This window comes from Dromaius novaehollandiae, chromosome 5 (genome assembly GCF_036370855.1).
Source record: "Dromaius novaehollandiae isolate bDroNov1 chromosome 5, bDroNov1.hap1, whole genome shotgun sequence".
NCBI lineage: Eukaryota > Metazoa > Chordata > Aves > Casuariiformes > Dromaiidae > Dromaius > Dromaius novaehollandiae.
The window spans coordinates 77,282,995-77,355,083 of record NC_088102.1 but is presented as its reverse complement, the minus strand read 5'-3'; the positions used below and the strand labels follow the sequence as shown (position 1 = coordinate 77,355,083).

The 72,089-nt window shown below is 41.9% G+C and overlaps 3 protein-coding genes and 2 pseudogenes across 3 annotated transcripts; 3 read left to right on the top strand and 2 right to left on the bottom strand.

The window, feature by feature from the left end:
* Positions 1-14,655: 14,655 nt before the first annotated feature.
* On the top strand, positions 14,656-15,624 carry LOC135328622 (olfactory receptor 5J3-like; annotated as a pseudogene).
* A 33,405-nt stretch (positions 15,625-49,029) lies between these two features.
* Positions 49,030-49,885, top strand: LOC135328621 (olfactory receptor-like protein COR9). The gene is given in 4 exon segments (XM_064513502.1): positions 49,030-49,101; positions 49,187-49,370; positions 49,373-49,800; positions 49,802-49,885. Coding segments are annotated over 4 exon segments (768 nt in total).
* A 3,596-nt stretch (positions 49,886-53,481) lies between these two features.
* LOC112995823 (olfactory receptor 4S2-like) lies at positions 53,482-54,410 on the bottom strand (annotated as a pseudogene).
* Positions 54,411-61,138: 6,728 nt separating this feature from the next.
* Positions 61,139-62,089, bottom strand: LOC112995821 (olfactory receptor 4S2-like). Its single transcript, XM_026121024.2, has one exon. The coding sequence runs from the start codon at positions 62,078-62,080 to the stop codon at positions 61,139-61,141; it is 942 nt and encodes a 313-aa protein (XP_025976809.1). The 5' UTR covers positions 62,081-62,089.
* A 4,612-nt stretch (positions 62,090-66,701) lies between these two features.
* LOC112995820 (proto-oncogene Mas-like) lies at positions 66,702-71,781 on the top strand. The gene is made up of 2 exons (XM_026121023.2): positions 66,702-66,814; positions 69,090-71,781. Exon 2 carries the CDS (start codon positions 69,146-69,148, stop codon positions 70,097-70,099), a length of 954 nt encoding a protein of 317 aa, XP_025976808.2. The 5' UTR covers positions 66,702-66,814; positions 69,090-69,145; the 3' UTR covers positions 70,100-71,781.
* The last annotated feature ends 308 nt before the right edge of the window (positions 71,782-72,089 follow it).

The following is a 72,089-nucleotide window of genomic DNA, read 5'->3' as shown; positions in this document are numbered from 1 at the left end:
GTCCCAGTGCCCCACAGAGCCCAACTCTGACCTCCTGCCCCATGGCCCCAGCTCCGACCTCCACAGCAGGTGCCTGCGGGGGCAGTGACTGTGGCAGATTTCTACCACTGTGGACTCTGGCCTCCGTTCCTGAGACTCTGCCAGGGGGATTCCCAGCATGGCCCAAGGAAGCAGCCTCCAAGTCAGCCCCTGCTGTTCCTCTCTGCAGAGGAGGCAGGACCTTCTGCCTGAAGCACTGGCTGGGGCCCTGTGAGCTGCAGATGCTCTGCAGTGGCAAGAAGGGGCCTGGGCATGAAGAAGATGGCAGAGGAGGAATTGTGCACCAAAAGCAGGATTCCCTCATCCTCCTCTGGCCCACCAGCACGTGTGTTGACACTTGCTGGTGAGTCGTGGTGACACATCACCTGGCGGGGTTGGATGCTATGGTACAGTGCTCAGGTTTCATCCTCGCTGGGGAATGGCAGGCTCCAGCCCGGGGGTGGGAAGTGAAAGGAGAGGCACCCCTTGATTTTCAGACATGCCCACATTGTCTATTGCATTGCCACCCCGGCCTCTGTGAAGAGCCCGGGCAGAGAGTGTGCAGCGTGACACGAGCAAGGCCAGGAGATCCCAAGAATAAAATAACCTCTGAGCTGCATTGCAAGGTTTCTGAAGGAGTTCCTTTGCCTGTATCCAAATCTGATCTGTTTGAAAGCCCTTGCCTAACAGACAATGGAATAGGCAGCAGCTCACAGTAGACAATGTAAGGGTTTGTGAATTTTCAGAGCATCTGCTTCATTAAGGATATCTGATCAAGGACAAAGGGGGAAGTGATAAAAAAATAACACAGAGCTGAACCTGATAGGCAAGGAATAACAGACAATGACAAAGACCAAAAGTCTCCAGTCTCTACTTAATTGGCCATTAAGAAAGCACAGGCATAGTTTTGGAGAGGGATAACCTGGACTTTGTAATTGAGGATTTCAAGTTGTTCATGGAGTGTTGTGGAACCATGCAGAACTGACAAAGCAATATGTAGGGCAGAGGATGAGGGAGGAACACAGAAGGGGAATAGGGAAGTGGTGTGTAAAAGGGACTGGTCATATGTAAGCAGATGCCAGTCATTATGCTTGTGTGACAGAGCCCTGCGGCTCATCACCGCAGTCTATCCTATCTTCCTGTTAAATCCTCTCAACTATCTTTCCATGTAACTTCACTCTGCCCCTGTGTGTGAGTGCTGTAAGGTCTAGGTGCCAGCAACTGGAGAGATCTGAGTGAGCAAATTTGGGGCCAGCAACTGGAGTCAGAGCTGAGACAGCAGTGGCCCCCATGATTGTGATGCCAGTAACTGAGGTGAGAGAGGGTCTCAGGTGCTCAGGACTCATATTGCCCATGCATTGTGCAGGCCAGCTGGGGGTGGAGGGGGGGTGAGTAGAGTGAGGGTCTCAGTGTTAGTGGCTGGTGCTGGACCGCATTTCATAGCACCCATGTGCTTGGGCACCAGCTGCTGAGGGGGCCACGGTGTTTTTCCCTAACCTGGTGTGCGTTGGGGTGGGATTCTCCAGCAAACTCCAGGCTGGACTAGCCGTTGAGCAAGAGGCCCAGAGTCTGGGTAGGGATATTAGAGGGACAGAGGGCTCAGCCTTGCTATTGACTGAACCTGCAAATGGAAGAGCAGCAGCTGCCTCCATCAGCCTGGGACCGAAAGCCTTCCAGATCCCCAGCCTCACTGGGCTGGGCTCCAGTGGCCAGGTAGGAGGGATCCCTGGTTCCCAGAGCCTGCCAGGACAGTGACTCTATAACATCCTTTAACACACTGGTTATGCTAATTGTGGGTTTTTCTTTCATTTACTTACTGATTCTGGTGGGAAACTTTGAGATGGTGATGTTAATCAAGACTGAGTCTCAGCTGCATGCTCCCATGTATTTCCTTCTTAGTAACCTGCCCATCTTAGATGTCAGCTACTCTGCTGTTATTGCCCCAAGGGTGTTGCTGACTTTTGCAGCAAAGAGGAAGGCTACAGGCAAAGGCATGTAACTATTAAAAAAAAAAAAAAAGTTGGGGGTCCTCTTGGAGTCAACAGTAAAAATAGACACTGCCAGAGGACAAGCTGTATTACCTATCCCACACACATTTTATCATGAGAATGAATCTTCTGAATACACCTCCATTTTAAGTGACTACTGACCCCGTTAGAAACACATGTGGTGTAGGATTCATCCCTCTGAACTTCACAGGCATCTAAAGAGAGACTAGAATGCCAGTTCCAAGGTGTAGTCAGTAGAGGTGTAGTCAAGAAAATATAGTAATTCATCTAAAAATATGAGTGTCTCCTCTAGAGTAAGATGAAACATTACCCAAATGAATCCCAGACAACTGGTTGATGTGTGGCTCTCTGTGACATAGACACCTGCAGTGGCACACAATTCCACATGTAGATATCTGACCTGGGGCTTAGGGATTACGACATCTAGATCCTGTGGGAACCTAAGAAGAACAGTCTATGGAGTTCAGGATGTTCTGATGAGCACATGTAAATGTCTACTTTAGGGTGAGATAATCTGTGCTATTGAATTCAGTAATACTGTTGGCTGAATGTCCATGAAATACAATGGGAACCTTGATACCCGAAACACATACAGGCATTTATATTGCTGATACAGGGAATTATGTGTATGAATCTGGAGCTGAATCCCACCTCTGAATTTAAAGAAGCTGAATTTGACTCTCCTAAAATTTAGTTAGATTAATCCCAAATATGAAACCCCTTTTTTTCTTTTTCCTTCTCCAGAAGCACAAGGTGTGACATGCCACCGAGATGTGCGTTAAGTTATCCAAGATTTCCTGGAGAATGATCAGAACCAAATTCTAAGCTTCAGTTATGTAGCAGAGCAGAGAAGCAAACCCTTTTATAAGACTCAGTGATCTTATTACACACACTTCCTTTTTTCCTACCAAATATATTCCAGGAATCTCTTGCTCAGATTTTGACAGCTACCTTGATCATGAACTCCATAAGGTCCAGGAAGTGTCTGCCTGGGAATGCCCCAAGGTGGATAACCATTTTCAAAACTTTCCAAGCAAAACTTTCAAAACTTCATCTTAAACAGAAAGCCTGGTCATCCTTTTGGTTTCCAGACCAGGGTCTGTATGAGAACAATGGCTTTTTTTGGCCATACAGTCCATTCATTTGTTATCTCTTCACTTATACCACTGAGCATGTTCTTGGTTACCTTGAAAAATGCTGTGCACAGAAACATACGGAAGTGCCATCATGGATTAGAAAAACAGAAGGCAGTCCCATCTAAAAGCCTAGCTTGCTAAGGGGAACACCACTGCAAGGGCCCCAAAACACAGCTTCCATTCATGCCTCAGTATTCCCACAACTGAAGCACATCTTACGGATAGTCCTTGAATTCGGAGTTCATAAAGAATCTTCCCCAAAGCACCGTCAGACAAAAATCTACACACTCATCTTTGAATTTTAATCTCACATTAACTCATTTCAAAATAGAGAACTCTTACTATGGCCAAGTTTCCCACCATGCAGCAAAGACTGAAATGAGTGAAGCATCTCATTCAGCACTAATCCCTGAAATAAAGGTTCCCAAATCCCTCTACCAGAAGAAACAAATCTGTTTCAAAAATGTGTATTTAGTGACATCCACAATTTCCCCTCTTCTTTTATTTGTTTGGTTCATATCCTTGTAAAGTTATTTCACACAGAAAAGAGAGAAACTACTAAAGACCAAAGCCAAACCACAGCTTCCCAGGGTTCAAGTCACTGTGAAGGCTACCAGATTACATCCATAGGAGCTGTCATTTAGAACAGGTCCACCAAACCAGCCGAAATATGCAAGATGACACTGACAGAGAATTTGGCTCACTGTTCATCAATAACCTAGACTACTGTATGTTTTCTTATAATGTGAAGAGGAAAAAGAGCAAGAAGGAGAAGAAATTAAGCAGTAACACTGTTTACAAACATGAAGGCTTATTATGCATGAAGACAGTACCTTCATTTCAGTGTAATTTATTTTAAATATTAAAAAGCAGATTTTGTATTAGAGAGCTATTCCCAGTATAAAGCCCTGGAGAGAAAAGGCTTGCTTATGCAGAAAGAAGGTAGGATGTAATTTTCAACAGTACACCACAGTCAGCTTCATGGAAGGTCTCAAGAGTCCAGTGCCAATATGCATTGGCAATGTGATACAGATAAATGCCACTCATATTTGAGAACATGCCTGCAGTTTGAAGTGGAAGAGCCACCTGGTTCCAAGGAAATGACTTACCAGTCATGTTGGAGCTACACTTGCTACTATCAAAGCATTTCATTGCTGACCATAAACGGTTAGCGGGAATTTGCTTGTTGCCACCTCTACAGGAACATTCCTGCAATGGTTTGTCTCTGATGAGCAAATAATTTCCTCTACTTTCACCACTTAGGGAAGGTAAGCATGAGGAATTAACAGAGCAAGGAGAACTAAAACACCTAGCTATTTCTGAGGTGAAAATCATGTAACAAGAAAGTGGTGATTTCACTTTAATTTTTGCTCGATCGTTCTCAGATGAAATGAAAAAAGTGAAATAAATGAGATAGTAGTCAGTAAATCTAAAAAAATCCCAAACACAGTATGAATGCTATCTTTTGATTGTGGAAAGGCCCACATCAACCTTGACCTTCTCAACCATATCTTCAGGGCTGTTTTCTTCTGAATAATGTTTTTTTAGTACAGAGCCCCTAGTTATGTAAACAAATTCGCCTTTATGGTTCTTCAGAAATGAGAATGATGTTGTTTGGTTAAACTAGAAATTGTAATCAAAGGTGATATTTGAGTGGAGTTTTAATTATAAACACGCCCAGTTCTTAAGAAAAATACTGCTTAGGAAAGCGCTAGAGTTCTGGGAGAATTTCAGCAAGGCCATATAGCTTCCAGCTCTGAACAAGGTTTTGATAATGCCCCAAAATATCACCATTTATTAATCATCCTGTTTTTACAAGGTCATCATCTTCTAAATCTGCAGTCATTTCAATTTGCTGATCTGCATACCTTTTTTCCTGTCCTCTGTAGATAGCCATTTTTATTTAGAAATGTAGAGAACCGGTACTAAATGCAGTTTTGTCTCGACATTGCTGTCGCTGCTGCAGAGCTGCCGCCGCCAAGGTGCGTCAGGCAATGCCACGCCGGCACCCCCAGGAGCCGTCCGCCAGGTAAGCAACCTCATGCACCTGCTCAGGGGAAAAAAGGCACAAAAAGGGCAGAAGGCGGCTTCTAGGGGAACAGCACGTCTGGCACAAACTGCACATACACATTTGCCATCTGCGCATGAGCAGGAGACCCAACCCCCACCCCCCCAGATGCCCCTATCCTGTTTCTGGAAGGTTCCGAGAGGGCGGACTGCGCATGACAGCTAATCTGCATGGGAAGTGAGGAAGCACCTCCCAGAGGCAGGGCAAGAACCTATAAAAACTGCAGACTGGGTGAATTGAGGGGGGGGGCTTGTTTGTGAGGACTGGCGATTTCAGACAGAGTCAATGGAATAGCATCGGACTCGGAGTGGCGGTAGCTAGTTTCTTTTCTCCTTTTCCAACTTTCTCTATCTTTTCCCCTTACCCTTTTTCCCTCTCCCCTTCGCTTTTCCCCACCTTTTCTCCCCACTCCATTGAAAATAAAGTTAAAAGGTTGTGCGGTATTTGACCGGTTTTAGGGTCTTAATCTCGTCCTTGGGATCGTAAGGAAACCTCCCGATATTGGATCGGGACAAGAAACAGTTGTTACTATATCCTGACTCCTCAGTAATTCTCAGTTGTGCTTGTGAGATTCCTTCATGAAAACAAACCCGTAGAGGCTGTTAAGAACTGATCTTCTGGTTTATACTTGATTATGTCAGATAATCTTTCTTTCCAGATTTAAGTACCTACTTTATAATCATTTCATTCTGAGCTCTCACCGTATGCATACTTTATAAACATCTTATAAAGACGTCTTATAAGACCTTATAAAAGTCTTAGGCAATTAACAATAGGAATCTTCTGACCTCTTTTATTGGATGAAATTAACTGCTTTCTGAAAGTGCTCATTCATTTCCCTTGATAACAGAGTAAATGTAGAGGACTATTCAGCTGTAGATATCTTTATTTGGTCACATGAATTCCACCCCAAAAACATGGGAATAATTAACAGACTCAAACTTCAGTGTACCCTTATGCAGTACACAGTCCTTATATCCAGAAAACTCTGTGTTCAGTTGGTTTCTGCATCACACTTACGCAGTTGCATTAATGCAGTTGCCCACACGGCTTCTTTGTTAAGCCTGTCCTTCTGTGGCCCCCAATGTCATCAATCACTTCTTTTGTGACATTCCTCCCTTGCAGAAACTCTCCTGCTCTGATACACACTTTGCTCACATGGTGCACGTGGCCTTTTCTGCAGTAGCAGGGTTGAGCACCATTTTAGTCATCCCCATCTCTTAGCTGTATATCATCGTTTCCATTCTACAGATTCATCGTGCCTGAGACGGATGGAAAACCTTTTCCACCTGTGCCTCCCATCTATCAGCTCTCACCCTATTCTATGAGACTCTTCTTTATCTGCTTAAGACCCATGTCCAGCAGCTCACATGATCAATACAAAGTGGTGGCTGTGTTTTACACACTGATAGTCTGTACGATGAACCCCCTGATCTACAGCCCGAGGAACAAGGAGATGAAGGATGTTCTGAGGAGGACAATAGCAAACACAACTATTACTAAGTAAAATCATCTTATGGGACAAATCTGGAAGTGTCTAAAAGTGGGAGAAAAATTCAGAGAGTATAATTTGTCTCCTGTGGAAGATATCCATGTTTCTGAGTCAGCAGCTAGGAACCTCAATAAGATGGGATGCTGCTTTTTTTATTTTTCTTGGGATATAACTTTTTTGAAAGTCAGTAGAGGGAAAATCAGAACAGATTATTTTCACATGCCACTTGCCTTTTACAAAAGATACCAGTCAGTGAAGTGAGAAATGGTTTCCAGGTTGCTTCCCACAGAGTTGTCCCAGATCTCTATGGCCCCAGCTAACCTTCTAACCAGCTGCTGAACATCCAGCTATGCTGTGGAGGAAATATACAGCAGGAGAAATAAAGACCCTAGGTGAACACCTTCCTGTTAGCTCAGTTCAAACTAGATGAAGTGATAGCTGATATTACTAAGTGTCTTTGAGGTTAAGGGCTGGAAACTTTACATCTTTCTGAGGTCACTCAAGCTGGAAAAGGAAATGTCAAACTAACAGAGAATTTTGTGCTGGAAGAGTCAGTCTTGTGTATAGGATATTTTTGTGGGGAACTGTTCCACAAAAAATTGCCAGCCAGCTGCAGGGGTGAGGCAGGAGCCTGGTCTTAACATGAGAGTGTAACCCCAACCGTCATGACTTGCCCTGTTAGGAATACGAACTCTGAAGACTGTAAGAAGGATGGTACACCGAATTATCATCAAGAAGTTGCACCACTGGTTTAAATAAATTAATCCCTACCTAACTTTCATAGGCGAAATTGTCTTCTGATCTATACTGCTTCATCCAGTTGGATGCCCAGGTCAGACTGTCTAGCTTTCCTGGTAGGAAATGGAAAGAGGAAGAGGCATCCTGAGAAGGTAATTCATTCCTCTTTCCTTAGCCACCTCTCTTAGGACAGGACATATGCCTCTCCAGCATTTTCTACCTGCATCCATTGACCACAGAATGTGGGTGGCTTTGTAAATTAATAAATCTGGGGTAAGATTCATGTCCCCTAACTCTAGGTTTCCAAACAAAAATAAGGCAACATTCATTTTCCTCATCATTTCCATTTTATGCTTAACCAGCTTCACTTGTGTCCATATGATCATTTCACCTTTGTGTGTTCCCCATATATCTCCTCACCAGTAGAAATAATAGTAATATTCTGTTAAGAGAGGTAAACTTTTGTAATGTCCCTCGTAGCAAGTGAAAAATATGGCTGCAAAATTTGACCTCAAAGGAAATTCCATTATTTCAAAAGTTTCAATTATTTTACTGTATCAGGACAACACAAAAAAAATTAAAAGATTGTTGTATTTAATTAAAATATATTAATATATATATTATAAAGAATTCCTCAGTATTTCATTTAAGCATTCTGAGTCACAGTAAACTAATCAAAACAACTTTTATTTAGTTTATGTTGGTATATATACCGTAGACTAGTAAGTACCACCCCCTCCTACTGCTAGTACCATTGCTAATATGCTAGAAGTAATGTCCCATGTTGGACCCATTTCACCTGCTATTAGGCACTGAGCCGCATCTCCCAAGGTTGTAATTACATCAGCTCACTGCCTGAGGAAAGAGATTTTGTTTTTCCCCTATCTTTTCTTTTGCCTCCCATCCTTGGCTTCCAGATGCATCCCTTCCCATCCATTAGAGCAAACTCTCACACATCAACAGTTCTCCGAGCTGTTCCAGCAGAACAACAGAAAATTACCTTTTCTTTTTTTTTTTTTTTTTTTCTCCTGCATTGTGTAAAACTTCTGTTGGGCTTCCATGTGATATTAGGTCCACATAAAACAAGAGCACCCAGCTCTCCACAGAAGGGGGGGACAAGTAGGGGCATCCACACTTCAAGAAGAGTTGGGGGGCTTGTAACCCACACATCCTTTGCAAACTGGTATATACATTCAGCTACATGCGTACATGAGTGTGCACAGGGTTAGAACATCTTGGGATTAGGTATGGTAGGCATTTACAAATGCTTTGTAAAAATTTATTATTGCAGTTTATCTGTTGTATTGCTGATATGGATCCTGAACACAGAGTTCAATGATTACCAGTTAATGACATGTTGTTAAGAAATTAATAAATATTTTCAATCCTGATTTTGGTTTAAACTGTGTGAAGTGATATGCCTTTTTTTTTTTTTCTCGTTTGCAAGAGCTTTCTCAGTAAATACAGTGTCTGTATCCATTTTCTCCAACAAGGAGGTCTTCTGGTATTTGAAACAGCAGGCTAACTCAAACACTCATTTGCCTTCCTTTTTTCAGACATTTCTAGGTTACCTCTAAGCTTTTGTCTCTTTGGTGCTCATGCTTTTTTTCAATATAAGAAATAATCACGGTTTTGGAACTCTGGAATTCATCTGGAATTTCCAAGTCTTAATGAACAGGAAGCTGAAGAAATCCGCCTCACAAGAGGCCACCAACCCTTCCATAGCCTGGAAAATACACATGCCAAAAGAAGATGCCTCTAGAAGTGACATGTGACAATAGTGGCTGGGAGAGAATGCAAAGAATGAACAAGGAAATAGCTGGGGAAAGGTATCTGGGGACTGCTTGTTTTGGGTAGATGGCCAGTCAAAAGCTTTCAAAAGGATATAAAATAAAGCACTATATAATCTTGGCAACAGGACACTTTTCCTCTTTCATTACCTCTCCCTGCCCTTTTCCTCCTGCCCAGTTTCAAACTTAAAATTCCTCTCTTAATTTTAGGGGCCTTTTAAGGGTTATCCCCAACTATCTCATTCCCTGTCACAACCTCCGCCACTCCTCATCTCCTGCAAGTAAGTGGCAAAAGTATGCATCTGGGAAGAAAGAGGTATACACGGTGGTGGGAAGCTATTAGATCATCTCTTCTGGAAACACACCCTAATTTTAATGAGATACATTCAGATCCTACTCTTGTGCAGCAGGCACTACAGTAATCACTGCTGTACAAGCACAAGCCAAAAGAGATCAGTTTCCAAAGGTCCCCTCATTAATTTTAGCACAAGTATCATAGATTATTTTCATTTTTATTGTTCCTGCAGGGGCATAGCTAAGCTAAGGATATTAGAGTCACTGTCAGAGTGGTGCTTCTATGGTGCAGTTTTGAACAGTTGCTACAGACATTACCCAGTAGCAAAAGAAAAGCTTCAATATTGTGCTCTTCCCACTTGGGCCTGGGATTTCAGTCCATGCAGGTTCTGTGCTACTTGTTGAGATGGATAGTTTATGACATTTGTCTTCCGCTTTAACACACAACACTGCTCTGCCACCAGCAGAGTTTCCCCTAACTACTTAACTATTCTGTATCCTGGCATTAAAATGACCTGTTGGCTGTCCTCCTTCCACCAAGTTTCCAATACACCTTGTATAACAATGCCATCATTTTAGGCCCAAAATTCAAGTCTGGGGAAACTTTATTTCTTAAATCTCTTGTATTAGTTGGAACCTTCTTCAGTGCTTTCCATTCATTTTCCATTTTCTGACTTAGCCTTCACTTCATGATACAGAATTTTCATGTATTCGGTCTTAGAAACATTACCTTGGAGCCATGTAACATTCCATATTTGTTAGTTTTTCCCTTACTTTTAAAGCTCATTTAACATCTTTTTCATTTGCCAGCAGCTTGATTTCCTACTAGTTCGGATGGAGTCTCCTCCTCTTGCATAGTATACCTTTATTACGGAATTGTCCTGAGTCCTTAATGAAGCTAAAGCTTTCCTCAGACAATAATCTTAGCTGTTTAAATAGATGTTTCTCCACTCTCTCCTTCATATGCCATACAATGCTAAGAGCATTTCAGAAAATGTCACCAAACAATTCCAGGTCTTTATCTGCCTTTCCATGAACCTAAACTTTTCCTCCAGAACTTCACTCCTGCTTTCCCCTATGCCATTAGTCCTTATATATATGATGACAGCATATTAATCCTGTGACCGTCACAGTAGACTATGTAGGTTCACTGTGTAGTCTACAGACTTTGTGTTTCAGAGAAATACACTCTTTGTTCCTTTTTGTCATCTATGTTGATTAATTTTCCCCTCACAGAATCTATGAACCTATTTAACCATGAGAAACTTGATCTTTTCATCTCAAGTGTCAATAATTTCTCCTCCTTTCAAAGTTTGAACAGCTTTAGCTGGGCGAATGTTCCATTAATTTGAATGACCCAGAGAAATTAAAAAACAGAAAGAGCTGGGGACTTATTTCTCTTGGACCGAATGTATGAATATCATTTCTTGAACACTGACTTTTCTAGCCAAGGTGTTTGATTTGGTTACACATAAACATATCCCTTGGTGAATAAGAAAAGACCTTGGCAAATATATAGTTGTTTTAACTGAAGCATCTTAGAAGAACATTAGTTTGTGCCTTGAATTAACTTACTGCCATATGTCACATGTTGGGAGTCCCAGTGTAGAGGTTAGAAGTGTAGAGAAAGCGTTTGAAGGAGCAACTCATATCTGTGCTTCTTATGTCTGTAACATGTTTCAGAATAGGCTGAAGTACGTCTGATGTCAACACACAGCTTGAGAAAGGGGCTTCTGTGGCGGACAGATGAGTGAACTTTTGCCTTAAACATTTCTTGGTACATAAGGTGCAAGCAAACCGTAACCCCGAACAAGCCATCTGTTCCCGGCAGGAACAGGACTGAGCTGCTGCGACCCCCGAAATGGTCTCCCTGCGACCGTTCAGGACACACCGAGCCTGCGCCAAACCAGACCATGATCGGGCAGAGACTTTGGGACCTGGACTGTAAATTATTGCCGCTTAGCACAACTTCTATAAAACTTGCTTAGCATGAGTAGCTAAATTTGCTGAAGCCTTAGGCCGCACTCCCTAGTTCAGTGAAAAAGGGCCCCAGAGCTGGTGCAGGCAGGAAAGACAAGGGGGTTACCAGCAGTTTGCATTCCCACGCTTCACACTCCGGGAGGAAGGATGTCAAGGCATTGAAGTGAGGCCTGCTTGGGCGCCGGGACCCTGGGGAGCAGGGTCTCCTCTCGCTGCGGAAACAATGCTGATTGGGGGGTCTGGGCTATCTCGGGGTCCAGATCATAATCCCTTTGTCTGGACCTTGGAAATAACACCTACCATCACTGCTGGGGAAGTAATAATTTGTCAGGGCCTTGAGAGATAAGGGCAGGACCCGAAGAATGAAAACACATCTGTCAGCAGAAACCACAACAGTAAACAACCTACCTAGGGACCCAATAAGGAGCAGGAGACCCCAGACCTAAATATTACTATTGGTCCAAACTACTGCGTGAAGGACGGAGAGCTTAGATTGGAAAGTATAATTGCCCAGGGATTTCTTTGTTCGGGGTCCCTCTTCGGAGGCACCCAACTCGAGCTGTAACTACTGCACGTGTGTCATTACAATTTATTTGTTTAATTTGCCTTGATTTGGCTCTGAACTTTTCAGCGGGAACCTAGGGTTGGACCCTGCTCGAGTTGTAATTACTGCACGCGCTTCGCTAAAATTTACACCCAGGGTGAAGAGGACCAACAGGATGCCGCTGGATCCACGGGTGGTGATACCTCTTTCTCTCTCCCCCTTTTTTTCCTCCTTCTCTCTCCCTCTTTCTCTCTCTCCTCCCCTTCACCTTTCCCCACCTTTTCTCCTCACTCCGTGGAAAATAAAGTTAAAAGGTTGTACGATATTTGACTGGTTTTAGCGTCTTAATCTCGTCCTTGGGATTGTAATAAAACCCCCCCGATATTGGATCAGGACAGCTTCCCAGAATGCAAAACAAGGCCTAAGTTTCACTCTTCTCCAGGGGTTTAATTCACCCCTACATATCCTAGAGGCTCAGAAAACCAAGACAGGTTGATATGGCTGAAATTACCAGTCTGCTTCAGAGCAGTCTGGGGAAAAGGCCTTCTCTACTGAACAGAAGCATCTTTTTCTCATTCCCTGTGTTTCCCTCCCCAGTGTGGAAAATGATTTTTTTTTGGTCCATGATGACCTAAGTTACTATGTAGCAGAAGAAAACAAGAAAAATAACACAGAGGGGAAAAAAAGAAGAAGAAAAATCTCTTTAAAAATGTGAGGAAGAAAGTCCATTTGTATAACTGCACAAGAAGAGAGGACAGATTATCTCCACAGGGAGCACAAAGGACATTTTAATTGTCCTGCTGTGTCTTGCCTTGTGTTCAGATGCTGTGGCCAACCAGGAATTCTACACCCAAATGGAGCACAAGTATTTGAAAAACATGTTACTTGCTAAAATATCTCCTTTCTGACAAGGAGCAGGAGATTTTCCTCTCCCACAAATAAGCTGTGTCCCTGATTCAGCTAAAGATGCACTGTGTCTTCCCTTCTGGTTTTAGAGAACAGAAATTCCTTCTTATTTGGAGACAATAGAGAATATGCACCTTGCAGTCAGAGCTGCGTTATTTTCTTCTTCTTCCTCTGCTTCTTTTACAGGAGAGTTCATTGACAAGAGAAGCAACACTGACACACCCAGAATGCTAAGACGTGAGTGGTAAGGTAAGAATAGTGAGTTGCAAATACAAATTCTTTTGACAAGCCTGAATGCAGAAGATGAGCTATTTCATACCTTTGCTTTATATCATGAGGGAAGTGGGAATTTCCTTCTTCCTCCTCCCCCCCATCTATCAATACAGGTATTCTTGAGAATAATCTCTGATTTTTTTTTCAGACTGTGAGAGCTTGCTTTAGGAGCTTTCAAAGCAGTAGCTTTCTCATTTTGCTGGGATTCCATTTGGCATAATTACCATGAGAACAAACTCTTTGATTGAAGGTAATAATTTCCAAATGAGCTAACACCTTACTGGACACAGTCTAGGAAAATCTATGAGCTCAAAAAAGCATTAAAACTGTGTTAAAACTGGTGGTGGAAAAATGTCTGAAAAGTGAAAGGGGAAAAATTGTTTCGTATGCCACAAAGAGTGGGACAGAAGGTTTTTCAGTTAAATTGCAATGGGAAAATTTGAGTTAAAATTTAGGAGAAAACTTAATAATCACTAACTTTTTAAGAACAAACATAAATGGCTAGGGATTGTGTGAAAACTATGCTACTAGAGAGTTTAAAGAACAAAGTAGGCAAGGGTTTCTGGGAATCACATTGGTGGAGTGCATTCTTCCTTGGAAAAATAAAAATGGACAAGATCAGTTCTTCCAAAGTCTCTTCATAATTTTGTATTCCTGGGCACAGAAAGCTTATCTCTAGACTGCTGAAACAGAACATGCTTGAGAAGTCAGCTGATTATAATTTTCACATTAGTTTCAGATTTACAGAAGCAACAGCAGACCATAAGCTCTGCTTTTTCAAGCTGAAATGCCATTAATGCTTATAGGTCAGCTTTTCCAAGCAACCAGCTTTTGCCTGCTGCTTACCATAGTTGCTCCAAAATACCATTTTTGGCATAGTGGTAAGCTACAGACTTCTTTGGCCCCTTTTTTTTGGTTTGAGAGATTTTCCTAGTTTAGCATGTGTTTATATCTCAGCAATGTACAATGTTAATTACCTAGACTATGTCTATCAAAACATGTGAAAAAAGCATTTCTAGAGTATGATCCAAGTTATCTTTGAGTGAACATCTAATATAGGTGAGGTAAAACAAATACTATGGAGCTAATGCCTGCAGTGCAGATGACTGCTGTAGAAGTTAAATTAAACATTTGGGGAGGGAAAAGTAGTGAAGTTTGCAGGAACAGGTGCAATTTGTTAACCTGTGCTCCTTCAAAGTACACAGAAAGAAAATACATTTTTAAAAGGCAGGAAATGTCTCTGAGATAATCTACGTTCAAAACTTGAAAAATATAAATAGGAAGATATATGCAAAATTAAGCCTTCATCCTCAGTCAGCTTGACTAGAGCCATGTTGGCAACCTGACAGTCACCTTGCATTTGTCTTGTTTTCTTCAGTGTAACCCTGGCTTTCTCACCCATGATAGATGGCAGAAGGGAATCACTCTGTGGTGACAGAATTTATCTTGTTGGGCTTCACAGACAACCTGAGGTTGCAGGTCCTCCTCATCATGGTGTTTCTACTGATCTGTTCACCCTAGTGGGAAATCTAGGGATGATTGTGCTCATCTGGATCAGCTCAAGGCTCCACACCCCCATGTACTTCTTCATCAGCAGCCTTTCCTTCTTAGATGTCAGCTACTCCACCATCATTATACCCAGCACTCTGATGACCTTTGTGGCAGAGACAAAAGTCATATCGTACACAGCATGTGCATCTCAGCTCTTCCTGTTCTGCATTGCAGTGACGGGAGAATGCTACCTCCTGGCCGTGATGGCATATGACTGGTTCATAGCCATCTGCAACCCCTTGCTTTACCCTGTCATTATGTCCAGGAAGTTCTGCATGCTCCTTGTGTGCGGCTCCTGCTTCATGAGCTGTGTGAATGCAACTGTTCAGACGACATTTATATTCCGCTTGTCCTTCTGCAAGTCCAACATCATCAACCATTTCTTCTGTGACCTGGCCCCCACATCCTGAAACTCTTGCTCTGACACATCACTGATCTTGTCCATTTTGTCTGTGATACTATGCTTATCACCGCCACTGTTCTCCTCATTGTCATCTCCTACATATGCATCGGGGTCACCATCTACAAGATTAAATCTGCCAAAGGCAGATGCAAAGCTTTCTCCACCTGTGCTTCCCATATGACTGGTGTTACCATGTTCTATGGGACAGGCTCCTTCATGTACTTAAGGTCCAGTTCAAAATACACTGTGGAGCATGACAAGATCATCTCTGTATTTTATACCCTGGTAATTCCCATGCTGAACCCTATGATTTACAGCCTGACCTGAGGAACAAGGAGGTCAAAGAAGCCCTTCAAAGGATAATAGCAAGGCTGTATTGTTCTCCAAGAAAACAACAGATTCAGGACTCCAAGCAGAACTGAGAGACAATGATGTGTCCTTATTGTTGAAACAGGTGAATTAAATACGCAGGAAGGTGGGTTCCCCCCTGCCAAAGAGAAAGGAAAAGGGAGCAATATCCAAGACTGCCTGTTGCCACATCTGTTTTTTGTGAAAGAGCGTTGCTAAGCAAACACCCTTCCTATTGCAGAGCTCCCTCTTTTCCCTCACCCCTAAGAGAGGGATGTGTCGTCAGCAGTCCTCAGGAACTAACTTTTCAGATGTGATGTAGCATTACTCCATAATGTAGCAGTGCCTCATGCCTGATCTCATGCTGTGACCTCTGCAACTACAGACGCTGTCAGACAAATTCACTGGGAATAATTATACGCATTCTTGTTTGCTTGTTTATTTATTTGGAAGCCAAAGATATTAGGATGTATCTTAAGATATTTGCTGTATAGAAGTCTAAAAATGAGTTAGGCTTTCTGGGTTCCTTGTTGAGGTGGCACCCTTTCTGGGTGCCAGTTGAGTCTAAGTTTTAGTGGCAGCTCCACCAAGCTCTTATGTTAGATCATACCACACTTCCATGCAGGATGACCCTATGTGATGGTTATGTGCTGCTGATTTCTACATACGCTCTAGCAGCTCCTGCATTTCAGTTGCCCAGGTAATACCTGCAGTGGTGGGTGAAGGAAGAGATCAGCTGCCAGGAAAGAGCAGATCACCTCCCATCCTTTCATCTCTTCCCACTAGGATTTCATAAAGTGAAATCCTGATACTAAGTTTAATGTAAGAGACCAACACAAAAGCTATGCCCTGGGGTATTGGTCCTTCTCCCAGATATGATGAGAAGGTCCTTCATGGTAGTGGGTGAAACTGGGCCAATCTACATGGTGACTGATGGTCAGACCACTTGCCGAGCACTTCTCTCAAATAAAATCTTACCCAAAGAAATCAGCTGAATGCATAATTATGATGTGGGAAGTAAATCCTTATTTACAGCAGGACATGTAGCAAAGGAGGTGCTTGCTGTTCTTGTGGTGGGAATCTGCCTCATTAATGACATGGCATAGGGAGTCCTGCAGGATGAACCTCAGGAAGAAGAAAACCAAACAAGGCAACAGACCCAGCATATGGAACCAAGTAGTCAAGAACAGGCCATGATAAAAACAGAGATTAGTAGCTTGGTGGCATGGGGGGTTCATGGTTAGCTGGTGGGTGAGAATGAGTCTTTTTTCAGGCTTTATCCTTTATGTAAGAGGATGTGTACCTGGGGAGATTGGATCACTGCACATCCCTGTGCTCAGGGCTCCCCAACAAGCCAACCAGGAATGGCAACTGGGCCCCACCCAACCGCTACCAAGCTCCCCACAGATCTCATTAGGATAGTCCAATTCTAGGAAGAGATTCCTATGCTGCTCTCCCCACCCCCCGGGCAAATTCAGGAGGTAGTGTGGGAAACAATAGATAATGAAATACAGGTTTCAACAATAGCCTGGTTTAAAATAGAAGCCTTACAACAAACTGGGGAAAGTACTTAGCAGCAGAAGACCAAAACAACTGGGTTTGGTACAGAAAAGATGATTGGCTTTTACTCAACATCACTGCCATAGCAATATCTAGACTCTGCATACTTCTTAATGATACCATAAAAGGGGTCCTACAAACCTGGGAGGTGCAAAGTCTAGTGGCAGCCACTGGGAATACAAAGGAGTAGACCCAGGTCAACTAATTTTCAATTGTAATGGTGTGGGCATCACCAGGGGAAATCATTCATCTTCACCATAGATACCTTTGGAGAACGTTATCAGGTAGCAAACAGAAAAAAAATGGGAAAAAGTGAAATGGCGGTGGCAAACACACTCAGAGGCCTCAGTGGTACTGAATGCCACCTCAGTAGATTTCAGAATCACGCTTAGATTCACCTAGTGGTTGTGTTGATCTGTTTACCCAAATTGCATCCAGCCCATCTGGGTGAGCGCGAGTGCATATCAGATCCCTATCTCTAGTCTGGAATTAATTAAAGGAGGAAAAGAGGAGAGGAAGTTTAGGAAACTTATGGAGGGAAAATATATACCTCACTTCAGCATAGAACGTCAGAGTCAGGCCCAGACAGTGATTTACTCTAAATGGTTTGGTGTTCTGGGAACAGGCATTGTCTGAAAAAATAGAACACTAATTGCCCGAGGACTTAGAAATAAATACTTAACACCAGCTGACATGACACTGCATTGAACTGAAACTGACCTTTGATAATCAAGAAGTGGCCTTGGTCTGGCTTTCTACATTGCAGTGTCACTTGACAACCAACATAGACCTGTTGCAGAAAGGACTACCAAAGAGCACTACCCAGGCCTGCAGGAGCCAGATCAGATCTGCAACATCTCAGGGACCTGAGCCTATAGGCAAAATGAGGACTCACTCTAGCCGCATGATCCCATGGGATAACAAAAGCATTGCACCCAGCTGTCAGTATCCCATGACTCTGTGGCTGGGGAGATACTGAATGCACATCAGAGCCAAAGAACTAGAACTTTCTGCACACACTATTACTCTTAACGAAGCATAATTGATGGTGCTTTAGCACGTACATACTGTACTGCCTCTAAAAGGTCATGGCGGTACCATCCATGTCAAGAGGTCAGACTGCAGCTACCTGCACGCTCATGATTAATGAGCCCAGTTAGGAGAGGGGCTATTGGAGGATGCATCTATGTAATGAAAAATATGTGGCCACGACCACCCCTTCCACCCCACTGCTGCTTAGTGTCAAACCCAAGTGGGTTGGGGTCTTCTTTGACTATGAAGCTGGAAAAGTCTCCTTTTATAACATGACTAAACATTCTCATATCTACACTTTTCATGTCATCTTAGCTGAGTCTGTCTGTCCCTTCTTCTATCCAGGCATATGCATGGGTCATATTAATGTTGACCCACTGAGTATGTGGCAGACAAGATGAGTGAACTTTTGCCTTAAACATTTCTTGGTACATAAGGTGCGAGCCTTGCTGCGCACGTTGCAGATTTTGCAGGAAACCATAACCCCGAACAAGCCATCTGTTCCCAGTGGAAACAGGACGGAGCTGCTGTGACCCCTGAAATGGTCTCCCTGCGACCACTCGGGACACACTGAGCCTGCGCCAAACCAGACCACAATTGGGCGGACACTTTTGGACCTGGACTGTAAATTATTGCCGCTTAGCACAACTTCTATAAAACTTGCTTAGCATGAGTAGCTAAATTTGCTGAAGCCTTAGGCCGCACTCCTAGTTCAGTTAGAAAGGGCCCCAGAGCTGGTGCAGGTGGGAAAGACAAGGGGGTTACCAGCAGTTTGCATTCCCACGCTTCACACTCCGGGAGGAAGGATGTCAAGGCATTGAAGTGAGGCCTGCTTGGGCACCGGGACCCTGGGGAGCAGGGCCTCCTCTTGCTGCTGAAACAGTGTCAATTGGTGTGTTTGGGGGGGTGTCTGGACTATATCCCCTTTGTCTGGACCTTGGGAGATAACACCTACTGCCACTGCTGGGGCAGTGCTAATTGTTAATTGCAGGAATTACCACCTCCTTGTCAGGACCTTGAGAGACAACAGTTGGACCCGAGGAATGAAGACACATCTGTCAGCAGAAACCGCAACAGTAAAGATAAACAGCCTGCCTAGGGACAGCGATGAGACCCAACAGGGAGCAGGAGACCCCAGACCTGAATATTACTATTGGTCTGAATTACCGCGTGAGGGGTGGACAGCTTAGATTGGAAAGCTATAATTGCCCAGGGGCTTCTTTGTTTGGGGTCCCTCTTTGGAGGCACCCTGCTCGAGTCGTAATTACTGCATGTGCGTCATTACAATTTATTTATTTAATTTGCTTTGATTTGGCTCCGAACTTTTCCAAGACACCCAGGGTGAAGAGGACCAACGGGACGCTGCTGGATCCACGGGTGGTGATATCTCTTTCTCTCTCCGCCCCCCCCGCCCTTTTGAGTTTATGTTTATAAGATCTGTTCAAATCGTACGGCACAGACTTGTTTATCTAATTAAAGTAATCACCATCGAGTTATTGTATTTAGCCACATGCCTTGTCTTTTGTATTAATAAATCATAAAACTGGTTGGCTGGTGTCGTTTCACCTTAATTCAGTCCAAGAGCATCACAAACTTGGTCGTTGGTCCCAAGGGAAGGGAGGTCGTCCTAAACAACTCCTTTCAGGCCACGACAGAGTATATGTCAGCCCTCAGACTGGTACTGGTTTATTGCTACTCTGGTAACAGATACAATATCCAATATACAAAAAGCTGATGGGGTGTCAAAAGGGAAATGCTTCCTGAGCAAGCCTCTGGTCTTAGAGTCCCATTTTCAGCAACCAGAATCCCTGGATTTACAAGGAAACTAGGTATGCCTGCTTCTCCCCATGTTAGACCTCCACAGTCCCCCATAATCTCTAGTATTCACTGGAACCTTGTAAAGCAGTTAACAAACCCTAGAAGGGTGCTCCAGTCTATGTTGTTGTTTGTGTGTGCATTTTTACAATCCAGACTAACTGGCACTTTGTCTGTGTTGATGTATATCTTCTGATTTTTCAGATGACTTTGAAATAAATGACTATTTTTGGAAAGTAGTTTCTGCTGTCATAGTTGAAGAATCACAGGAAATACTATGGAAACATCTACCTGTTCTGCTCTTAATGGACAATTCTTTTCCTATTTAGCAGTATAAGATGTCTGGTCTTTTTGGCCAGTTGCCAGAAATTAAACATGTTGAGTTTAACATGAGTTGTCTATACCTTTTCTGGAGCAGAAGCTAGGGACCAGAATAGATACCTTGGGTCATCTTATATGCCATTAAAACTTGCATTTAGGGAGCTGAGTCCCACTCTTACTGTAGGTCACTGAACTCTGTGGGAGGCTCTGTAGCATCATAGTTTTGACATGGAAGAACCATTGCTTTCCTGCAGAAAGTTTTATGTAGGTTATTTGAACAGTGATCACCAACTGACGTAGAACAGTCACCTGCCAGACTTTTCTGCTGTGACAGCTTAGTACACTCACTATTGTTCAGACTCATGGGAAGGATAAAGTAGTCTTCTGAATTTGACCCTAATGGCCCAAACTGTTGGTAAGTACAGACATGGTCCCTTCAACAGCAGGGATGTAATATGACTGAATATTGATTTCAATCTTCTTTCTCTATATTGTCAGGAGGCAGACACCTGTGGTGCAGGATGAGCACAGAAATAGTGTGCCACTCTCTAGTTGCAGATGACATTAAATGGATATGATCTAAAAGGCAGCAGCTGAAGTATTTCCTTAAAGCCATCAAGTTAAATTTGACAAATTTAGGCTCTTGTTTAAAATGCAATCTGTTTCAAGTGTGAAGAGAAGAGGAATACTTGAATGATCAGCTGGAATGCATGGAGCTCTGCCTGGGGACAGGTGAGGGACCAGGTGGGCAGACCAGCATGGGTGACCATGTAATGGGTGTCTGCTGTAGGCCATCTCTTCAGGAAGAGGAAATAGATGAGGCATTCTTCAGAGAACTGGAATAAACTTTATGTTCATAGGCCCTGGTCCTATGAACTTTGACCACCCTGATATTGGTTGGATGGACAACAGAGTAGAGCACAAGAAATCCAGGGAGCTGGAGTGCTTGATGACAACTTCCTAATGCAGGTGATCAAGGAGCTGGGGAGGAGAGGTACTCTGGACCTCATACATACAAACAAGGAAGGACTGGTTGGAAATGTGGAAGTCAGGGGCAGTCTTAGCTGCAGTGACCACAAAACAGTGGAGCTCAGGATCTGTCCCGATCCAATATCGGGGGGGTTTCGTTACGATCTCAAGGACAAGATTAAGACGCTAAAACCAGTCAAATATCGTACAACCTTTTAACTTTATTTTCCACGGAGTGGGGAGAAAAGGTGGGGAAAGGTGAAGGGGAGGAGAGAGAGAAAGAGGGAGAGAGAAGGAGGAAAAAAAGGGGGAGAGAGAAAGAGGTATCACCACCCGTGGATCCAGCGGCGTCCTGTTGGTCCTCTTCACCCTGGGTGTAAATTTTAGCGAAGCGCATGCAGTAATTACAACTCGAGCAGGGTCCGACCCTAGGTTCCCGCTGAAAAGTTCGGAGCCAAATCAAGGCAAATTAAATAAATAAATTGTAATGACACGCGTGCAGTAGTTACAGCTCGAGTTGGGTGCCTCCGAAGAGGGACCCCGAACAAAGAAATCCCTGGGCAATTATACTTTCCAATCTAAGCTCTCCGTCCTTCACGCAGTAGTTTGGACCAATAGTAATATTTAGGTCTGGGGTCTCCTGCTCCTTATTGGGTCCCTAGGTAGGTTGTTTACTGTTGTGGTTTCTGCTGACAGATGCGTTTTCATTCTTCGGGTCCTGCCCTTATCTCTCAAAGCCCTGACAATTTATTACTTCCCCAGCAGTGACAGTAGGTGTTATTTCCAAGGTCCAGACAAAGGGATTATGATCTGGACCCCAAGATAGCCCAGACCCCCCCAGTCAGCATTGTTTCCGCAGCGAGAGGAGACCCTGCTCCCCAGGGTCCCGGTGCCCAAGCAGGCCTCACTTCAATGCCTTGACATCCTTCCTCCCGGAGCGTGAAGCGTGGGAATGCAAACTGCTGGTAACCCCCTTGTCTTTCCTGCCTGCACCAGCTCTGGGGCCCTTTTTCACTGAACTAGGGAGTGCGGCCTAAGGCTTCAGCAAATTTAGCTACTCATGCTAAGCAAGTTTTATAGAAGTTGTGCTAAGCGGCAATAATTTACAGTCCAGGTCCCAAAGTCTCTGCCCGATCGTGGTCTGGTTCGGCGCAGGCTCGGTGTGTCCTGAATGGTTGCAGGGAGACCATTTCGGGGGTCGCAGCAGCTCAGTCCTGTTCCTGCCGGGAACAGATGGCTTGTTCGGGGTTATGGTTTGCTTGCACCTTATGTACCAAGAAATGTTTAAGGCAAAAGTTCACTCATCTGGCTGCCACAGGATCCTGTGAGGAGGGAGCAGGGCAAAAAGCAGGATCATAACCCTGGACTTCAGGACAGCAGAATTTGGCCTGCTCAGGAAGGCTCCCCTGTGATATGGTCCTGGAGGAAAGAGGGGTCCAAGAGAGCTGGTTGGTATTCAAGGATCACCTCCTCCAAACTCAAGAATGATCCATTCCAACAAGCAGGAAATCAAGCAAAGGTAGCAAGAAGCCTATGTGGATGAACAAGGAGCTCCTGACTGAATTCAAACCTAAAAAGGAAGTGTACAGGAAAGATTCCCAAGGACTGCAAGAGAGCAAATGTCATCCCTGCCTTCAAGAAGGGCAAGGAGGAGGAGTCGGGGAACTACAAGCTGGTCAGCCTCACCTCACCTAGGAAGGTGATGGAGCAACTAATCCTGGACACTGTTTCCAGACATGTGAAGGATAGGTGATAGGTTGGGAGTAGACAGAATGGCTTTATGAAGGGAATTATGCTTAACAAACCTGACAGCCTGCTATGATGAGATGATTGGCTTAGCAGGTGAGGGGAGAAGAGAGGTACTTATTTATCTCAGTTGTAAGAAGGCTTCTGACAGTCTCTCATGACATCCTCCTAGACAAACTGATGAAGTACATGCTAGATAGGTGGACAGTGATAGCTGATGTCAGGGCATCCTTTACACCTTTGTTTCTCAGGCTGTAGATCAAGAGATTCAGCATGGGGATCACCATCATACAAAATACTGCTCCACTTTTGCCTTGCCATTGTGAGCTGTTGCACTGAGGTAGAACATAAATGCAACTGACTGTTGCATAGAGCACACTGACTGCTATCAGGTGGGAGGCACAGATGGAATTTTTCTTTTTTACTGTGGGTTGATAGCATCCTCAGGATGTTTTGAAAGCCCCCTGCAGTGTGCTTAGCTGCCACTGAAGATTTTCAGGATTTTTCAAGTTATGCATTTTGTTTGTACTGTCAGCCTGAGGAGTGGAATACATCAACTCTGATTTGGATGTTTCAGTCTAAACTAGAGAGATAGAAGTACCTTTAGATGGTGAGTCATTTCATTCTTGGATAATTATCTTAATATGCAGACAATATTTATTAAATAGTGTGGATATAAATAAAATGAGTAAAACTACAAGAAAGCATACATGTAATAGAAAAAGTTTCAAAGTCCTTTGCATCATTGACCATTTGCATCATTCCCATAGATAGCAAATCCATGGGGATTTCCAAGTGATTGGTCTAATATCCTATAGCAGAGCAGAGAAGAAAACAGCGGTATACTACATCACATGCTAGAACATGCCCCTTTTGTCTTTTCCACCTATGATTTAGTTGCAAAAGGTTCAAGAAAAGACTTCTTTCCTTAGCCCACTCACTCTTTAAACTACTATATATGAGGCAGAGAGGAAGAGTCAGAAAAGTTTCTTGCATCTGAAATTCACATTTTCCTGTATAATCCCACAAGGCTTTTCAAGGTCCTGCAGTCTGGTTGCACCTCTGCATGCTGCTCTTAGTTGGGCTATTATTTCTACAGAAAATAATCATCTCCTTCAAAAAAGAAAAATCTTCCAGATCAAGTATTCAAATAGACAGATACCCATGCTAAATCCAACAGAAACAGCAATGACCACCCTACCTACCTCAAGCAGAAAGAAGCTAACCCTACAGCTTCTAAGAGCCTTGGCCTCTGTTCCCAGCAGAGATCATTATACTATTGTCACACTTTTTTTTTTTTAACCCATTACGTCAGGATTTCCTTGACAGTGCTGCCCATTCCCACTCTTAGACAACTGTTTGATATGCAAGCTAATGTTTTCTGAAGCTTTTATTTGCTGTGAAATAGTTTGTGGCCAAAACAAAGACACACATATCGTTTAAAAATTTTATTAAACCTAGTTCCAGACCTTTCACAAAAGCTCAGTCTTTGATGCTTTAAAGAAACTGCTTTTCAGAATATTCTTTATACTTCCTAAAACTCTCTTTCTTTTGAAGTGCCTTATGCTGGGCATCCACTTGGGTTAATACTCATTTTGAAAATCTTGATTAATGAGAAAAGATATGTTTGTCCAGTCCCCACCTGTCTGCTTCGTTTCTCAAACCAGAAGCAAATGTTTGGAAATTCTTGGTCATTAACTTACCTGTAGCTTTTGGAAAGACTTGAACTCTGTTTTTTGATGGTGTAACTACAGAAAACATTTCCATATTATTCAGACAGTGATAGTTTAGTCCGCAATTAGTAAGAGATTCCTTCCATTTATACAGGTAGTAAAGGTTGTTGATGACTGCACAGTCTGTTGGTACCAGAAGCAATGATCTAGTTGCCTCAGTTTGTTAGTGAATACTACATTGGTATGACCTTACTGAAAAGGGTAAGAAAGCGTATTCCAGCTGTCAACACAGACTATCATTTCCAAAAACTATGAGAGTATAGCATGGCTCACATCCAAATGGATCAGTTCTTTTCTCCCATTTACCACTTCAAAATGGGTTAGCCAAGTGCAAACTATTAATGAGGAGTCACCCCCAATTGTGTCCTGTAATTGTCTTGGGGGTAGAAGGGGGAAGAAAAAAAGAGATAGACGGACATAGATTTGGTGCATGCCAACACTGTGGTAGGCTCTGTATTATTGAAATAGTAGTAGTCACACCAAACCAGTTCTGAAAACAATGCCCTGCTGGTTTTTATTTAACTGTATATGTAGGAATTGCCTCGTTTGGACACTGAAATTACACATCTATGCATGGTTCCAAGGCTCTTTTTCAGCTGAGAGAAAAGGTACTATGATGGTGTAGTTCATCTGGCGTATGAGAAATATTTACTTTGGGATGGGATGAATGCTGATTTCTTGATTTCTGTTCACCTGCTGCACAGGGAACTGCACAGAAAGCCCTGGTACAGATACCTCTTCACGTCAATCCCATCCATGACAACTCTGCTGTGATGTCAACAGGAGAACAGAGGCACCCCCCCTCCCCCCCAAAAAAGCTTCATGGAAAATGCATGGAGGCATTTACCAACTTCTTAAAGCTTGACTTTGGAATTTAAATGGTTTTGGATAGTAACAGAAAATCATGCTATTTTTAAAGTTGTTGAAATATACTTTAAAAAAAAATCAGAAAATGCATTATGAACCCATTGTCAGCACAACCCACAGCTGAGGATGAACAAAACTTAAAATACTTTCATACTTTCACTGATTTACTATTAAGAATGAAGATTCATTACCACTGAGAGCTGAGTTCCAGCAGGAAACAGTCATTTGCTTAGCCTTTACACAAAGGCAGCAACCACACTAAAAGGCCACTAAGAAACACATCCTTGACATTTGGTTTCAGTACAGAGCAGTGTGCAAACAACAAAGTCATATGAATTATTTTGCACCAGGCACCACAGCTGGAATGCCATGCCATAGTGCTTTTACAAGCCTGAGGTCCACCCCCAGCCATGAGCGTTTATCATCCCAGCACAGAGGCGTAGTTAAGATGCACCCAGATTTATAGCCACAACACACACACACACAGAAGTCTGCACAGCACCCTCCCTCTACTGGAGCAACTCCAGCAAAGGGCCATGAAATGATTAAGGCACTGGAGCATCTCTCTTACAAAGGGAGCCAGAGGACTGTTTAGCCTAGAGAAGAGAAGGCTTATGGCGGGGTATCTTATCGATGTTTATAAATATCTGATGGGAAGGTGTAAGGAAGATGGAGCCAGGCTCTTCTCAGTGGTGCCCAGTGACAGGAAAACAGGCAACAGGCACAAACTGAAACTCAGGGAATTCCATTTGAACTAAAGAAAATACTTCTTCTCTGACAGGGGATTGAACACTAGAACAGGTTGTCCAGAGAGGTTGTGGAGTCTCTGTTCTTGGAGATATTTAAAACCCAAGTGGACATGGTCCTGGGCATCCTGCCCTAGCTGACCCTACTTGAGCAGGGAGGTTGGACAAACGGGGGTCCCTTCCAGCCTCAACCGTTCTGTGATTCTGTGATTCTTTGTGCATCCAGTTCCATTTTTTTGTCAGCCACATTTTTCACTTCTGCCTGGAAGGAAACACTGTTTCTCGTCAGGGACTCGCACAGACCTAAAACAGACTCTGTAAACCTACCTTCAGTACTGCCAACACTGAGAACGGCTCAGGCATAGCAGTGGAATGTTCACAGAATCCTTGTGATTGCAAGGCCTTCTTGCCTCTGCACAGGCCAGAAAAGCAGTCTTAGAAAACTAGCTTGTGTGTAGACTTCAGCACTGTTCACATCTCAGTTTAGGGGAGCTGATTTCCACCCTGGCAGACCGATTTTGAGATGCATGGTGCAAACTGTGGCCTGGTGTACCTATTCACACCGCAGGTATTGCAGCTGGATTCTTGGCATGCCTGGTGAAAACACACCCAGATTTCTGACCTTAAGTGATGGCAAAGGAGCTTTCCTTCCAGTGAATTTTCCACAAAAGATGTGCTCACGTTCTCTTTCACAGGAGTAATATGGACAAAAAAGGTGCCCCAGCCATATAAACTGCCTTAGTACAGAAGGATGTGTATCTTTAAGTGTGCCTACAGTATCCCTTCCTGCCATTCACACTCCATAAGGTCTATGTATCCAAGCTTCCTCTGTGCTCAGTGGAGAAAAAAAACTCTCAGCCTGTCAGCAAACTGTAGGTCACCTCCTCCTATGATAATGGGCTAAGCCATGCTATCCAGTTGACCTTCTAGAGGTGTACACCTTTTAACTGTAAAGGAAGTGCAGGCAAGGAGTTTTGATCCTGGCATCTAAATTTTAGATGGCTGAAGTTAGAGGAGATGAGTCCTTCACCTGACTGAGAGAAATCATAAATTGTAGTACCTACCCAGTTGCTTGGGCTCCAGAGGAGGCCAGGGCCTGGGAGAGAGGTTCTCATCTTGTTAAAGCAGTTCTTACCTGGCTGGTCACTCTTCTTAGGGTACATTCAACTTCTTTATTCCTCAGACTGTAGATTAGGGGCTTTAGCAGGGGGGTGAAGATCCCACAAAGCATGGAAACGATCCTGTCCTGATTGAGTGAGTAGCTGGAGGAAGTCCGTACATATGTGTAAATGGTGGTTCCATAGAAAAGGCATACTACTGTCAAGTGAGAACCATGAGTGGAGAAAGCTTTATGCCTGCCCTCAGCAGAGTTTGTGCACAGGATAGTCAAGAGGATATAGACATATGAGATCAGCGTGACCAGAAAGGCACTGCTTCCGAGGATGCCAGCAACTGTGAGAATTACCAGTTCCCTGGTGTAAGTAGGAGAGCAGGAGAGGGCCAGCACGGGGGAATATCACAGTAATATTGGTCAACTTTATTAGAATCACAGAAAAAGAGTGTAAAAATGAAAGATGTGTGCAACAGAGAATTCAAAAATCCTGCTATCCAGGTGCCAATGGCTAGGTGAGCACACAGTTTCATATTCAAGATATTCATGTACTGCAGCGGATGACATATTGCAATGTAATGGTCATATGCCACCACAGCCAGGAGGAAAATCTCTGTGCCTACAATATCAATGAAGAAGAACAGCTGGAGCATGCAGCCAGTGAATGAAATTACCTTGTTCTCAAACAGCAAGGCCTCCAGCATCTTCGGTACAGTTATAGTGGGGCACAAGACATCCAGGAAAGATAGGCTGCAGAGAAAAAAGTACATGGGGTTGTGCAGGCGAGTATCTGTGCTAATGGCAATAAGGGTTGTGATGTTGCTTGCCAGCGTGGCCAAATAGATGAACAAAAACAGCACAAAGAGAAGAAAACATACCTCTGGAGCATCAGAAAGACCTACAAGAATAAATTCAGATACTGTTGACACGTTGGCCCTCTCCATTTTACCTTTCGTTGTGGAAATGATTTCAGAGATATACCTGGAACAAAGAAGTAGGAACTTTGTCAAAATTGCATCCCTCTTTGAAAGAGTGGGGGGTTTTTTGGTCTGTTTAGCAGTTCAAAAACACTTGCAAGTTTGCCTCACCTCACTCAAAAATCTGAACTTTACTCCCATATACCTAATGTAAAAGGCAAAAAATAGGCATCAAGCATACAGTGATTAATCAAGAATGTTTACTTCATTGTGTGCAATTCATCTTCTCTGACTCTGGAGAGCTGAAGAGCTGAAGACAAAGATAACAATTTAAGTTCATCTCTATCCACCATCTCTCTCTAAGGCATTTACAGAGAGCCATTCTTTCTGTTTGTGTCAAATGTCTGTCCTAGCCCAGTGGTGCCCAGTAAGGATGTTAGGAGTAGTCAGAGACAGGGTTAATCTTGCCTCAATTCAGGTGGGTATGATGAAGGTAGAGGTCAAGTCAATTTATCAAAGGATTCAACTTCAGCCTTTAGAAGAGAAATTGAAGGGGAGACCTATTTGCAAACTTCAGCTACTCAATGGGAGGTTATAAAGATGAAATCAGACTCTTAGAGATGCATAGAGAAAGGACAAGAGGCAACAGGAACAAACTGCAGCAAGGGAAATTCCAGCTAGAAATAAGAAACAAGAAATTCACAAGAGTGCTACAACATTGGAAGCAGCGCCCAGAGAGGTGGTGGCCTCTTCATCCTTGGAGCTGTTCCAAACTCAGTTAGACAAGACCCTGAGCAACCCAATATAGCTTTGAAGGTAGCCCTACTCTGAACAGAGGGGTCGGAATACAGACCTCTAGAAGTCCTTTCAGCTTAAATTATGTCATGATGCTAATATCATGAAAGGAGTTTAGATGACTAGCTGAAACTAGAGACCTAATTTTTAGGTGAAGTAATGCTAGCACAGAGGAATCCCACCCCCAGTAATCACTGAAAGGGATGGTGTACTCGGAATGCATTTTGTTCTTTCAGCTTTATCTAGTGGGATAAAAAACTGAATATAATCCAGTATCTGATAAAAGACTTCACTTCTTTCTACAAATTTTGCCCTGTAGACTTTCATAACAACAGTATCATCACTTTTAGGATCTACTCGGACATTTAATTTTTTCCCCTCTCCCAGTGCATAGAAGACTAGGCAGACTTGGCATTGAAGGATCTTTCCATATACTTTGCATTACTATATTAAACAGTAAATCAGTACTTGCAAGAATGACTTATGCACTGGTTCTATAGTGAGAGCCAGCAAGACTATTCTAGCTGAATCTTATGCAGGAAATTCTTTACTGATAACCATTAGAGCAATTCATTACCATGATCAGCCAAGTCGTATGCACTCTGCAGGCAATGCCAAGGAACACAGGGGAAAAAAGAAAGTCTTATTCACATCCTTGTTTTGAAACCTGGATCACAATGATGACATGGTGTAAATAACATAATATATTGTCACTTGTAAGAGATACAAAGAAACAACATAAAATAGGTAACTATGGTACCCAATTTAAAGCAGGATCATCTCTCGCCTCTCATTCTCACAGAAGCTTATTTCCAGCTTGAAAAGGACTAAGGTCAGACCTTAAAATAGCATAAGAAATGTTTTAGTCAGCAGGAACACATGGTGGTTTAAATCACAGCATCATGTATTCTTAAAATGGGGAAGTCATTCAGGTGAAATACAATGGAAAATGAACACAGAAATACTCACTGCTACAAGGAATTCATTGCTGGTAATATACACTGATCTGTATCTCCAGGAAATTTAACTGTCCTTTTTTCTCTTTCCATATCTAATAAGAATATCTTCACATAACAGAAAAATTATTTCACTGTTGACTTAGGAAACACCAATCTGTTAAGCAAGTGATCAAACCAAATTTGGCAACATAGGAATAGTTATGCAAACATCCACAAACATTGGCAAAATCGCTGCTTCATTGCAAGAGCAAATGTCTTTTTTTTTTTAATGAGGTTTCATAAATATGTGTTGAGGGTAGTATCTGGAGAGGACTGTCTCTGAGGCTTTCTTGGATGCTATCTTTATTGGGTGTGGGAGGCTTTTTCAGAATATTATCAAAAGGTCAAGGGAAGCTAGACATACGATAGAAGTATTTCATCATCCTGAATCCTTTCGTTCCTATGTCTTTCATGTTCTAGGACCTTTCTATAGGTGGTTTGGAACTTAAGTCTACTCTCGGGAAAAGGAAATAGATGGTGTCTTTCTCTTTAAGTCCTACAACTCTACCTCATGGGCCCTTCCAGGTTACTGAAGTTTTATATCTCAAGAGAGTCCACAGTTTTAAGTGACTTCTTTACAGTAAACTACAGCCTTAAGAAGACTTGTTCACAAATGGTTTTTTAAGCCAGTTTGTCTTAGTGTGAAGTTTGAAATCAACCACTTACACAGATTAGGCCAAAATAAATGTGGCAACAGCTCCCCAGCAAAAGAACATACCTTAGGAAAGGGCAGTGGTAACACATACATTCCAAGTCTTTGCAGACTAAAGAACAGATCCTGAATGACTGCTGTGGAAGTGCTGTAATGGCTTTGCAAGGACAGCTAGCACAGCATCCTCTAAACTCCTTCTGTGTTGATTTTATGAACAATATCCAATTCTTTCACAGGAGCAACCTTTTAATTTTGTACAGCTCCTCCTGAAAAGACAACAGGTAAACCACTTGTGAAATCTATGCACTACTTGAAGTGGATGTGTACCCAGGCATAAGAATGAACACAAATTACCAGCACTACTTGGGAGAACAATCAAAAAATCCCACTCTTGTTCCAGAACTGGATGCACAGGATGGTGTATATGTTGCTGTTCCAACACTACCAACCAATAACTTTTGCAGTGTTAACATGGATAATATTGTTTATCAATCACTCCTAAAGTCTGTTCTCTATGTTTGCAGTGTGTGACTCATAAAATTAAGACTCCCACGTATGTGTTAGAAGATATGCTGGGATTCTCTAGGGATTACCAAACACAGGTCTCCCCTGGAATGCTTGCATAGACCTTCAGCTGGAATAAATTCATGAGGTCCAGTTCTCTTTCTGTGTACTGCAGTAAGCCCTAGGACCATCAGAAATCACATATCCCATGAAGTTTCGAAACAGAGAATGGAGGTAATCAGTATGCAATAAACCCAACAGATGCCAGAAATAGACAGTGAACAGATAAATCTCATGTACACCTAGGAGCAGAACTAGGGCTGTGCCCTTCCATCTTCCCAAACTGGCTTAATGGGATCTCCACTAACTGAAAACTTCCTGAGTTACCCATCTTTTGTTGGACAGCCACAAGAGGGCGATACTTCATGAAAATCTCTATGTGATACAAGGCTCCAAAATCCATTGCTGTACGGATAGTCAAGCGATGATGTGCTAACACTAGCCAAACGAATGGACCTCCTGCCTGTGAGATATTCCCTTTCTGGTACTTTTAATCGGAGACCTTACAGCTAGATCCCAGTGCAGATAATCCAATCCTGTTACAATGCAATGTCTGACATTCTGCCAAACCATACATTGCTAGCCATCAGCATGAAGTATGTGGTATAGCTAACTATCTCATCAAAATGTACACTTATAAAAGGTAGTGGTGTAGTTATATGTGAAAGTATAAACAAGTTCAATGAGCGGTTCACGTCATGTATTCTCAGGAACCTCTTTTAGGTTGGGACACATTGCTCCATCAAGGTGAGATTCTCCCGTGACTATAGAGAGTTTTGGGCTGCTGGCTCTCAATGCCACATCTAGTTTTCAGATGTGTCATTGTAGGCATATTCTTAGTTGTATTGGTTAATTAAAAGTAGAAACACAGGACAATATCTGAGATATGGTCTTAGCCAAATCTAATCAGGCCTTCCAATTAACCAGGCTGGTTGTGATGTTGTTAGCCCAAGACTAAAAAGGTCTAGGTTTGTGAATACAATGTTACTGACTCCCAAGATGCTTGTGAACTCTATGTGCCACTATTACGTACCAGATGCAAGTGCAGTCTTCAAGCCCTCAGGAAAATATCGGCAATTACCGAAAGCTCCCTCAGCTGTGTCTGTATTATGCTGTTCTTTTTATCAGTTTTGTCATATGGTTACCAAGGCCTAGTGAATTTTACATAAGTAGAGAAATATTTCATAAGAATAGCACTACTAGCCTCTATGTATTCTAGGTACTGAAATGTTCAGCCCATGTGCAATAACTGCAATACTTGTGAAGTATTACTCAGGAAAAAAAATGAGGCCTTTAGCCCAATTGCAAGTAGATGTTACATATTGCTTGTAAAAAGGGTATTCTGCCTCTGGGTAAAAATCCCATTTCACAAGTAGTGCTCTTCACCTATGAGTACTTCAAAGTAGTTTAGAGGTACTTGGGTGGTGCAACTCCTTCAAATGTTACTATTTCATACCCCTAACTTGCTGGATATATGTAGTACAGTGTAAAATTCTTGTTCCAGATCTTATTAATCCAAAGGGCTCTATCATCCAAAGCCACCTGCTACTACTGAACCTGCTTATTTTGTTACGGCCGCCACAGGAAATTTCTAATTGAGGATGTGCACTTTAAAGTTACAGTTCTTCCATTCTGTTTTATGATGAAATGGTAATAAAAAAAATCCTAGGAGTCTATTTGGAGAATATATGCGTGCACTAGTAGATGATATACTGGGCCCAAATAATCCCAAGCCTGTTGGGGGAGCAATTTAAATCGAAAGTTTTTAAACACACACCTCTGAATTCCGTGAGTCCTTGGAAAAATAGTTCTTCCTTTGAGCCCTACTTTCCAGGTCAACACCTCTCTGGGGCTTTTTTGGTTGCAAAAAACTTAGCCCTGGCCCTCTTGGCCCACTGGGAGAGTCTCTCTCCCTCTGCCAGTTCAGAGGCCTGGCTGTGGCCAAGACTGCGCACCCTGCAGCTCTCAATTGTGTCTAATCTGCATTCACGTTGCAGATTCCCTACCAAACTCCTGCCCTGCCAAAGGCACCTACTCTCCAAAAGGGTCTCTAAGTTCAGGATGTTTGGGGGAAACCGAAATCTGGAGTTTCATCTTGATCCACAGTGCAGGAAGCAGGACAGAACAAATAAGCAGCCATTGCCCCTGGTGCACAGCCACACATTTTTAAATCTATACATTCATTATTATCGCAATTTCCTGGCTGGTTTTTTTTTCCTAGATTTTGAATCTTAGCTTTGGATCTCAAAGCAAATAGAAAGCTCAGAAGGAGAGGAAAAGTCTTTTTATGCATGCAATACTGCTGTTAAGATTCATTTAGGCCTCTTTTTTTCCTCACTGTGAATGCTATTGCATTATGTAACCCTGCAGACTGGTGCTTCCACTGAGGATCGTTAGCCTTATACCTGAGGATCTGTCACTATGGGGTTTACACAGGCAGCAGGGGCAACTGTTTGCCTGGAGCAGGGCTTTGTTCACCCCTCTCATGCCACACCAGGACTATGTTCCTAGTGTAATGCGATCAAAGCAATCTGATATTGACTAATAGTGGGATTACTGAGCTTTGTCAGGTCTTGAGCTTGCCAGCTAAGGATTCTCGTTATAACCGCAGGCCAATTACAGACTTAGCTGCTGACTTTAGACATGAGGCTGAAAACAATCCTTTTCCCTTTCATGGCCATTTGTGTTTCACAGAGATAAAATGCTCTGAGATAGTTCTGTTGGAAGGGAATAATCCCTCACTGCACCTCACATTGCAGGTGGGCTCCATACTCACTGCTAGGCTCCCTCAAAATGTTGTTTATTCTAAAATTAAATTAAAAATTAGGTTTCTAATCAAACCTTTGTCCCATATTTTCCAGGTTCTGCAAAGGAGATGGAGTAGCAAGAAGAAATCTGCAGAGTAGGATGCCTGGGACAACAGAAGAAGACAGTGAAACTTGTGACTTGGCCTTATCTTTGCCAGGAACCATTCCTGAGTTTACTCCCTTTGCTATGTAGACCAGATTCTTCAGTCAGCTGTGTATCATCCCAGCAAAAAACAGCATAGTTCAAAACCAGGTTAGTCCAGGCAGTTTTAAAACTGCACCCCCAATAGTGCAATGCAGCCAGCTCTGTGACCCATCATCTTTAAATGAAAGAGATTAGACCAGGGTCTCTCTGGTTTTCTTGAGATACAACAAAAGCATTGTAGAAATCCTGCCAGTTTTCACAGGATGCTTTTCCTTTAAGGCAGTCTCTCACTGTCCCTAGATTAGGACAATAATCAATCTGACTGTAAAATGAGAGAGTTGCTAATTTCAAGGAGTGAAAGAACTTGAGATTTTAATGATGCACAGTGGAGCCAATTTAAACACACTTGCAAACTCATTTGCCAAGTTGCATCATTGCAACTTGTCAGGCACAAGTTTTTTAACTGTACCTACTGAGACCTTATTAAAATCATCCTAAGTAACTTCCTGGAAAGACAAACCAATTATATTAAGTTGCTTGCTGTGAGTCTTTAGACACAGGCTCCTTAAAACTGTAACCTACTCGGAATTTGTATTTGACTTCCCTGTCATAGTCAGAGTGCTTATTTCAAATCAATACATGCAATAATCTGCACAGTGCTTCCTCATAGAAAAGCAAAAGAAATCACAGACATTTGCCCTGGAGGAAAGGTAGAGCTTAAAAAAAGAAACCAGGAAATTACAGTTTCACAATTACAGATCAAGCAATTTAAAAAAATCTGAAATTCCACACTTTTGTTCTTATGGCTATGTTAGAATCCATCAAATATTACTAGTCATCACTTAATAAGTATCAGCCTGATGTGCCTGTTTTCCACAGTCTCTCCATTTTGCCTCACCAGCACAAAATGTCTTCTTAGAGGGACACATCTTCATGCTGAGAGAAATCAAACTGGCAATTGAGAAATCCAGTGTTGAAGTCCATCACTGCCGCAGGTTATGAAACAGGTTGCCCTTTCTGGAAAAAAAAAATGAACTAAAAGAATTTTTAAAATAAAGTAGTTGAAATTTGACAGTATACATAATCCAGCCCAATTTGTTCTCTCTCCTGCCACCTCTCTCAGGTTATTAGGCAGAGCAGAGGGGGGTTGCCTTGGGTAACAGATTACTAATGGCAGCAAAATTGCCAAGACCCCAACACAGCAGAATCCTGGAAAATTTCAGTGGGGGATAAATGGAGGTGGTTACTGAAGGAGTACGGCAGGGAAGAACAGCCCCCTCCCAAAACTGGCAATTGTGTCCTTGTTTTTCTGTATCCTTAGTAGCAAGCAGTAAATTCCAGCTCTTCAGGACTGTCCCTGCACAACTCTGTGGCCTACTTTCAGGTTTGGCAACAAAATTCAACTGCCGAGAAGCCTGTCAGCCAACCCTTCAGCTCTGCCAGTGCAACTCTTATCCTAAACCCTGCCCGACAAGCACCCCACGGTTCCATTAAGGACGCCAAATTCTGTTTTCCACTGCCATGTTCCCTGCTATATCAAAGATCAAGAATACCTCCATCCCAGTTCCCCCATATGCATCAACTCACAGACCCAAGTGAAGGCTGCTACCTACAGACTTGGAAATACAGAGCTCAGTCCCCTGTCCTGGAAAGACCTTTGGCATCCCAGACTATTTTCACACAATGTTAGACCACGCAGAGATACCACTTGCCCCCACCAGTGAACATGAGCTCTAACCTTATTATAATGCACTGCCTTCAGATTGAAAAATTCAGGACTGGCTGAATGTTCATGAGCTGGCTGCTGTTGCAAGGCTATGGCTGAAGGCATAGTCCAGGAGGTGGGGGAACTTGTATGTGTTGGGGCCGGACAGGCTACAGCCAACACCGAGGAGGTCTGTGAGGTAAGTGCCAAGATCTGGCTGAACTCATGGAGCAAGGGACTCAGCTGAGGAAGACTCCAGAGGCTGTTTGGGGAAAAAATGGTCCCACTGTGGTGGCCTGGTTAGATTGTGCGTGAGAACACTGACACTGGATGGAGGGAAGACAAAGAAAGGGAGGAGGAGACATGACTCAGCCTAATGGGAGGAAAATAAATGAGTAATTGGAGCAAGTGACAAAAGTGAGCATCAGAAGTGCAGTTTAGGGCGCTACCTAGATAAGCTCAAACAGCTGGAAGTCCAGACTGGCACTCAACCTAGCCTCCACAGGTAATGACATGAATGAATGCTCGTAATGGCAGAACTGAGCTGAAGCCAGGGTTTATCTTATTTCAAGCAATAACAGGCTGTGAGGTGATCAGAAATTGCAAAAAAGTCATTTACTCGTCCTCTGCAGACATGTCCTTGGTTTGTAGATGGCTAACTCTGCTCCTAAATTCACTGTTTTCACCATTCTGTTATTTCTCCCTGAAGTCTAGCTGAGTCCCCCCAGTTTTAGGCCATAGCCACTGCTGCAATTTCAGTCTGCCCTCACCCTCAAGCAGTTCTGAAGACATCTTTCCCAAAAGCTGTTCCTGTGAGGTAATTACATACTCAATTATTTTCAGTTGATAAATCTTGTGTGCTTAGAGATGCATGCAATGGACACACACACACAGAATTACTACTACCTTAATAGCCCCAGTATTCCTCCACACATCCCACAGTGCCTCCATTTTCCCATGGGTTCCCTTCCCTCTTCCAGCACAACATCTCCCAAGGAGAAAAAAAAATAATAATAATCAGCTCTGTAAGTGCTCCTAGTCCCATGTTTTTAGGGCTTCCTTTTAAACCAACCGCCCAGCTAGTCAGCTGGTATAGTTTGACTTTGATCCATTGTTACATTTTAGATTGAGAAGCACTTCCAGTTTCGAAAGCATGTTTCATACCTACTTTTTTGTCTAGTTTCATTTAATTTAAAATACACTATATTATTACATTATATGACTGTATTACGACGTCTATGATATACATACCGACAAAATCTAATAATTTCTTTATTGAAATTAAATGATTCAAAATGAAGCATTTTGATTTTTCTCCATTGAAATTTAGCATAATTGACCCAGAAGAAATTTCAATGTTCCAACATTTCTCTCTAATGCAGAAGGAAGGTTAGAAAAGTAGGAATTCACCATTGAACAGAAATATCATTTGCCCAAAGATGGGAGATCTTTGGAGATCAGCCTCCACCAGGAATATCAATGACTGCCCCAATGCTTCTGATCTTCCTTCTCTTTCTGCAGGTGTGGGAGTAAGGGCAAATTTAAAATAGCATTCTACCAGAAGAAAATTAGTGGAAATGGAAAATGTCCCACTTCCCTGTAAGATAAGTTTGCAAGAGAGAGAGATGATGAATTATCTTCTTGAATGGCCTGTCTCCTTCCTTTACTACAAAGGCAGCTTAGACAACTAAATTAGATTTAGTCACCTAACTTTTAAGTAGCTTAACTTCGGGGAGATGAATCCCATCTGCTGTATGGACATGTTGCATATGTTCAAGAAGTCTGATGGGTCTGGATCTTCTGCACAGCTATGTCCAGGAGATGCATTTCACCTCTGAAATATTACACCAAGCTGCACCATGTGCTGTTCTGACTGTCTTCATGTGCACAGTAAACTGAGAACATCCCTAAATCTGGGATGCATTGAGCCTAATCAACATGACATGGAGAAAGCGTGTATGAAATTGCAGGTGCATGTGTAAAAAAGAAGATAAAAAAGCCTGCCCTGGAAATCCACCAGCCTTACCCTCTCTTACCCTCATGTTCTGCACCATGCCATCACACCATACTTCCATACCATAACAATCCAGGAGGCCAGTCTCCATGATTACTGTTTCAAATGTTCACAGACATGAAATACTTGAGGAAAACATGTAGGAAGACTTTCTCACTGAGCTTTAGCTGTATGCAGTGATCTATTAAAATCTAATCAGGCTTCCTCTGTGTTCATCAGAGAGAAAGAAATTAGCATCTTCACAGAGCAATTCTTCCTTCGGATGGGTTGAATCATCTCCAGGAACTGCCTGTCTCTCTCCATTGGGTACAGAGAGAGTTTAGATGACTAGATTAGGTTCAGACAAAGCTTTTACATGCTTACTGGTAGATGACACAAATGTTTTCACCCACAACCCTCCCTAATTTCTCCCTTTTATCTCTACTGAGAGACCTTAAGACACCTAGGCACCAGCATGAGATACTTCAGTAAGATGCCTGAGTTTAGGTGAGATGAACTGAATCCTAAAAGTCAGTTACTCTAACACAAACAGATAACGTAAGTCACTGTATTTTTCTTGTTGGTAGATGTTGAACTTTCGATGTATTTGGTGACATAATTGATACTTTCATAATGGATAATTTGCTGAAGGAGCACAGTAACTGAATTACTGAAAGGTGGAAGTTTCACAATAATTAAATTCACCTCACAGAACAAAATCCTATTGTCTTCCCTTTACTCTGCTTCCCAAAATACTTTTGCTGCCTCCTCAGATACAATACTGGATTGTGTCACTTCCTCCTTTATCTATGAATGTCTCCTTGCATGATTTTTCATGATTAACTTGTGCAGGAGAATTATGACAATTTTCAGAAAAGTTTTTAAAAAATAATTCCCTAATATGGCTAAAGAAAATACAACAAATAAAATAGCCACCTGTAACTCATCTAAAAACATCAGCACCAGTGTATAAGCATTTATATATGCTCACATATGTGCCTTCGCCATCTGGTGGCAAAGAACGATCATAGCTTGTCAGTGCTGAGAAAATTTTTGGACCAGATAAACTTATTTAGAATCATCATTTTCAAACAAGTAAGATTGTTGAGAAAGTTTCCGTTTTTCAACGTTTATTGATGATATTATCAGTTATATATACACACCTCATTTCGGGAGCTTATATTTTGTAAATAGTTGATACTTAGTTTGCTGCTGCTACTTATTTTAATGTATTATCTTGTATTATATTGTACTGAACAACATTACATTGCATCATATCTGAATGTTGTGGCAAAAAAAAAAAAAAAAAAAAAAAAAAAAAAAAAAAGACATGCTCTTTTAAAATTGTTGACTATGCATCTAGTCATAGGCTTGAGCAAAAGGCTGTCCCAGGTTATTCCAGTTAGAGATGAGCACATTGATTTATCTTACCCAAATTTAAACATCTGCAGCAGATTTGAGTCCATCTGACCTCATCAATCTAATCTTCCTTTAAGGTTAAAAAATAACACTTCTTGGGCACTGTTCATCTTTTCTTAGAACAGACTTGTTCATACCCTGTGATCCACAAATCTTCTTTGTAAACTACGAAGAACATGAGATGAACAGCTTAGATGAAGTTGATTACTTCTGAGATCATATATCTTACATCATAGACAGACAAAGTGCAGACAGCAAAAACTCACATCTTGTCCTTCACATTGGGGAATCCAAGTCATTGAGTGTGATTATAACCTGGTTACTTTCTCATGTATCCTGAAATATTGGAGCTGAGAAAGATTTGAGCCATATTACATACTAAGATCAAATTAAAAAAAAAAAAAAAAAGAAAAGAAAAAAGTACTTTTCCTCTAACTCTTACACTGCATAGGAGGGAATTCACCAGTTACACTGGTTAGTACAAAATTTCCATTTTCCTGGCCTTAGAAATTAGTGGTTGAAAGATCTATTTCCCATCTCCAGTTTCTTCATTATGAAGGATGGCCATTCATTCTCTTATACTCCCTGCTTAATTCTGCTATAACACTGGATTTCAGCATAGGCAGAGTTGCTCGCTTTCTGAATTGGGAAGTAACCTCTGTGTTCATTTCGGAAGCTCTTGTATGAGCCAAGCATAAGCTGCTATGTAATTGGTCACAAGTCTTTTCTCAGTAAGGACAGGATTATTTACCAGATTTCCTTATGGACCCTTGATCTCCATACATACATATAGAAGCTCCATCATTAACCTGATGGAAACCTTTTCAGATTTCCTTATTTTTCACAGTGCTGGGTATTACCAAGAGTGGAATAAAGCCATATACTCTCAACATTTTGGAGAGATGCCATTTCTGTCATACAAAACAGAAATAACAGAAATAAGTCTAGTTTTAAATATAAACAGACTTTAAACTTAGCAAAACATCATTTCAGGACAATGTGGAGCTAGAATGTTACAGTCTAGGAATCCTAGAATAGCCTCATTTTTACATGTATTCTTTATGGCTTGTATGTTCGATTTATTAATATAATTGATACAGCAGTAGAAGATTGTAGTGATGTATTCTTATATGTAAACAAATCACAGTTACTTGCCTTTGGTTTAATAAAGACACGATAAGTGAAAGTGAAGATGAATTTAACTCTTTTCATAGTCCTGGAGTTCAAGTGCAGTTGACATCTACTATGGAACATCATTGTAATCCCATGCAGATAAATGCATTTTAAGCCTTATTTTCCCCAGAGATGCTGATCATCCATTTCTATGTTCACAGGTAACTTCGTATATCCTGCACGCCTTTAAAAGCCAACTCATTAATTCATAAGTACATTTACCTACTAGTCAGGCAGTCGGTTTGTTACAAGTGTGAATTGAGCTTTGTTTGGTGCAGGAGTGAGCAGAATTAATCAAATAATGTTGTTATCAGATATTCATCTAGTAGAATGCTATCAAGCTGACTGGAAACAGTTGGAATCAAACCAGTGGACTTTAATGTCTTTTTCTGAATGAATAAATATTAGTATCACACTTATAAATATGGCAGTGAAGCCATACTTGGTATATTTGTAATAAGTTTTGAGTAGCTCTACATACATATGCCTGCTTATGGAATTCATCTCACTTAGAGATACACCTTTAAGCATGCCTTCATTTCTGTCTTCTATCTTAGTTTCTTCTCAATAGAAAGAAAAAGTAACAGATATTTTTACAGAATGGTTCATCTGAGTATCTTAGACATTTGCTACATGATGAGATGAGTTATGCTGTAAAAGTGCCCATTTTTTTCTTATTTTTCCCTATTCAGGATGTGTAGAATGATAAGTTCAGGAGGCTCCAGCCAGGGCCTGTCCCTCTGCCCCTGAGCAAGATGAGCAGAGAAAACCCAGAGATGGCAGCCAAGTTCAACCATGAGTCCAGATCACCAGGAGAGTTCATGGCAATGAAGAGGTACAAGGCCAAGCTGAGAAATCAGTCTGTGGGTCAGTCAGGATCAGGCCTGGTGAGGGTAACCAGGGATAGACATAGTCCAGTGACTGCTGGGCAGGTCCAAAGTGACAAGATAGGTCTAGGGTCAAGCTGCAAAGTCAGTCCATGGGTCAGGGTCCAGAGCAATGGAGTTTGAAGGCATAGCTGAGCTGGAGATCAGTTGGGCCCATGGGAAGGAGGTGCAAGTGGGTGCCTCAGGTGAGGATGATCAGGCCCATTAAGGCCTATTAGTGCCCTCAGACCCTGAAAACAGTAGTAATTGAGATGCTCACTAGCATCTGGGGAAAACATACAGGAAGACTTCAAAACATATAGGAAGGCTTCACTAGCATTTTGATATAAGAATTCGAAGAACTGGGAAATGTTACTAACTCTTCAAGATCTGTCAGAGACTATTTTTTCTATTTCCAGTCTCATTTAGCCTACTTCCCACTAACTCTTGAACATGTATGTATTTACCATTACTAGGCTGTGAATTAGTGGCATTCATAGTGCTCCAGCTTCGCACTGGAATAATCTAGGTAGATAATGTATGTTATGGCTGGTTTTGGATAACACAGACAAATGATTACATTTCAGAATTACATTTTGGATGAAATCAGTATTGTCCTTGTTGACCAAAAGAAGTATGCTGTTCACCACTAGTGGAAGCATATGATCATGATCAGTTTTTGCCGGTTGTTCTCCAGAGTGTCTCAAGACAAGACTGCTTACCTAATGTGAACAAATATCTGAGCAAAATGGCAGGAGAAAATTACACCACAGTAACTGAGTTCATCCTCCTAGATCTAGTTAACAAGGCAGAAGTACAGCCCACTCTCATTGTAATGCTTTTAATTATTTACCTGATAACTGTAGTTGGAAATCTGGGCTTGATCACATTAGTAAGGATTGTCTCCCAAACCACCCTCCCAAATACCTTTTCCTTAGCCATTTGGCAGTCTTAGGCCTCTGCTACTCAGTCATTACTCCCAAGACAGTGAGTCATTACCCCCAGGACAGTGGTCAGTCTCTTAGCAGAGAGCAAAGCTGTCTCATTTGGTGGTTGTACTGCCCAGATGTATTGTTTCTCTACATTTTGCACCAATGAATGTTTCCTTCTGGCCACAATGGCATATGACCATCTGTAAACCACTGCTCTACAAAGTTGTCCTGTCATGAAGTCTCAGCATCCAGCTGTGACTTGGTTCTTACCTTTGTGGGTTTCTAATCTCAATGATACACAGCAGCTGTGCCTTTTGGGTGTCCTTCTGCCATTCCAGAATCACCAGTCACTTCTGTGGTGTGGTACCCCTGCTGAACCTCTCCTGCTCTGACATCGGGGTTAGAAAGATCATCCTCACTGCATTTTGCAACTTAGATGACATCTTTGTCATCCTGGAGGCACACATTTCCTACATCTACATCATCTCTGCCATCCTGAGGTGTTACTTCAGCAAGGGAAGGCGCAAAGCCTTTTCCACCTGTGCATCCCATTTGACAGTTTTTGCCGTATTCTTTGGCACTCCAGCTACACACCCCACAGCTCTAGCTCCTTGCCTGACCAAGACCAGGTGATATCTATGTTTTATACAATGGTAAGCCCCACAATCTACAGCGTGATGACCAAGGAGGTAAATGAGGCACTGAACAGATTGTTATATAGAGAAAATTGTTTGTCAGTCAATAAAACCTCCAAAGCAGCTGCAACGGGTGCTTAAAAAAATAAAATGATGAGTATAGCTGTTCATGAATGAATTTACTCTAAAATAATTGCTTGTTATGCAATAGAAGTAAGAGAAAAGTGAATGCAGAAGTGAAGAAAGAAATAACTGCAATATTTAAAACTTTTCTGCAATAGGAAGAGCTACAGCTTTAATGTGAGAAAGTACAGTTGTGACAATTTTGAAGGTGATTGGTTTCACCTAATTTTTTATTTTCAGGTTTGATGCCTTGAAGATATCCCAGCTGTGTTTTAAACTGTTGCTAACTAGTACCAGTTCAGCAGTATCACTTCCATGTTCTATTTCCATTCCCTTACCTCATACATCCTTGTAGTCTTTCTTTTCCCTGACTCACAGTCTGAAGGAGATCATTAACTTTTTAGTAAAACTGGGTCACGTTCGTCGGACACCTTAGAATGTTTACATTATTAGTGATGTGAGAGACTCAAGTCTTCAATACCAGAACAACATTACCAAACAGTACGTGGTCCTGAGTGACAGACAGCCCTTGAATCAATTCGCATTCAGTGCAGGCTAAAAATGTGCACAAAGAAGAATTCTTTACAAATGCTAAGACTGAGATTCATCTTACTTAAGTTTAGACTTCTGTAAATTAGCTGCCAAAGCATAAACCAAACTTCTAGGCTCTTTCTATAGCTCATGAAGGCAAATAAAAGTCTGTTTGCCTCCATGGTTTCTGAAGAGAGATTTATCACGCTTGTCTCTGTTTCCCTTGAAAGGTATATATTTATATCTATGAATCACAGTAAGAATGTAGATTGACCAGCTCAGCTTTATGGAATTATTTCAAGTCTGCATTAATGCAATTTAATCCTACCTGAGTTCTGATTTTGGATCACATCATATCTGACTCAGGGAGCTGGCTTTTAGAGAACAAAAAAACACTGGTTTCAGTAGAGAAAGACTTCAGTCTCAGTTGCTTTGGCCATGAAAGCAGCACAGAGGAGGAAAAACTGAAGCTACTATAACACTGCCTCAATACACAGATTTATTAGACAAATGGATGTAAAACCATTTTTCCCTATCCTTATGAAGGACTGCAAGTAAAGATCCCATAAAAAGCTACACTCCCTCTCACTGGGGGTCATCACTCATAGCAACACATTCTTCACATCCTGAACCACTTAGACCCGTTAATGTGTAAATGTAGTGTATAAGGAAGAAATATGTTCCACTATTCCATATCCATAGATTTACCATTGAGACTGACATGTTATTAAAAAATAACTAGTCAGTTTCCAGAGCAACTCTGGCAGGATCTAGATGTACAAATTTTCTGAAAGCAAACACTTTCATGCTTCCTATAATACCATGGAAGTTTCAGATATTTCTGACTACATTGTGAGAGAGGACTAAATGAAAGAAAGATAAATAACCCAGACAAGTAATATCTGTTCATCCAGTCTTAACCCAGCTATCTACTGAACACCATGGCTTTCTCATAGTCTAGATGAGAATTCAGGAATCCATTACATTGCCAGTCTAATCCAGCCTGGAACAGGACTCAGTTCAGTGCAAATACCTTGCAGACCTCATGGTGTAGCCCAAACAGACTAGCTTCCCTCACTCATCATCTTACACATGGTACCACATATGCATTGTCCCAGGAGTTGCCCCCGCTCTGCAACACGAGCAGCCACTGTAAGCACAGTCTAAGGCTGCATTACCTGTAACATCTCTGCTGTCTAAGCTCCACTGATGATTTTCCCTGCTAGGGACAGTCAGAGCAGATCACTCTTCAGCTGAGTAACCCAATTCAGCTCTCTGCTCTGAAGAGCAACAGTTTGTCAAACAACTTCTAAGCCCTCTAAGTAGCACAAATAAGCTAGTTTTTCTGGCAGATGGAGATGTCCTTAAACTCATGCCAGAATCAGGGGAAGGGTCTTCATGTTTCAAAGGCTCCTCAGCTTCCCAGAACATCTTTCTTCATCATCTTATCATAAAGTAATTTCAGTAAGTGTCCAGTGATATTGCAAGAACAGAGAGAGTTTAATGGCAAACTGTTACTAAAGCACCATACCTATGTCAACATCTTCTAATAGACCATTATTTTTCTTTTCTTCAAAAGAGTTAATTATTCAATGATCTTAGAAGAAAAATATATCTGTGATTAGGTTGTATTAATAAAACATTAATTAGGCTGTCAGAAAACCACAGCCAGAAAGGTCTTCAAGAAAAACAACACTATAACAGAGGCTCTCAGAAATACAAGCACAGGATGATGGTAGAGGCCTTGAAAGTGCAAAGGCAGTATTAAGCCAAAGGCACCAGAACTGTAAGCAAATCACCAGTGATTAACTACTCAAAGAATTTTAATCTGCATTTGAAGAAAAATTTACCCTGATGGATGAACACATCATCTGAGACTGGATGGTCCACAGACGAACAGGTTATCACAGAAAAATATATGGTCCACAGATGAGCAGGCTGCCTGAAACTAGATGGTCCATGAGACAAAGAGGTTACCTAACAAAGAACACTAGTCAAAGGGTAGATGTGTTATTAGAGACAACAGGAATCTTCTGTGGAAAAAAACAGCCAACTGTGTGTAAGACTGTGTATTTTAATTATAGGAAGAATTATCAAGTTTGATCATAATTAATAACAGAGGCGGATTCACATTCAGATTGCATACTTAATACTTAAACCCCACAGAGCTGCACTGCAGCTCTTCAGAATCAGACAAACAGAACTGATTACTCTGATATCTTACACTGTACTGCTATTTACATGAATATGGCCTTATTATTATTAAAAGAATTTATAAGTTTGCAGTCTAAAGCTTTGTCACTTGTGTTCAATTGATCTTATTCCTTACCCTTGAGATCTGGCTGATAAATTCAGGTTGAAAAATGCAAGGAAGATAGAGATACTAAGGTGGGAAGAAAGAGAGCCAGTAATAGTAGCAGTAGTGAGTTTGAGGATGCTGAGGCTTTCTTTCCACCATGCAATTATTGTACAGCTATTTTGTACTTCTTATTTCTTACCTTGTCCCTTAGTCTCATGGGCTAGGGAATTACTCATTCCAGGTGGAATTACTCTTATTTTGCTATAGTTATCTAGAAGTTAATTATCTAAATCTAAGGCACTTGGGCTTTCTGGAAAGTTGATAGGGACAGACATGACCGGGATTCACTGAATTTGGTAGGATACTCATGTCATCAGTTTCACTAGTAAAGAGTACTAAGGGCAGGGAATGAAATGGACATGTCCTACAATCAATGACAACATAGACCCTTAGAGGATGATTCATTCTGCTTATCACACTTATCTTAACATGGGATGAATTGTCCTTTAAAGGTGATACTGCTTCCTGTGTCTATAGGGGGAGCCTGGAATAGATGTTGACTAGACCCCTAACCAACGACAGGGGAAATCAATCCCACAGAAAGATTCTTCATTACAATGCATCTGCTGAGACTCCTAAATAAGGCCTGATGTCTTGCAGGAGATCTAATTTACAGGCATTAAACTGCGTAGAGAGTAATAAATACAGCAAGTACTTCAGTAAAACCATTTTTCTGAAGAAAGCATTCCGAAGCTGCAAGCAGAGTGTTAGAATATGACATTTAATATTTAAGTTGTTTCTCAGCGTGTCACTCCACTAATGTTTCACAAGCTACAGGACAGCTGCAACATATTGGGAAAAGAATGAGATGTTGCTCCGAAGGCAGTACTGAATTGCGTAGTTCTGTGAACATCTCAGCAAATGACATTTATCTGGGGAGGTGGAGCAGGGAGGGGCTCTATTGCAAGTCTGAAGTCCTGAAGTTTTTCTATTTAGATAAATCTTCTGATTTGTTTCAGTAAGATGTCTTTGTAGTGAAGAAGGAAGCTATTCAGTATTATGAAGGTACATTAAATGTTTGTAGCTTTTGAAATAAGAGTTTATTTCTGGGATCAACATTGCATAAAATATCTCGCACCTTCATGCAAGGAAGGTAGGCCTATTTCTTCATTTTAGAGATAAAAAGATCATTTTCAATCTGCAGATAGAATCATAGAATAATTTAGGTTGGGAAAGATTTCTGGAGGTCATAAAGTCCAACCTCCTCCTCAAAGCAGGTTCAGTCAGATCAGATTGCTCAGGCCCTATCCAGTTGAATTTTGAATATCAGCACAGATGGAGAATCTACAAATTTGCACCTAATCCAGTGTTTGATCGTCCTTATTGGGGCAGGAGATGGAAATTTCCTCCTTCAGTTTCCCAAATAGTCCATGAAATAGAGTAATCTGTTGATAGCAAGCTCGTTGAAGCCATTTTCTGAAGATTAACTAGGCTAGTTGCTGTGTTGTAGGGCAGAAAATGTTTGGTATATTGGAGATAAACAGCCAACTATTCAAAGATAACTCAGTGTCTAAAAGCAGTCTGGTCTTTTATGTATCTAAGCAGGGTAAGCATTTTCCTCACTTAAACTGTGTACCTAACCATTATAGGCTGTTTTTAATCCTGCTGTCTGTCTCTTGAAATGGGCAAGCACTTCTGAAGATATATAATAAACTGGAATAGGAATAAACTGACTTGATAGCTACAGTATCTACTCTTATCTTTCTAGATAAAACAGGTTAGTAAGAGAATAGTTTCGTACATATACAATACCTTGAAGCCTATGCTAGAAACAGACCTCAGCAAGAATTGAAACCTCAGTTCAGTCACCCATATGAGAAGAACTCAGCTTTGAGAGCATCAGCCAGGTTACTGGTAACCTCCAATAGAATAACAATAATTTTTAATGTGAAGTGAAGCTGGTAGAACATTTACAGGGATGACTAATTCCCTTTTTGTTCATGATTCCTTCCCTTTTAGCATGAGATTTTTCACCCTCTAAATGGAAAGTATTTTATTTGGTGATTTTTCCAAATTTATTCTTGAGCAGAAAATGGCCAGTTTTCCTTAACAAAGGGATGCAAGCAAATGAGAAATTCTTTCTCAGCCAAAACTGGATGATTTTGTAGTATCTCCTCTTCTCTGGGAAGATGAAAAGCTGAGTTTTCCCACTGCTGTTGCCATTAAGTGCTTGCCACCATTTCATTAAAGAGAGCAAACTCTAACTTTCTTCTGCCAGGATCTGGATTTCTTATTTGTATGTTTACAGGTCGCAGTCACAAAGGTCAGGATGGTGGAAGGTCCATGTAGCTAAGGCAGGTCTTACCAAGTTGGCACAGCTGCAGCCTAACCATTGTATTCATATTTCAGCAAGGCTGAACAGGGCTACTTTGCCCTGTTAATGGACTTTGTAGCCCATACTGATCTATAACTACACTGCTACCAGTGCCCTGGGGAGTTAGTTAACAGGCAAAAAATATACTGGTGACTGCAATACAGAAAGAATGATGTCTGAACTGATGTCAGGACTATGTATCTTCAGGAACAAGTGGGCCATTGCCCTTGGAGGGGGCCATTTGGATGATACTGTACACCCAGCCATGACTATGAGTGAGGAGAGAAGAGTGCTCCATAGATGTCCTCCAGAAAAACAGACTTTTTTCCTTAAAAAAGGAGAAAGAGGGCACACTAAAACCATTATAGTGCCAAACTAGGACCTGTGTTTCACAGTACTGTTGTTGTCTTTCGAATAAACTATTTTATCTTTCTGGGCTTTCTTATCTGACCTGAAAAATAGGAACAGTACTCCCTTGTATCACAGGTCATTTCAATGTGTAAGTAAAGAAGTCTAGTCAGAAGCTATGATGAAAATGCCCCATACTTCATTGTGACTACTGAGAAAATAAATTGTGTGTTGCCAGTTTCCCATTACTTCTAGGTGTTGAATCAGTTTCTCATTGGGAGATAACATGAGTGTGCTAGCAACATGCCTGAGAGGAATCACTATGTGGCCACTGAGTTTATCCTCTCTGGACTAACAGAAATCCAAGAGGTGAAGGTAACCTGCTTTTCTTTAAGCACATTAATAGGGAATCTTGGAATGATCATGTAGATCAAGGTTGATCCCCCAGCTTTGTACACAGTGTACCTTTTCCTTAGTAAGGGTTTTTGTGGATTTCTGTTACTCCTCAGTTATCTCCCCAAGGTTGCTGGTGAACTCTTCAGCAGTGAGGAGAGCCATTTCAATCAGTGCCTGTGTGGCACAGCTATTCCCTTTTCACCTCATGGCTCATGTTAAGTGTCTTCTGCTGGCAGTAATGGCGTATGACTGCATGTGGCTGTCTGTAACCCTCTACTTTATGCAACTGTCATGTCCTCAAAAGCCTGTACACAGATGGTAAGCAGCTCCTATTTCATTGGCTTTGTCCACGCACTTGCACAAACTATCTCCACCTTCATGCCCTCTTTCTGTGACTCCAGTGTTATCAGTCATTACTTTGGTGACTTTCCCCCTATGATCCAGCTTTCATGCTCTGACACCTATAGCAATGAGATGGTACTTCACATTTTTGGTACATTTCATGGCATCTTCACATCTCTGGCAATTCTAACCTCCTGTATCTACCTCATCTCCACCATCCTGAGGATCCACTCCTCCAAGGGCAGATGCGAAGCCTTCTCCACCTGTGCTTCCCACCTGAGAGCTGTCTTGTTGTTTTATGGGACCACCGTTTTTATGTATGTTAGGCCAGCCAATATCCAGCTACTCATTGGACTGAGATAAATGGGCCTCTCTGTTCTATACAGTGGTGACTCTGGTGCTGAATCCTGAGGAGTTCTAGGTCATAGTAGAGAAAATTCAGAAGAATTGTTAGAAAGAGAACTTTGAGGAAAATTTATCAAACCTTGATACAAAGAGTAGGACTTCCAAAGAAGATTTGATCAGCTTCCAAGGGTGAGATTCAGAAAGGTACTTAATTGTTGGAAGTGATTTTAGGTTGACTTTCAACTGGTTGTATCTTCAATTTTTATCTTGAAAGATTGTGTTCACCTGCTACTGAAACCTGGAGGAATCCTTACTTTTAACTTCCAAGTTCCAAGCACAAACAGGACTGAGGATGACTGAGGAGTGTGTGGCACAGAATTTCAGTTCTCTGTTCTATTAGGAACTTTTGCTCTTATAGGAAAACCACCAGTCCATCAAGATGAGAAAAAGCTTTCAAAGATATTCAAGAGGAGAAAAGAAATGTGATTTGAATTTTATGGCCATTTCTGCTATGTCTTCAGTATATGAAAGGAGTATCCTCTTCCAGCGTAACACGAAGAACCTGAAGTTCTGGAAAGGAAATCTTAGAGAATAGACACCTGTGTTTTCACCCCCCAAAACAGTAGGGAAAGTAACTCTCCCTCTTCTGTTAAATCTCCCTCTTCTGTTAAATCTCCCTCTTCTGTCAGTCATGACTACCTCCTTTTTTCCCATTCTGCCTGGAAACATGAAATAATTACAGAAATTCAGAAAAGGTTTACTTCTAATTTTGCTACTATTGTAAAGTAACAAGAACTTATTCCTGCTTTTCATCTCCACATATCATCAGTTAACTTGAGGCAACTGAGTGAACTGATAGTTATTTTAAGGACATTGTACATAATTTGAAATTTAATCAAGCTAAAGTGTTCTTTCACTTAAAAAAAAACTGAAATAAGATTGTGACGTACCAACTACACATCTATCATCAATGTGGTTTTGAGAATAAATACCAAATCATTTCTGGAAGATGAGAAAGTTGGGAAAGGCTTTGGAATCCTTTTATCAATTCAACTAAGCTAGCTCTAGGGATAGGTATTCTATCACTAGTAGATGTTTCATCCCTTCTGGCTGAGTTTACAAATATTGTCCCTCAGTTGGCAGAAGGAGTTTAAATCTTTACTGAGCTGAAAGTGACAGAATTAATCTCAGACAGGTGAGAGGTCCCTGCCTCTGCATGAATGAGGTTTACAGTCAAAGTGGGATGGAAAGAGGTCTTGCGGATTCCCTTTGCATTCCACTGTATGTCTGTTAGGGCTTTTATTTCCCCTGACTTCCTCTCCTTAAAGCTGTGCACAGAGATAGCAAAGATTGTGTCCCTATGATCAGCTATGGCACACTAAAGAAGGATTTTACAAGTCTCTTTTTGTCAGACCGCTGCCAGCATATTTTACATTGAGAGGTAACGTGACTGAGAAACATAATTATTTCTGCCCAAAGACACATGGCTGAGGAGAAAACTTATCTTCAGTATGCTATAGTCTGATCAAGTAGTGATGATTAAAGGCCATCACTATCTCAGAAGCCATTTATCTCAGTAATGCTAAAATTAGAATATGCACAGTGTAGTAAAGGCATTTGGACTATATGCACTATTATCCCACTGGCCTGACAGTCCTAAAAAGCAGGAAAAAGTATGTGAAAGTATACCCTTTTGGTCCTGCTATTTGTCATCCTGCTGTTGCTGCAGAGGCCAAAGCTCAAGGTTTCTCTTTTGTGTCTGATTATTAAGTATCATCAGATATGTGAAGTTCACAGTTTTTATACTTATCAATGTTGCACTGTCCGTATCTTGAACAGAGATGTGAGATTTTAAAACCAGATTTCTGAGTTGTCCAAAATTGTCTTTTTCAGCGGACTGCCAGCTCAAAGGAAGGAAATAGCTTGAAAAGAAATCATAGATATCATTTTATTTTACTGTGTATGTTTAAAGGTCTCCGGGAAGAGCAATGTACAATACTACTCTTTCAGAAAAAGACAGATAGATCGTCATCAAAGAGCTTACCTCCACAGCAGTGAGTCACATCTGCACACCTTCTCTCTCTGTGCTGATGTTTAAGATATTCAAAGCCATCTAGGGCTAAGCATCAGCAGAACTGGCAGCATGTTTCAACCAAGAATCAAAATCTCAAATCTAAGTATGTTTTCTGACAAATATCATCAAAAAAGACAGCTTTTCATAAGCCCTGCATCCATCCAAGCCCTGCATTTATCTATCCCTTAGTCTCTACCTAAAAACAACCAGACAAAATTAGGGAATTTAAAATGTTAAAGATCTGATGTCTCTTCAAATCTACAGTTTGCTTTTCTAAGAAAGCCTTATGATCCAACATCTAGAATCCTGTTCCTCTGCTTTCCTTCCCAAAATCTCAATTCCAGTACGAGATTTGGGAAAATTCCTGCCTTGAATGACCTATCATGATGGCAATGCTAAAGTCAGTCAATTTGCAGTAGAACAGCATTGCGTAGAATCAGGAGGTCCTAGGGACATTTTGGGGTTTCCCTGCTGCAAGCAGTTGAGGAAAACACAATGAATCAAGAACAGTACTATTAAGAATTTTAGGAAAATTGTCAGTGTTCAGCTAGAAGTTAGGTTATATTCCAGTATGGAGAGAGATTCAATCCCCATATTTCTACTGGGATACGTAGTCCTTAGATTTTTGTAGTGTAAAGCACCAGAGGACTGGCCAAAGTATGAAACTTCATCCAGTCTCTAAATAAAGCTGTGAAAAATATCCCAATAATTAAACTGGATTGTGGCTCCACCATTGACTATGGCATTTAATCATGCTTGGATTGCTGCTCTGATAGATTATAAAGCTCACCTATGACATAAGGTCAAGGCCTTGGAAAGGTGTTAGCAGTGCTCCGTCAGATAAAGAGCTCCCAGAGACACCAGTTTGGCATAGACTGATGAAAATCTGAGTTAACACCTGACATCAGGGAATGGCCTCTGTGTTTATCAGTGCTCCTGGTAGCCTTGTAAAGTCTAGTACAGGGTATGTCACCCTTCACTGGGTGACAGTCAAGGCAGAGACCTAATATAGCATCCTGCTTCTCTCATGCTCCTGTTTTACCATGAAATGAATCTCAGTCCCCTCAAAGGTTTCTTGCTGTCTTCAGCAGCTCACTCAAGTTTAGACACCTCACATTAGCACGCCAATATATGTGAGATGAAACCTGCTTGTGCTGTGCCATACTGAAGAATTTGCTTTCTCTTGGAAGCACCACCATCACTTTTTTTGTGTAGAAACATGAGGAGACACCACTCTCTGAAGCTCGTAGGAGCTAGTAGGAAAGAATAACCTCTCAAAATACTTAGTTATTCCTCTTAATGCCAGGAGAAGCCTAGAATTGAGACTTACACAGCTATAAGGTGTCTAAAGGTAAAAGCCACAATACCACCCCAAATGTATGGGTTTGACTGGTGACAATATCCTCACATTCTTTTGACTGACAATGTCCAAAGAAAGATAAGAGCTACATAAAACCTTGAATTTAGTTTCAGTTCTAGTCTGAACAGCCATGCTAAAAGTAGAAAAACATTACTGAAAAGTCCCTCCTGAACACTTCTCTTTGCCTCCCCATGGTTTCTTGAGCTACGGTCACCTTACAAACATTCACCCTGTTGCTTCATTTCTCACTCCTCTTCCCTTTTCTGCTCCACAGCTTTTTCATGGCTTTTTTCATGTCTTCATTTCAGAGGGTGTAAATCAAGGGATCAAGCATAGGCAGGAAGATGGCGTAATACACAGAGACCATCTTGTTTGCTGAGAAGGTGGTGGAAGGGTGCATATAGATGAAAATGCATGGTCCAAGGACAGAAGTACAACAGTGACATGGGAGGTGCAAGTAGAGAGTGCTTTGAGACGCCCTTTGGAAGAGTGTGTCCTCAAAGAGAACAAAGTAATGACATAGGACACAACAAGAACAACAAAAGAGCTCAAGGAAATCAGACCACTATGGGCAACTACTATGACACCAACCATGTAGGTGCCAGTGCAGGCCAGCTTCAGCAAAGGGTGTACATCACAGAAATAGCGGTCGATCTCATTGGACCCACAAAATGATAGCTGAGTGGTCAGCAGGGTCTGCACCAGGGAGTGCACACAGCTTCCCACCCAAGAAGTTGCCACCAGCCAGCCACAGACATGCTTGTTCATAATGTTTGTGTAATGAAGCGGCTTGCATATAGCCATGTAATGATCATATGACATTGCTATGAGGATGAAGATCTCTGTGCGGCCAAAGAGATGGACCCCAAACAGCTATGCTACACAGCACACAAAAGAGATGGTCTTCTTTTCAGCAAGAAGGTCATAAATGAGTTTGGGAGCTGTGACAGTAGAGTAACTGAGGTCTACAAAGGACAAGTAGCTCAGGAAGAAGTACATGGGAGAGTCCAGCTGTTGACTGGTCTTTATAGTGATGATGATAAGCAGGTTTCCAAGAATAATAGTGGCATAGAAGACTAAGAATAATGTGAAGCATACTTTTGCTAATGTATCATCTTGTAAGAGTCCCTGGAAGATAAACTCAGTCACATTGGTCTTGTTCTTCATATATGCCATGTAGACAGGATCTGAAGCACAGAATAAAGCCACCCGTGATGGCATTAGAAACACATTGTTATCAGTACACATCCATACTGATTATTGATATGTGTCCTGATCCAATATCGGGAGGGTTTCGTTATGATCCCAAGGACGAGATGAAGACGCTAAAACCGGTCAAATATCGTACAACCTTTTAACTTTATTTTCCACGACGTGGGGAGAAAAGGTGGGGGGGGGGGGGAAGGCGAAGGGGAGGTGAAGGGAAAAAGGGAACAAGGGTAAGGGGAAAAGATAGAGAAAAGTTGGAAAAGGAGAGAGGAAGCTAGCTACCACCACTCTGAGGCCGATGATGTTCCGCTGACTCCATTCGAATTACAGCTCAAGCTGGGTGCCTCTGACGAGGGACGAGGGACGAGAGAGAGAGCGAGAGAGGGCCAAACAAAGAAATCCCTCAGCAATTATAGCTTTTTCAAGTTAAGTTTTCCCACCCCTCACGTGGTAGTTCAGACCAATAGTAATATTTGGGTCTGGGGTCTCCTGCTCCTTATTGGGTCTCATCACTGTCCCTAGGTAGGCCGTTTACTCTTGCCGTTTCTGCTGACAGGTGTGTCTCCATTCTTGGGTCCAGCCATTAGCTCTCAAGGTCCTGACAAAGAAGGTGATAACTCCAGCAATTAGCACTGTTTCAGCAGTGCACAGGAATGCAAATTGCTGGTAACTCCCTTATCATTCCCGCCTGCAGCAGCTCTGGGCCCTTTCTCACTGTACTAGGGAGTGCGGCCTAAGGCTTCAGCAAATTTAGCCACTGATGCCAAGCAGGTTTTATAGAAGTTGTGCTAAAAACGGACAATAATTTACAGTCCAGATCCCAAAGTCTCTGCCCAACTGTGGTCTTGTTCAGTGCAGGCTCGGTGTGTCCTGGGTGGTCGCACGGAGACCATCTCGGGGGTCACAGCAGCCCAGTCCTGTTTCCGCCAGGGACAGATGGCTTGTTCGGGGTTGTGGCCTCCCTGCACCCCATGCACCAAGAAATGTTTAAGGCAAAAAATTCATTCATCTGTCCGCCACAATATGTTAAATATTAATATATTCCCTTTGATGTCTTTCAGGGAAAGCTTCCTTTCAAAGGCAATGCTTCTCTTAAGGAATAACAGTTGATATCTAACTCTGAACGCATTACTGAAGTGTGTAATAGCGAGCTGTTTATTTATTTGAGGGAGTTGGTGGAAATATCCTCAAGAATCATATTTCTGATTTCATATTTCCCCTTTTAAAAAGGAAGAGTAGTTACCAGGTTTCCTAAACATCCACTCTTATAGTGTTGATTTGGAAATAAAAAACAGACTGAAAAGGATAGTGCATGTTACAATTTGAGTTTCAACACATTAGTCATCCCCTAAGGAATTCTGCTCAAGCAGTGAACGTACTTTCTTTTTCAACCCTCTGAAGTAATTCAACAGAACTAGCCCTTACTATTGCTCTCTGACTATGGTAGAAAGTCCATGTATTTTTGTGCAACCATCAATATTCACATCATGACACAAGGCAGCTGGCTAACTAACATCATTTTAAGTATCAGTGTAGATCATTACGGAGGAGGTAAAGCGGACACCTACCTTCATGTCTGTTTAGCAGAGAAGTGCCTTCAGGGGCCATTGTCTTTAAAGTGCCCTAAGTGAAATCAGACCATGTTCAAGGCATGTTAGGAAACCTGAAGCAGGAGAGTCACTGTCCTATTTGTGCTGCACTGGGCTATGTCTTATGTGGATTGGCTCCAGTTACCGCTCATGCATTTCTGGGTTGAGACTTCCGTCTCAGAAGGAGCTGGTCTGTATTTCTTTGGACCACCTTTCCTACAGTACCTGGGTGAATACCAGAGATAATCTGCATTAATGATGTGTTAGTAAGGTTTTTGTATATCTCACCCAAGTTGTGGAAAACTTTCATAATGGAAACCCTCATAAATATAGCTGTGATGACACTGGGGTAATAAATACACCACTGCTGAATTTCCTTTACTCACCAACACTCTCGTATTCACCTTTGCTGCATTCTAGTGCAGTACACAAGTATCACTAGTGTTCAGTTTCTACATTGAAAAAATAGATGGCAAGAGCTGCATAACAATGTCTAAAATACTGGCAAGTCCTTTGGGATCTTAATCCTGTTCCACAATCACAGGTCAATCAGTTCTTTCTCATGAGATCTCTGCCTCTTCCACCCTCCAACTTTAGCAACAGAAGAAATATTCTTTCATGTCTCCATCCCTATCTCCATGCCACTCCATGTGCAGAGGAAAAGCAGTGTGAGGAGGCCCAAAGCATGTGTGTTAAGACCATTGGTGCCAGGATGTGTACAGCTAGAGGGGACAATTTAAGATTGAGTACCTAGGAAGTGCTGCAGCAAACTATTGACTCTAACACCAGAAACTTCCTTTTGACAGATATTTCTGGAAACGGCATATAACTGAAAAATAAGCAAAGAAGACACCAATTAAAACACAGGGTGAAAAAACTGTAACTGAGTTATTTCTAATTCATAAAATGTACCTCACAAAAGTCACTCAACAATAATGCCTGTTTTCAAAGGCAGGATTTCATAGTCATGCTTGAACAAAACAAAGCAGCAATATCAGAAAACTTACACAATTTATATTTGCTAGTCTCCAACATTTTGCTTGCTATTCTCCTCTGATGACCTTCTCTGACCACTTTAAGCAGTTTCATCAAAACCTCTCAGCTCCAAGCTGCTTGTTACGTGTCATGAGAGCAGTCCACATCTCTGCCAGTGCTGAAAACTACAGAGGATGAAATGAACAGCCTGAATGTCTATCTCCATTTCTCATTCTGCAAAATCAACTTCCAAGAGCATCTGCAAGAACAAGTCTCTCTCTCGAGGTGGGGAAGTGTGGTGGACAGATGAGTGAACTTTTGCCTTAAACATTTCTTGGTACATAAGGTGCAAGCAAACCATAACCCCGAACAAGCCATCTGTTCCCGGCGGAAACAGGACTGAGCTGCTGTGACCCCCGAAATGGTCTCCCTGCAACCATTCAGGACACACCAAGCCTGCGCTGAACCAGACCACGATCAGGCAGAGACTTTGGGACCTGGACTGTAAATTACTGCTGCTTAGCACAACTTCTATAAAAGTTGCTTAGCATGAGTAGCTAAATTTGCTGAAGCCTTGGGCTGCACTCCCTAGTTCAGTGAGAAAGGGCCCCAGGGCTGGTGCAGGCAGGAAAGACAAGGGGGTTACCAACAGTTTGCATTCCCATGCTTCACGCTCCGGGAGGAAGGATGTCAAGGCATTGAAGTGAGGCCTGCTTGGGCACGGGACCCTGGGGAGCAGGGCCTCCTCTCGCTGCGGAAACAATGCTGACTGGGGGGGTCTGGGCTATCTTGGGGTCCAGATCATATTCTCTTTGTCTGGACCTTGGGAAATAACACCTACCGTCACTGCTGGGGAAGTAATAAATTGTCAGGGCTTTGAGAGATAAGGGCAGGACCCGAAGAATGAAAACACATCTGTCAGCAGAAACCACAACGGTAAACAACCTACCTAGGGACACAATAAGGAGCAGGAGACCCCAGACCTAAATATTACTATTGGTCCAAACTACTACGTGAAGGGCGGAGAGCTTAAGATTGGAAAGTATAATTGCCCAGGGATTTCTTTGTTCGGGGTCCCTCTTCGGAGGCACCCAACTCGAGCTGTAACTACTGCACGCATGTCATTACAATTTATTTATTTAATTTGCCTTGATTTGGCTCTGAACTTTTCAGCGGGAACCTAGGGTCGGACCCTGCTCGAGTTGTAATTACTGCACGCACTTCACTAAAATTTACACCCAGGGTGAAGAGGACCAACAGGACGCCGCTGGATCCACGGGTGGTGATAATCCCTTTCTCTCTCTCTCTCTCTCTCTCTCTCTCCCTCTCTCGCCCTCTTTTTCTCTCTCTCCTCCCCTTCGCCTTTCCCCACCTTTTCTCCCCACTCCGTGGAAAATAAAGTTAAAAGGTTGTACGATATTTGACTGGTTTTAGCGTCTTAATCTTGTCCTTGGGATCGTAACGAAACCCCCCCAATATTGGATCAGGACAGGAAGTTGTGGCAGAAATATTTAAAGTAAATTGCTCAGCAGAAGCACAAGATTACCAGAAGTAATGAGATCCTAGAGGCATATGAAGTTTTCTTTGTCAGAAATAATCAGTAGACGGGGAGCTAAATATACATTTTGGACAGCTACTAAAGTAATCTCTACAGGGTGACTCTGGGGAGTGATCAACTAGACCATGTTACATTGTATATGGGTTTGCTTGCTTTCTTGCTTGCTTTCCAATGCTGTCCAGATAAACAGACTTTATTTAGTGTTAGCTATGTGTTTCTTTTGGAAACGTTTCTATTTAATATAAATGTCATGGCTGACCATTTGCAAGATTTTGTGTTCACATTGCCTTTGCAATCAAACATTCTTTGAGTAAAGACATCTCTTACACGTGTCAGATATTTTTTCCCTTCTAAGCCAATATTTCACATATGCTTTCTTATTTCTTATTAACTTGTTCTTATCATTGTGTGTTTGCAGCATAAATAAATATCATAACTGTCCTATATGACTGTTAGCACTTAGACATCTGGTCTGTACAAGTTTGAAACAAGAAGTAAAAGAGGATATTATTTCAAAACTTTAAAAATATTTGTGGTTAGGCCTCACTACTTGCCAGGTGTTTTTACTCAGACAGTGCAAAACATAGAAGCAGCTGTTTAGTCCTAATATTAAGTTATTATAAGAATCTGGGCCAATGAGCAATCTAATGTTGTTGTTGATGATGCCTTCCATAAGCTATGGTCCCGCTGTTGCCTGCTAGCATCCAGCACCCAGAAATGAGAAAGGTCATGGGGTTCTTCCCCAAAACATTTTAAAAAACCACAGTTTTTAAATTATAAGCCTTAGCTTGAACTGACCCTGTGCCCTAACCCCTTAGCAGTTTCAATATGAAGGGGGCCAGTGAGCCCCATCTGTCTTTCTACCTACCCTACATAAGTTGAGACAGATCAAATTCTGAAGGCGCCTGTCCCTCTCTGCTAACAACGGTGCTGAGCTAGACACGTCCTGCACTGCATGAAGAATTTAGACAGTTACAAATAGGTGGGGATGATCCCACCTTTAGCTGTGTCCACAGAGTGTGAATGCTGGGTGGGAGACATGCTGGCCCAGGCCTGAGGGACACTATCCCTGTGATCCCCGAGAATCAGGATTTATCTCATTTCCTTCCTTCTGGCTGCCGTCCAAATAACCCACCATGGTGAGGAGAAGACACTGAGATGTCTGCAGTGTACCTGGTGCATGCAGGTGAAATGGGAACCCACTCTGCCACCCCCTGCATAGAGTGGAGGACATTTGAGGAACCAGAGCATTTCCTACATTGTCCCAGGGTGTGGTCTGTAGATCTGCTGCTCTGCTGTGCAGGGAACCCCTTCTTATCTTGAATCACACTTAAGCCATGTTAAGGTGCAACACAAGTGCAAGCAAGTGTTTATAGGGACCATAAGTGAAGAAATAAAAAAGAAAGTGCTTTAGTTACTTTCAGAGCACATTACACAGATCTCTCTCCCTCACTCAGCTGATTTGTTGTTTTCCTCCTGTCAAGGCAGGAGTCAGGGTCCCATGCCTCCTCATGGCTCCTTTGTCCTTGTGGAGAACCTTAGCTGCTAGAACTAATCTCCCTGTGGCAGCTTTGACTGGCTCTGAGCTGATTTAAGCTTTCATCCTCACATTTCTTCTCTTCCCTCCTGCAGTAGTAGGTGTTCCAGCTATTCCCTTGGAATACATGCTTCTTCCTTTGCCTGGGCTTGTAAATGTGCCCTGCTGTGCTAGGAGTTATCTTGTGTACAGGAATTATTCCTGAATAACTCTTTTTTTCATTGACATACAAAATTGTGCCCCCAAATGCTTTCTTTGGTGGTGACAATTTCCTAGGGTGAGCAATTTATCTTTCACTTGGATCTTTGATTCTGTGTTAGTCTAAACATTAAAATGCAAAATCTGAGGCAGAGGTGAAGGGCAGAGGGGATGATTAGGAAGGAGGGCATTAGTGATAGGTGAACTACTGCAGAAAGGCAGAGAGTTGCACTGGAATGGGAAGGGGAGAAGCTTCTCCTCACATTATCTGCATCAGCAAATGACCCAACCAGCATCTAATATCAGCAGTTTAGTTGCTAACCCATGGATTCAGCATATGACAATGTAGTACTCATAAGAAGGCATTTACTCCAAAGTAAAGCCTTTGCTACCATTGGTTCCAGCAGCAGGTGACCAACAGCCTTGCAAACACCTTGGGCCATCATTTCCTAGCTGAGTAGATTACATAGTAGATGGAGTTTGTCTGACAAAGTTTACACCTGGGAGAGCGCTGACTAATGAGATGCTCTGCCCGGAAAACATTTTAATATTTTTGATAGCATTTATTTATTTCCTGATGTTTCAATAGTGCTTGGAAGCCCCAGTCCCGGGCCTGTTCTATTCAAAAAGAGAACATAAAGGGAATCCCTGCTAGTCACAGAGTTTACAATGTCATTCCAATAAAAACATGAGCTTTCAATGGCTTCCTAATTACAACAGCTAAAAACAAGCTTTTCTTCAAAAGGGAGCTTGCAGTAAATTTTCCAAAATGTAATTATAGTGAGAGATACTTGATTTTCTCAGCTCCTGAGGAAATGTTACCACAGTTCTACACCTCACTCTTTTCACTCCTGACTTTTCTATTCCATAGTTTTCTCATGGCACTTTTCACCTCCTCATTTCTCAGAGTATAGATGAGTGGGTTCAGCATGGGCGTGATAACAGTGTAAAACACAGCTACCCTCTTGTCCTCTGAAAGATTGCTGGATGGACGTATGTAGGTGAATGTGCATGGCCCAAAGAAGAGAATCACCACAGTAATGTGGGACCCACAGGTGGAGAGGGCTTTGTGCCGCCCTTCGGACGTTCGCCTTTTCAAGGAAAACAAGATGACAATGTAGGACATGACCAGGATGAAGAAACAGCTCAAAGCAATCATTCCACTATTGGCAACGACAATGATGCCCACAACATAGGTGTCGGTACAAGACAATTGTAGTAGGGGGTGGACATCACAGAAGTAGTGGTCAATTTTGTTGGGGCCACAAAAAGGGAGCCTAATGGTTAGGAGGGTCTGCACCATGGAGTGCACAAAGCCCCCCACCCATGAACTGATCACCATCCAGCCACACACACGCCTGGTCATGAGGGTGGTGTAGTGGAGGGGTCTGCATATGGCAATGTAGCGATCATAGGCCATCACTGTGAGGATGAAGATCTCAGTGCAGCCAAAGAAATGTACCCCAAATAGCTGTGCTATGCAACCCACAAAGGAAATGGTTTTCTTTTCAACAAGGAAGTCAGCAATCATCTTGGGAGCTGTGACAGAAGAGTAGCAAATATCTACAATGGACAGGTAGCAGAGGAAGAAATACATGGGGGAGTTTAGACGTTGACTGCTAATTACAGTGATAATGATGAGCAGATTTCCTGCCACAATAATCATATAGAAGAACAAAAACACCACAAAACATATTTTCTGCACCCCTTGGTTCTTTGAAAGGCCCAGAAGAATGAATTCCTTCACACTGCTTACATTCTCCATGTTCATCAGTTGGGTGGCAATATGCAATACACAGCTTATACACCTGGGAAAAAAAAGACAGACACGATTCATCAGTATTTTTTCATTGTTCATAATGAGCTCCATATCAGAAGTGGATACAAATCAAGAAAAGTATAAGATTAGTATTAAGCTTATGAAGTGTTTATTTTCTGTAATGCATTTTTTTTCACAGATATTAAATTCTCCACAGGAACTGCCTCACAGGAAACACTGAAATTGAGAAAACCCAAGATTACTTCCAAACCCACAAAGAAAAGCCTAGAGAGGAAGTGGGGAAAGTTAGGGACTTTTCCTATGCTTGCAGTTGTAATTGCACTAGATATAAGATTTTCAAGCAGAAGGGTGAAATTTACATGGATGGTTCCTTTTCAGGTATTTCTACAAGGAAAAGGATCAGTAAGAACAACGTGAGATCAATTTCTCCCTAGTCTTACCAAGTTGTGATCCTTCCTACCCCTCTTCCTTATACTGAGCAATAACGTAGATTTCTCAAAAAAATAAATGACAAGGATGAAATGAGCAGACTTTTGTGGCTGTGCAGTACCCAGTAGAAAAGAAATAACTGGGCTCCATCCAAGCCAGAGCATGACTGGACGCATACCACAGCAGTCTCAGTGCCATATTTAGGCAATCAGAAAGGAGTAGCCAAGAGATAAATGATCAGGGGAAACTGTATGCCTGAATAACAGCAGATGGCAAATTCCTAAGCTAAAAACAAGCTGTGTATCTACAAAATGACCAATTCACAACCCAGACAGCTTGACTATGTATCCCTCTCGATAAGGTGCTTTCCATCACCACCAAACTACATTTAGCAAACTATCCATTTGTCTGATCTCATCTCATCAACTTAAGTCATGTGGGCATCTATATCTAAACTAGTCATATTACATTTGACTAGTCTAAAGTGTCTGTTTATAGATGTGATGAATTGTGTGCTGCAGGTACCCGTTTCTTACTGTTGACTCTAAGAGGATTACTAGAATGACTAATTCAGTAGAGGATTCCCACCAGTTATGTCTTATCTTTTAAAGTGCCTTTTCAGGGATAGACCTGAGGTATATGACATAGTGCAATCAGTTCCACAATAAAATAAATCTAATGTGCACTCTTAACATCTCAAAAAGGGTGAGAAATTACACTATCTCCTTAATGCATGAATAATCTCAGGTGGTTGTGGGAAACAAAAGAATAATATCAAAGTAATCTAATCTGGGGCTGTAGAACTAGCACTGTGTATGATTCTAGTCAAAGACAACTACAGACAGTTGATAACTTTGGTGAAAGTTTCTTTCTGTATTTTCACATTTGTTCAAGAAAGGAAAAGGAAGAGGAAAGAAAAGCGAGCAAAGCAAAGCAAAGCAAAGCAAGAAGCCAAACAAACTGCAAAACTTACCTTGTCTGTGTTTAGAGATCTAATTCTTTTGTGTAAGTGCTGTACAACTTTAGCTCCTCAACTTCTGTCTTCCCTGGTATGAGTGTGTTAGAGCACAGAGTCCTTAAAGAACATAGAATGGCATTCTGGAAAGCTTCCAAAACTTGCTTAGGAGGTGGCTTTTTGTGTATAATCCAATCCCACCTAATTTATTACTTGCTTTCGTGTGTCACAAGTGTATCTTGATGTTTCCTGCCTATCTGAGAACTGGTTTAATAGGCTGTTTGGATGATGCGACCTGGGTGTACTGAATGATGCTTTCATATCCCAGCAGCAGAAAAAAGGGCTGGGAAGAAAAACAAATTTAAGTACTGATCTTTAACCCTCTCCCAGGAAATCTTCCACCTGCAGGGCTCTTGGGGCTGGAGGAAGGAGGCGTGGAGGCTTAGTGAAGGGAAGGTGTGAAAGAAAGGGGCAAAGGAGGAGACTGAATTCTGTCTTGACTGAAAAGTTTAAGCGCATGTATTTTAAAGAAATAATTGTTTGTCAGTGTTTTTATAATGATATCACAAAGGCATTTCAGGGTTTCTCCATAAGAAATAACAGCCAAAGGAGTAGCTGAATATTAAATTGGACAAGCATATGCATGGAACTATCTAGTTAACACTTCTCAGCATCCTTCATTAATCCAAGCTGATAGTTTTATGGATTTCCCATGTGTAAAGGGCCATTAGGTCCATTGCTTTGGCTTCCTATCATTGTGAATGCTAAAACAGTCTGTTTGTAATCTATATATTTTTCTCTTTTTTTAACCTCTGTGTATTCCAAAAGACATGTGAAACAGAAATCTTCATTAAAGAAAAAAAGAAAGAAACTTCAAGCTGTGAGAAGAGTCACCATCCTCTGGGAATGGTAAAGAATTACTATCACAGTAGTCTTTTAAGGGCAGGTTGGGCTCATTTCTTTCAGGAGTTTTTTACAGAGATAGAAGATGTCCTGGGTGACCTCTTGATGACCCTCCAAGTCCTATCTCACAAGAAATTTCATCACTGGAAATCCAGTGAATAAAGCCTCTTTGCAAGAATTTTCACTTTTTAACAGAAGTCAGTGAATTACAAAGTAAGTCAAAAAATTCCTTCATCTACAAATCATGAAACTGAGGGAGGAAGTCAGCTATTTAATGCCTATGGAAGTCAGCAAATTTAATTCTGACTTAGTCACTCTAGGCTCTTCTGTGGAAAAAAATAAATGTCTTGAGGCAGATTCATCTGATCTACCTCAGAACTGATATTAGGATGCAATTAGGTCTGAAATAGACACCTAACTTTTAAACAACATAACTTAGGGCAGAAAAATCCCACTGTCATGATGGGCCCCATCTTTCTTAACCTGAGCAGCTGCAATCAAAGGTGAACCTGTGAAATGAAACAAATGAAGCATATAGACATGCTGATTTATATCAGCATATCATCTCAACCAAGGCCCAAGTCAAATTCATCATTGCTCTGAACTCTACTGTGTATTTGTAGCTTATAGCTCACGGATGTCAGTAAAGAAATTGTCTCAGCTACTGTCCTTTACTTTCTTTTGCTGAAATTTCTTGAAATGTAGAATGGCCTGATAACAACATAGTTAATATCTCCATCTCCTCTGCACAGAATGCCAGCGATCTACACAGTGAAAACAGAAATCCTCAAATTAATGAGAATAAATACTGGTAAAGAAATGTCTTGGTGAAAATAGTCCCCTAACTTAAATATCCTTTTACTGTAGCCTGGATACTTGGGCAGGTTAATGAGGGTTAACAGTACTCACTGTACGAAACAAGAGTATTGGGTAAGAAGGTAAAAAAAGTCTTACAGTCTTCGGGAAAGGAAGAGGAACAACAGATGACAGAAGCCAGAGATCAGTCCAAGCACATCTGGCCTGCTAACCTAGTATGAGTCAGGCCTGCCAGTTTCTGCACCCAGTGGCACACATAGCAGCAACTTGGCTAACGTCATATTCATGTCCTTTTGTTTCCCTAGCCAAACAGACTACCAGCAGTGACAATGCACAAGTCCAAATGAAGAATTGCTGCTACCTCCTGTTGCAAAATAATTCCCTGTAGGGACTTACTGCCAGGAAAGGAGAAAGGTGTTTTCTCCATTTTCATTCCACTTACTTTGGCGCCTGGCTCTGGACACCACTATGGCAGTAGGTCATGCTGTAGGGGAGCTGTGATTTGGAGAAGGAGGGACTGTGCATGGTGAGATGAATGAGGTTTTGCAGCTGGGTAGTGAACATTGGCAAGGGGTTTTGTTGATAGAGCCATGGTGAATAAGCATTGTGAATTCGATGATGGACAGGATGGGGACAAGGCACAGTGTTGAAGTAAGCTGTGAAACTTGAAATGGATGCTACATGGCCAGGGGTTGCCTTCATAGAGTTTGTGAAATCGGAAGTGCCGGAGGTGTGGTGAGGGATTGTGCTGAAAGACAGTATGATGTGGCAGGTAATACTACGGGTGTTAAGTGGTGTTGAAAGACCTTGTGACATCAGAAGCAGGCATTGTGTATTGAAGGGTAACACTAGGAGAAGTTGCAAAATTGTGGCTGCTGAGGTGTCATAAGGCTGGCTGCAGAGTTCAAGTGGACCCTACTGTAGAACAGGTTGTGTGAAGTAGTGGGGAACTATGGTGACAAGTTGTGTTGGGAGAGGCTCTGAGGTCAGAAGAGGACACTCCGTAGTGACGAGCATGCTAAGGTAGGTTCCGCGGTGATAGTGGCCCCTCGGTGAATGAGAAGTTGTGTTGAGGGAGGTTGCAAAATCAGCAGCAGGCATTATGGAAGAGGACTGACAATTTCTCAATCTATGTGACCCTGAGCAGAAGTAGAGCATCTTCTGCAAGGTCTATGAAACTAGAGCAGCTCATGGATGCAGCTGGAAAGCAAAGCATCTGTGTAAGAGTCAAGGTATAACTTCAGACAGACAGTTCTTGTGTTCTTTTTATCATGAGACTGGCTGAAGAAGAGAGAAGTAGTGAAAAAGCATTTCCTAAGCCATGACAGTGACAGGTTCTGTGCTGGGAGGGAAGGAGGAAGTGGTTGAAATCTAAGTGACCACATGCAACAAACTAGATATTTCCCCCAGAGAGTGATTGGCTGTTTCTCAAGACGTCACACTGAAATGACTGTGGCTTTTTTAACAGTGTCTAAATAGCCCAGCACCAGGATTTTATTTTACAGCACAAGGATTTTATCTGGACCATCAGTCACAAAATTCAGGTGACAGTTTTCACCAACAGATCCACACCAGGCAGCTGCTGCAAATAATCACTGAAATACCAAGGAATCCACAAGAAGGTGAGAAATTCCTGGATGGGTGCAACGGTCTTTGCCATTGCACTCCGTCCATTGCTTTCTGCCACGATTTTGGAGAGATTGTGAGGGGAAGGGAGGAGAAAAAATCACTGGGGGGAAGGAGATCAAATATTTTCCTCTCCTGCTGGTTAGAAATTGGCTATAGGTACACAGTTGTCTTGATCATCTTCAAGGTAAGGAGATCTTCACTCTAGGGATCTTTTTCCAAGAACAAATGCTATTGCACTGCCCTAAATGCACATCCATTATATAAGGTGGCATTCTTCAGAGATCAAGCATTAGCAGTTTTGGCCTTAGATGATCAATTAAGATTAGCTGAGAAAACACAATAGCATAACTCTGTGTCTGGACAATAAGATGTCTTTGTGGTGTCAAGTTTGTGCAGACTACCAGCTGCCACAAGAACTATACTGTACTCAGCATGTAAACCACAGGAAGGATGTTTAATCTCAAGGGAAAGAAAGACCAGCTAGATTAAATCTGCTGCTATTTGATACAGGCTTTCATTAATTAGTTTCATTAAGGAAGTAGACTCAGGTTTTGAATATGCTTTGGAGACCTAAGATCAATCTTATCAAAGTCTTGTAATAGATATATGAGACCTGTGAGTGACTTTTTCAGCATGCTTTTGCATGGTCTATGGAAGTCATAGGATGGTTACATCACATACATTATATAGAATGCAAAGTTTTTGATGATTCAGTATATATCCACAGGGTGTCCGTTGCAACCAGTATGACAGGATATGACAGTACACTATCAATGGCCCAGGCTCATGTTATTTAACATTATGAAATCTGATTGAAATGCCTAAGTTAGAAACCTAATTACCTGACATTCCCTGAATGCCCAATGGAGAGAGAGGCACCTCCAGAAGATGACCCACATTTCAAGTGGGGTGAATTGCCTTGTGGAGATGATGGCAGCGGGGAGGTAAAACAACCACTTTCTTAATATGAGCACCTGGTCAGAAGGTTGGAGTGGGCAAAGGCAGAGGTATATGCCACCCAAATATTTGCGTCCTCTTTAAATCAGTTGGCAAATTGCTTCAGGTCACACAGAGAGATTGTGGCAGAGGATTGTGCTGCAACTGGATTCTCCAAAGGGTAGGTAACCACTAGCCACTGGGTTTTCCTTTCTCCTTACAGCAGACTTGGTTCACAGAATTAGCGGCTGCTTCAGGTACTTGCTAGCATGAATCAAGATCTGATAATTTTTCATTGTGGGAGATCTGCTTCCACCCCAAAACTAGATGGAGAGGAAGTGAATATAGTCATAAGGCCATATATTTCCAATGGGCTTGCTACAGATGATTCCAGGAGCAGGTAGCCTTGTTAGTGTTATTGGGCAAGCAGTAAGCTACTCTGCTAAGATAAAGAAACAGAAGGTGAGTTTGGACTCAGAGGTTACATGCAGGACTTACACACCTGTTGTGAAACAAACTGTGCTACAACAGATATTCTGTGCTTTCTGAAAGAGACAATGTTTTTTATTTCCCTTAGTCTTTTTCAGAAGTACGTACTTAAATTCTTTCTTGGATCTAACAGGCTCTAAAGTCTTGATGTTAGAAACACTTCAGGTCCCATAACAGCTGAGGATGGACTCTTCTAGCTCCCTACAAAAGAGTGTGCTGCAGTGCCAGTAAGTTCCCTGGGTTCAGTCAATCCTTTAACCATCCAAATGTTAAGACTCTAGCTGAAGCTAGCACCATGGGGTGTGTCTGCAGTCAGCAGAGAAAGACAGGCAGGTGACTGTGCACACCTAAGACACCTATCTTAGGGTAAAATATATTACCCTTGCAGGTGCTCCTAAACCTCCATAAGTTCTAATGGTAGCTTTAAAAGCTGAGTGTAATGAGTTATATGAAGCAAAGACAATTATATCTGAGCTAATATCACTGAGTTCCCTTTTTATTAAGATAAGAAAATGAGGTACTTTTCGTGTATGATCAATCTCAGCCAACATTGCTTTATTTTAACCTACATGTTTCCCACCACTGGCTGTAAAATGAGCCTCAAGAAATAAATTCAAAAAGAGACACATACACTGCAGTCTAACTTTTGCTACATGCCACACAGAATTTGGCCTCAGATACGGTGTTTTGAATGACACACAAAAGCTCTGTGCTCCAAGTCCAAACACAGCAATCCTTCCCTGAATCTACCTCTGCAAAGAGCTGGAAAGACATTGCAAACACCACTAGATGATCACGAGAGAAAGTCACATGAGCTGCCACCTCTCTCCTCTCTGCTTACAGGTCTGCATGAAATCAGAGACAGTGACAGATCAGTACTTCACAGTGAAACCCTCATTATGAGTACTGAAACTACATCAACCTTCCTTCCAAATACAACCAACCTGGCTCATGGGGCTAATTACAGTGGGACCGCGCAAAAGGCAGAGCCGTCATATGCTGTCCTCAAGTTCATGGAGAGTTTCTGCCTCATCAGCTCTGCCTGTGGGATGGTGGGAAATGGCATGGTCCTGTGGTACCTTGGCTTCCGCATCCGGAGGAACCGCTTCACTGTCTACATCCTGAACCTGGCTGCCGCTGACTTTGGGTACCTGCTCTGCATTGCCATCGAAACAGTTCAGTACCTGATGCAGTTCAACGTTGGGGTGCAGTTTGGGATATTCCTCTTCCTGGATCTTTTCATGTACGGGACTGGCTTGTATCTCCTGACAGCCATCAGCATTGAGAGGTGCCTGTCTGTCCTCTGTCCCATCTGGTGCCGAAGCCATCGCCCAAAGCACTTGTCTGGCATCATCTCTGGCCTGCTCTGGAGCCTCTCCCTGCTGCTGAACATGCTGGGGTACATTTCTTGTACTGTTCGTCCCTCTAGCAACTGCCACGTACTCCTCATCACCATTGGAGTCCTGGACTTCCTCTTCTGCACACCTCTCATGCTGGTATTCAGCCTCACCCTCTTCCTCAAAGTCAAGTGCAGCTCCCAGCACCTCCAAACAGGCAGGCTCTTCACCGTGATTATGCTCACCGTCCTCTTCTTCCTCATTTTTGCTGTTCCTCTGAGCATCCTGATCCTCTTTGACTTCTGGGGCTATAAATTTCTCTACTCCCCAGAGATTGGTTTTGTGCTGTCCTGTGTCAATAGCAGCCTCAATCCAGTTATTTACTTCATCGTGGGCAGCTACAGGGATCGCAGGATCCAGCTCACCCTCAGGCTGGCCTTCCAGAGGGCTTTTGAAGATTCAGCAGATGACAAAGATGAACGGGAAACACACGAAACAATAACTATGTCCTCTTAATACCCTGCTGTGCCTAACACGATTACTGTACTCTGGAGTTGAGGGTTGACCCTTTACAGAATCGAAGAACTCTGAAATACTGGGTGAAGTTCCTCTCACCTAACCTTAGATGTCTTCCCTGTAGACCTCTACCCTTTAGCTGGTAATCTTAAGTTCCACCTGTAATCAGTGGAAACAAATAAGCATCTCTGGCACAGAATTCATCTGACCTGTGTTAGTTTCCACCTTCAAGATCAATCACATTGAAAGTGCCTACTTCTTCTCAATGGCCATTAAATGATCCTAATTTGATTAGGTGAAACTTCTTGATGTCTGCATTTCATGAAAGGAATGCCATCCAGAGTTTTCAGCTCACGCAGCAAATCTCTATCTTTCAGAGCACAATAAAACTGACATTCATACATTCTCAGTCACTTTTTTACCTAGGTTTCTGAAGACAAGATGGGATCCATCCTCCTTCCATTGAAATCAGCAGCAAAATTCCTGGAAGAAGAGCCCATGTCCCTTAACTTTAAATACCTGTATCTCAGCAACACATGCAACCTTTTGTGGCTGGTACACTGTATGATTCTTTGTTTTCTAATGAGAACATTTCAAACAGTCAAACAATTTGTGTTCTAGAAGTCCCTTTCTTCGATTAACCAGGGAGGATTTTGTACCATAGAGCTGTCATGTAATGGAAAAGGGCTCCAGCCCCTACCAATTACCTTGTAACTGTGGGTGTTGAGCTGCACATTCCCTCTTCTTTGCATTTCAAAGAAGTTCAGGGCTGGAGTTTTATGTTATTTTAGCTTCCTCCAGCACAGGAGCAAATATCTTCATCTTAATACAGTATGCATTGGGTTATTTTTTCTTCCTTTAAAAATGACAGACAATAAGAACCCATGGCCTCTAAAATTTCTTGATGTACCAACAGGTGTAAATTTAATGATAAGAAAAAACTAGGAAACAGAAGAAAGCTAAATAAATGCCACAATTTGTAACACCTTCTTCTCCAGAAACCTAGTCCATTGAAATGCAAGATATGATTATTTGAAATGTTATAGTATCAGACCATGTAATACTTTCACCTAACATAATAGGCCTTTTAACCTAAATTGATGGAAAAGTGAAAAAGAGTAGTTTTCCTTAAGAAACTTTACAGATTTCCTCTTCATGCTTTCATCTGCAAATGTGGCCTCCCCTAAAGGAAGGCTACTGCATTCTTCTATTATGTATTCTCTACTTTCTGTGCATTTGTCTTTTTATTAATATTGAAAAGCACCACCTAAAAAGCAGTGGTTCACCCTAATAATGCCCATGGTTGCTTGTTGCTTCCTGTTTACAGACTCTGAAAGCTAAACTATGAGTTCCATTTCTACTAATCTTTAATTATTAATGCTATTTTTCTGCAATGGACATAGAGTTGATTCAGATTTGGTCTATTTCATGGACTATTTTTAGCAGGATTTTCTTTCTTCTAGCTTCTACTGGTGAGGATAAGGGGACATCCGTTTATCAGAAACCATGTTAGAAATGTTTTCCTTTTAATATCTGTAATGATTTTATCATTGGGAGAACTGAAACTCATACCCTTTATTATATAAAATGTTGAAAAATTTTTAAGAAAAAAAAATGTATCAAAGACTAAGCGTTACTGTGTTCAGAAGAAGCCATCAAGTAATGAAAACCTATAGAATATAAACTGTTAAAAAAACTTCCCGTCCTGACAGTTCGTCCTTTAAACATACCCATCAAGAAGACATGTGGCATTTAGTGTGAACACACCCTTTTCATCTCATCCAACTTTGGACATTTAAACCACCATTTGCATATAAACCACCATTGCAGACCCTCTCAATCACTGATGGTAAGAGACAAGCATTCTCAGAGGTGGCATCTGCCAGATGTTTGCAATATATTTCTTGTGGTCCAAAAGAAGTCAGTGATAGGATGACTGCAAGGAAATAGGGATCATTTGCAGAATTTTCTGCCCTTAACTAACATTAAG

Coding starts and splice junctions, on each gene's coding strand:
- LOC112995821 (XM_026121024.2), bottom strand. CDS start 62,080: ATGAACATGGAGAATGTAAGCAGTGTGAAGGAATTCATTCTTCTGGGC.
- LOC112995820 (XM_026121023.2), top strand. CDS start 69,146: ATGAGTACTGAAACTACATCAACCTTCCTTCCAAATACAACCAACCTG.